At 32.5% G+C, this 72,089-nt stretch overlaps 6 protein-coding genes across 6 annotated transcripts; 5 read left to right on the top strand and 1 right to left on the bottom strand.

The window, feature by feature from the left end:
- Positions 1–13,875: 13,875 nt before the first annotated feature.
- LOC124939280 (metalloendoproteinase 3-MMP-like) lies at positions 13,876–14,826 on the bottom strand. The gene has a single exon (XM_047479766.1). The coding sequence runs from the start codon at positions 14,824–14,826 to the stop codon at positions 13,876–13,878; it is 951 nt and encodes a 316-aa protein (XP_047335722.1).
- An 11,908-nt stretch (positions 14,827–26,734) lies between these two features.
- LOC124939279 (nudix hydrolase 18, mitochondrial-like) lies at positions 26,735–28,126 on the top strand. Its single transcript, XM_047479765.1, has 5 exons — positions 26,735–26,881; positions 27,242–27,353; positions 27,437–27,520; positions 27,631–27,759; positions 27,857–28,126. The coding sequence occupies exons 1-5, from the start codon at positions 26,808–26,810 to the stop codon at positions 28,124–28,126; spliced, it is 669 nt and encodes a 222-aa protein (XP_047335721.1). The 5' UTR covers positions 26,735–26,807.
- A 4,895-nt stretch (positions 28,127–33,021) lies between these two features.
- Positions 33,022–33,600, top strand: LOC124940513 (15.7 kDa heat shock protein, peroxisomal). Its single transcript, XM_047481036.1, has 2 exons — positions 33,022–33,184; positions 33,258–33,600. The coding sequence occupies exons 1-2, from the start codon at positions 33,058–33,060 to the stop codon at positions 33,572–33,574; spliced, it is 444 nt and encodes a 147-aa protein (XP_047336992.1). The 5' UTR covers positions 33,022–33,057; the 3' UTR covers positions 33,575–33,600.
- Positions 33,601–43,190: 9,590 nt separating this feature from the next.
- Positions 43,191–43,935, top strand: LOC124937625. The gene has a single exon (XM_047477921.1). The coding sequence runs from the start codon at positions 43,292–43,294 to the stop codon at positions 43,682–43,684; it is 393 nt and encodes a 130-aa protein (XP_047333877.1). The 5' UTR covers positions 43,191–43,291; the 3' UTR covers positions 43,685–43,935.
- Positions 43,936–46,855: 2,920 nt separating this feature from the next.
- On the top strand, positions 46,856–49,772 carry LOC124937623 (probable inactive receptor kinase RLK902). The gene is made up of 2 exons (XM_047477918.1): positions 46,856–48,160; positions 49,009–49,772. Exons 1-2 carry the CDS (start codon positions 46,918–46,920, stop codon positions 49,581–49,583), a joined length of 1,818 nt encoding a protein of 605 aa, XP_047333874.1. The 5' UTR covers positions 46,856–46,917; the 3' UTR covers positions 49,584–49,772.
- A 1,307-nt stretch (positions 49,773–51,079) lies between these two features.
- Positions 51,080–52,298, top strand: LOC124937624 (transcription factor MYB20-like). The gene is made up of 3 exons (XM_047477919.1): positions 51,080–51,236; positions 51,308–51,437; positions 51,515–52,298. Exons 1-3 carry the CDS (start codon positions 51,104–51,106, stop codon positions 51,960–51,962), a joined length of 711 nt encoding a protein of 236 aa, XP_047333875.1. The 5' UTR covers positions 51,080–51,103; the 3' UTR covers positions 51,963–52,298.
- Positions 52,299–72,089: the final 19,791 nt, after the last annotated feature.

Genomic DNA, 72,089 nt, shown 5'->3' with positions numbered 1-72,089 from the left:
TTTTCATGTTTTTTTAGAATAATTCAATGTATATTATGTTTTCCACTTAATTAATTTGCCCAAGTCAATAAGTCATAAGAAACTTATGTTAACCAATTTGGCTGGCAGGAGACTAGTTCTAATTGATTTTTGTTCAGATGCGAACCTAATTATTACTTAACTCAATGATAGGTTACAAAATAAATAAATAAATTGTTGAGGAATGTTTTATAAATAAGTTGTTAAAATCCATCAGTTTAACAAACTACTATTGTTAAAATAGTTTATGAATGGTGACAATTGTACTTGAAATCATTGTCAAATTGATCGTTATATCTGTTTATTAATAATTATAATGTTTAACTTAGATGATAAATATTTTAAATTAAAACTTAATTATGACTTCAAAATTTTTATTTAAAACACTTGAATTTAAATGCAAATCAAAGAATGATTATTTTACCCTATTCATTATTCATTCACTTTTTTCTTTTACTATATTAGATATTGTTCTTGAAATATGTTGATCATAATTGTAGGGGCTCAAATCTGCTGATCTAAATGATATGTTCATTATGTATACGTACCACTTTCACAAAAATTAATTATTTTAAAAATTAAGTGAAAGGTGATGAAAAGAAGGAAAAACCCACATATTTTGTGAAGGTGGTACAAAGTGGAACATAAATTTTGGAACTGAAAGGTCTCCCTTTCTTGTAGTTATGGAACCATTTTTAACTGTTCTTAGTGCTTTTGGGTTCAATTATGAGCAGTTTTGTTTATTGGTCTTTTAGATAGTAATTGATCTTTATTGTTCTTCTTGTTAGATGTATGTTCTTTGTATGTAAATTAAAAAAATAAATTTCATTAGCAGTTATTTTCATTCTTTATTTTCTATTTTAAAGTATATTTGTATATTAAGTATTAATTTAATCATTACATATTAATTATGGATGGATTTTGACAAAATTTTGGTCCAAAATCCTCCTGATATTTATTTTGAAGGACGACTAATTGTACTTCCATATATATGGTCTAGACATGATTAACTTATTATCTAAGAGATTTATTTGAATAAATCAAATACTCCTTCCAAATATGTTTTTGACCAATTCAAACACCAAAGTTTTGTTTGGGGACCAATTTTGAGTCAACCCAATCTTAGTTTCGGTCCTTTCGGGGTAGAAATGCTATATTTTATAAAATTATTTTATTTTTCTCTTGTTTTTTTCTTTAATAATAATCAGAAGTTAGGCTTGTAAACCAAACACCACGCTATAATATTATTTTTCATTATTTTTAATAATTTTTGTGGTGTTCATATTATATTGGATTCTATGCAGATAAATAATGTGTGAAGATAAATATAAAGTATAACATTGTAAGGAAATAACATACAAAATAAAAATTTAGAACAAAACTACTTATAAATAAAAATATTACAACAATAATAACTACATGATTGTTTACTAAGTGAAAATAATTAGAGAAATCTATCTAAGCCAAGAACAAAGCATGCTTAGTAAATAGAAACCAACAGAATAAAAATAGAAAATCTGAAATAAGCTGAGAAAATATATTGCAAATTTCCCTTCCTTTAGTTTTTATTTTATTTATTTTTCTTCTTCATTTTCAAATATATGCAATACTTTTGATATAATTCAAAAAATACAAGTCATTTATACAATATTAGACTGAAATATATAATTGTGAACACATGTTCCAACGTCAATATTACCATTTATTATATATAGTGAACTCAAAAATTTAACGTTAACATAATAGATTCAAGGACAGATAAAAGTTGTTGTCCTTATAACTGATATAATTTTAAATTCCAACTATGTAAAACAATTTAGGAAAACATAGTAAAGAAAAGTTGATCACTGTTTCATAAGATTTGTTTGAAAGATTATAATAGTTTGTGCGATGGGTGAAGCTTGTTAGCTTGACTCAGGGCCGGTTATTAGGGTGGGCAAGATGGACCACCGTCCATGGCCCCAAAATTAAGAAGGCCTCAAAAAAAAAATTATGCAGTACTATAAAAAATAAATAAATTAGGTTTTATATTTCTTTTTACTCGCTCTCTCTCTAAAATTCTTCTCTTTATAGTGACTCAAAAATTTTATGCAGTACTATAAAAAAAAATTAGGTTTTATGTTTCTTTCTACTCGGCTCCCTTTCTAAAATATTGTTTTTGAATTCAAAATTTAGATCCCAAATCTCAGATCGCCCAAGGCCCTAAAAATGAAAGAGACGCCCTAGCTTTACTACATATAAAAAATAATTGTCAAATTAATTAGACTACTTCAAAAATAAAAAGAATGGAAAAACATAAATAATGAACATGTTAATGTCATAAAACAACCATTATATGATATAACCTACAGTTGATTTCAAATAACAAAGAAGTGAATGATATTTTTGAATAAAATAACAAAAACAATTCAACATAAAATATTTTTAAAACTCAACTTAATATTAGCCATAAAATTATGCACTTTCAAATAATTAAATTTACTCTCACATCAATTAAACTAAATTAGAAACTTTAGTCATAATTATGAACAGTAGCATATATATAAAATGTTAAATAAATTTTCATTTAATGTCGCAACAGATCAGACTTGAAAACAAAGAATACTCCAAACAAAAATTAAAGTTATTCTGTTTGGAATTTTTAAACTAATTTTATAAATTTCATTAATGAATGGAAATTAGAATGTGAGTAATAAAATTAAATCAAATTCACATTAAATTCAAACGTGAATTAAAGGGTGAAATTTGATCCAAATGTTTGAATTAATTAATTTAAATTAATTAATAAAATGTCTTGATGACCAATTAACAAAATGTTGTTAATTTGTAGCGTGACTTACATGAGTTTGTTATTATTATTAATTGTTATGATAATTTAATATTATTATTAACAGATTAAAAAACCATGTAAGGTGAGTATTGCAAAATAATTGTCTTCATTAATTTTGGCAAACAATTATCTTTCATTAAGAAGAAATATTAAGGCAAATGAAGAGGCAAACAATGTTAATCGTTGGATAAATTGATGATTTAATTAATCGTTTATTATTTCAACAATATAAATAGCCATTCTATCCCACACCATCCCATGGACAAAAATACACACCACTTCATACTTAATTTTTTTCACTCTAGAATTTCAAAAGCCCTCTTCTTATTTTGTGAGCATTCTTCGAGTTCTTCGCTTGATATTTTCCGTTGAAACTCGGTGATAGTTCAGGTACACTGAACAAGCTCGACGAATAGTGATTTCAGTGCAGAATCACTACTGGATTCGTTGTACCCTAGGAGACAGCCATCTACGATAAGCTCCAGTACAAATGGGAGACGATGGAACTGTTTTAAGGGAAATGTGTCTAACACATGCCTCGAATCAACATCTCAATCGTTGATTTCGTTCTTCATATATTTTATTTGTTTCATTTATTTGTACATCATTTTATATATATCTGTAATTTATTACAAGACAAGATTTCTAACAATTCTTGAGTAGCCGATGGGATGGGACGATTGATGAAGGCTCGAAGAGGTTCCATATCAACCGAGAGGATTAAGCAAAGTCAATTTTAATCATTCTTGGATCGAACCAATTCACCAACAACCGATAGGGAGTACCTCAGTATACGATCGTGTGCAGTGGGAAGTTCGGAAAAAAGACTCGAACGAAGTGTTCGGAACTTTTTCCTCCAGGTGAAAAACGAGACGACTAAAAGGTACGAGTGATTATTCTTTTTTTCGAATAGAAGAGAAAATATTTTAAGAATTAACTCAAACTACAAATTTACTTTTTATCTAATCATATTAGTAAAATAAAAATATATAACGTAAAAATGTACTAATCACGACAAAAAATTTACCTGTCTTAAAAAATATATATATATGCATCACCACCCATACCAAAAAAATTATACTTTTAAGTAAGATTTTATATCCACATAAATTCTCATTTCCTTAAAACACATATCTGATATCTAGGTAAAAAATAGTCAATTAATTAAAAACTAAGTAAATACGTGTTAAACGAAATCAAGAAAATATACGTAATCTAGGTCAATGAAAATAATAGAAGAATACCTATTAAAATACCATTTTTCATGCACAATCGTGTATTTTTTGGGGGGGAACGACTTAGCGTCATTTCATTAAAAATTCCCAAAAATTGGGGAAAAAACCACGAGTTTAAGAGATCATTCTAGACAGACCTATAATGATTTTGAAGTCGTAAAATTCTGAATAAAAGCTAAAAAGCTAAAAACGTAAATGAATTATCTAATTACAATGCTTTCAATTCTAGTGAGTTTAAAAAACGGTAAATTCCAGTTCCTATAGATATTCCAGTTCTGCTTCGTGCTTGGAATTTTTGTCCACGTTCCCGCGAGGGCGCTGCAATCCGATACAATATATTTCCATAACTCTTCAACGCTCCTACGGGTTCTGCCATGTACCCTTGCATTCCGTTCTTGCCAAATGTTATACAGCACTGCTCCAAAGCTGCACTTGAACACGCTTGTGGCAAATCTATTTCCCTTGGCTTTGAGTAGTGCTGCATCTTTGATTTCATTCCATTCGTTCGTGAAACTGATCAACTCCAGGCTTTTATAGAATTTGTCCCAAAACTCTGAAATAATACAGTAGCTCCCGAATAGGTGATCTATAGTTTCTTCATTTCCTCTACATAGAAGACAGTTCGTGTTTGGGATGCTCATATACTTGCTGATACGATCACGGGTACTGAGTCTTTCCCAGAAGGCGAGCCATAGGATTAACTGGTATCTAGGGATAATCTTCGTTGATCATACAAGAGGAGCCCATTCTACTTTCTGTGTTTTTTCCCGTGTTATCTCCCATATTTTCTTCAATATCAGCTTCCCATTGTCCTCAGCTTTCCATTCATGAATATCCGGTCTGTCGTGTAGTTGTATGTTACTTATATGATCAAGTATCCTCTGTCCTTCTGGATTTCTTCTTAGGAGTGAGTCCCAATTCCCGTCTTTAATGTCTCTAATTTTCACTTTTGTGCAGTCCTTTCTGATGCGAGTATTTTGAAACTCCTCCTTAAGGATGATAGGTTGGTTTTCGAACTAGGGGTCGTGCCAGAATAGAGTGTCTTTCCCGTCCCATAGCCGGATGTTATAAAGATCTGCAATATCGCTTCTTAGTTTAAGAATCTTTTTTAGAGACCAGCTCATACCTTCATGAATTTTGCAGGTCCAGATGTTGGTTTCGTATTTCATAAACCTCGTATGCACCCATTTGATCCATAATGACTCCTGATTGCGCTCCAAAGCCCACAAATGCTTGAAGGTGAGAGCCTTGTTCCACTCGATACAGTTCTTCAAGCCGATGCCTCCCTCGTCCTTCGGTTTGTAGAGAGCGGTCCATTTAACTTTTTTTCCTCCTCTTCCGCTACTGCCTCAGATAAAGTTTCTCTAACAACAACTCATTTACCGTTAAACTATCTTCATACTTATTATTTGTTATTTATTCTTTTAGGGGTAAACAACATTAGTAAGTATTTTTATTGGCAAACAATTAATAAATATGAAAAGTTTTAATAACAAGTATTTATCAATGACATAACACCTACATTTTCATTCTTCAATCAAAATCAATCACATAAATTAACTTCTTTATTTATGTTTTATTTTTCTAACATTAATTTTTTTTTTTATATACCTATCAGTCCGGTAACAAAATATGTCAATCAATAACGGAATGAAATGCATTGATCAAAGAGAGCACAGGGAGAATAGTGCTTCCTCTTTTTCTTTGTCACAATGAGACATCACCTTATTTGGTACTTGCTGGGTGGTCAACAAATAATTAATTTTTAATCTCTTTTATTTTATTTTATTAGAACTTGGTATTAACATATTATCACCCATCCCAATAAAAATAAAAGTTATTGATTTACTATTATTATATATATATATATATATATATATATATATATATATATTAAAAACGGTTCATGAAATAATATTATGAATTTGATAATAGTTTAAGCATACAATTATAAAAATAAAATGAAACAAATTTTATAAAAATCAATGTGAGCGAAAATCTTCCAAAAGGGCAATGAGATTTTCGATCGAATCTATCAACTTTCCGATCGAACCTCATATAATGAATAGATTATAGCATTGAGAAGGATTCGCAACGTACATTTGAGATTGTTGATGGTTATTCAATTCTTCTAAAATCAAATATCCACTAGAAAATTAAGGAATATAGCCTCATTGTTTTCTACTCGCAAATTTAACCGCCTCATTTAACGTTTCTCAAGACACAACAATGGTTCCGACATAACTCAATGAATATCAGTAATGTTCTCTAGAAAACTGCAAATACCAAGGACGTTCTTACAATGTAAAATAAGATCAGGGGTTGTCTCCATCTCTTTGAGACACAACATTAACTAATTAAGATAAGTCTCTTACGAATTCATCTATCACAAGTTAAAATTACATCTTGGATCGCACCCCCTCCCATAAAAGATATTTTAGTAGAAATTCTAGACTCCTGTTATTTCTCTCAACAAAACACAGATGGAACAACACTATCGAAAAGAGAATAAAAGTGTCTCACACTTTTCAATACCCTCTATCGCGTCGCATCTTGTTTCAACAAAGACACCATTTTGTTGGTCACAAATGACAACATGATATGAGAAAATCTCCTCAAATGATAACCTCTTTCTAATATATATCTAGATTATGTATAAAACATAAGTTTAAAATAAAAGTATTTCAATGAGGTAAAGATTCAGAACTCGGAATTAAAACGTAAGAATTCATGTTAACTAAAGTACTTTATGTTGGAATTTTTAAACTAATTCTATAAATTCCATTAATGAATGGAAATTAGAATATGGGTAATAAAATTAAATCAATTTCATGTGAAATTCAAATGTTTGAATTAATTAATTTAAATTAATTAATCAAAATGCCTTGATGACCAATTAACAAAATGTTGTTAATTTGTAGTGTGACTTACATGAGTTTGTTATTATTATTAATTGTTATGATAATTTAATATTATTATTAACAGATTAAAAAACCATGTAACGTGAGTATTGCAAAATAAATGTCTTCATTAATTTTGGCAAACAATTATCCTTCATTAAGAAGAAATAGTAAGGCAAATGAAGAGGCAAACAATGCCAACCGTTGGATCAATTGATGATTTAATTAATAGTTTATTATTTCAACAATCTAAATAGGCATTCTATCCCACACCATTCGATGGACAAAAAAAAAAACCACATCACTTCTTCATTTTCATTCTTTCTCACTCTAGAATTCCAAAAGTTTTCTTCTTGTTTGTGAGTGTTCTTCGAGTTCTGTGTTCGATTTTTCCGTTGAAACCCGGTGATAGTTCAGGTACTTTATCAAGCTCGTTGTGTAGTGATTTCAGTGCTGAATCACTACTAGATTCGTTGTACCCTGGGAGACAGCCATCTGTGATAAGCTCTAGCACATGGGGAGACGGTGGAACTGTTTTAAGGGAAATGTGCTAAGCACATGTCTCGAATCAACAATTTATTCGGTGATATTGTTTTTTATATATTTTATTTATTTCATCTATTTGTAACACAATTTATATATATATTTCTGTTATTTCAAAACAATATGTCTAACAATCTTAAAACAGTTTCATCGTGTGCTAAGTTATTTAGCAGCTTTTGCCGTCGAAAATCTTTGTCTTTGATGTTTCAGAATCTGAGTCGCGATGTTGCAAAGGAGATGATTGCTTATTTCGATAACATAAAGTTGTTCATCCAAAGGAATAAAAGAATCTACAAATAAAGATAAGTCTTTATTTATACATATAATGTTAATTATTATTAATATTATTTGTATGAAAGCTTACTTTTATAAGCTAATAAATGTTGATGTAGATATATATTCTAAAGAAAAATGATGTATATTCATTATTTAAACATTTTATACAAAATAAATTAGAAAACAATAATTTATTTTATTTTTACTTAAATGTTTGTTGGTTATTAAAATTATTAATAACAAAGAATAAAAATAAGAAAGTAACTAATATGTTAGCTTTCAATTTTTAGAAAATTAATAGTGTTAAAATTAATTATAATTGAAACATATGGTTTCAGTTTTAAAATAATTAATTATAATATATACATTCTTTTTAATTAAGTAATATAATTAATAAAAATATGGTAGGATGATTTAATAAATAAAGAGAGATGATATCTTTATTTATACATATCTTTATTTATACATTGTTTTATATAATACATTTTATTATGGTAATAAGTTATCGTTTTAAATGTGCATATATTCATTTGTTGACAGAGTCTAGTCAAATATGAAGTATAAGTTGTCTCTAGAAAGAAGACAAAAGGTCATAAAAGCGGTACAATAATGAAATGGCGCATTGGCGCAGTGGTTTGAAGTTCAGACGCGCAAGGAGGTGAAAGGTCGCATTGGCGCATTGGTATGAAGTTTAGACGCGCAAGGAGGTGAAAGGTCCCTAGTTCGAATCTCTTTTAGCCAATGATTTCTTTCGTAGAAATCTAGTCACTTATGGTTTCTTTCGTAGAAATCTGATGTGTTAAAAAATGACACTAGTCATTTATGACGAAACCATTCAAATTTCTTCTATAGAAATTATTAGATGAATGTGTTAAAAAATGACACTAGTCATTTATGGTGGAATCATTCAAATTTCTTGTATAGAAATTATAATATGAATGGATAAGTCAATGATTTCTTGGTAGAAATCAGACTAGTTAAAATGACTTTAGTCATTGATGTTGAAACTATATTGAAATCATTCTAATTTCTTGTGTAGAAATAATATGAGATGAAGGATAGTCAATGATTTTTCTTGGTAAAAATCAGACTTGCTAAATTGACTCTAGTCATTGATGTTGAAATCACTGCAATTTCTTGTGTAAAAAAAAAATTGTGAGATGAATGATATCTGATATATGATTTTAATCATGGATGTTGAAATCATTTTAATTTCTTCTATAGAAATTATTAAATGTGAATTGACACACTTAACGATTCCTTAAGTGCTGGAGCCATTCCAATTTCTTGTGTAGAAATTATAGAAATTTAATTTGCCAAAATGATGTTGTTATTAATATTTTGAGGCATTTAAATTTCTTGAGATTAAATAAGTTATTTGTGTTAGAACTTATTATAATCATGCATTTAAAAAGACACGACTATGTTAGTCGAAATTGTCTTTGCAAAAATTGCCTCGGTGAGAACAATTTACCCAAAGTTATTTCTGAGCATGCATAGTCGTTTCACGTCGATTATTGTTCAGAATATGGCAATGTAAGTGTTTTAATTAAGATATAAAATATATTTATAATTATATTTTATTTGATTACGTTGCTAAGTGATTATTTGTATATATATCATGCATATTAGTTAATAATATGATGATTCGTGTTATTCGTAATATGTTTATATAGCCATTAGTATACATATATGAATAACGATCAATTATAAATGCATTTTGTTTTAATATAAAATTCTAAATTTTTTTTTCATAAAACTATTTGTCTTTTGGTATGCAAAAACTTTTATGAAAAGTTAAAGTCATATAATTAATTAAGAAACGGACGAATTGATGACATGAATAATTATTTATAACAATTAGTTATTTATATTTGATTAAAGATAAATTGTCAATTAATGTATTTTAGAAAGATATTTGTTTAATGATATATGAAGTAATTATAATATATAAATGACATATTATTTGATTATGTTATTCGATTATATATTTGATATACATGGTTCAATTTCATCATAAAGACTTGTTTAATTTGATGTTTTTTGAAATCTAATAACTGCAAGAAAATTTGTGTTTCATTTGAGAAATAATGTGGCAAATGTGCCGATATTACGGGATGCAAACGTGCAACCGGAAATAAATGTTTAAGCGACTTCGGTCAAAGATGCTTGAAACATTATGATTTCTTTGGTAGAAATTATGTGATATGGTGAATATTTATTTGATTAAATATTCTAATTTCTTTTATAGAAATTAAGTGTTGAAATAAATATTTTAATTGATTAAATATTTTTAATTTCTTATGTAGAGATTATGTGAAGAATGATTTATATATGAATAAACATTCTAATCTCTTGTATAGAATTTATATTTTATTCAATTAAATATTTATGATATAGTTATCTTATTCATATTCATTGTATGATGAGTATAACAAAAGAAATCTGTAAAAGAACTATGTGACAATTTCTTGATTAGAAAATCATTGATTTAAATCATACAAATGTGTGTGATTTAAAAAGGATACCAACACGAATGTGGGGGCAAATATTTTTATTGATTATAACACAAAAATGATTGTGTATATTATGATAAATGTTAAAATAATTTGTTGTTAGAGAAACATGTTCTCTATAAAAGATAAAGTTGCGCAACTTTATAAAAATAAATAAAATGACAAGAAATGTCTTGTTTATATTTGCTAAGTTGGTGTTCAAATCGATATTTTAGATTTGAGGATTTTGAAATCAAGAAACGTGTCATATTTTGACATTATTTTCATAAAATTTTGAAGAACCAATGTCTTCAAAAGAATTTTATGAAATAAATGAAAAAGAAAGTTTATAAAGTCTTGATATGACTTATAACAAATTTTATAATAATGATATGAAAATTTGATCATACTTTTATTAAAAAGTGGATGTGACAATTATATATATCATGAAGACAATGAAAATTATTTCATTACGTGTCTTTTGTACGATATTGTTATCGTTGAAAATTACGATAAAAATGTTTAAATCCATAAAGAATATGAATTGCACTAAACGAAATATCATGTTGTTATCAAATGATATATTGATATTATTAAATGAAAGACTTTACGTCTTAAAGTGAATATGTTTACACTTAGAAGTGCAATCTACGTATGAAAATCTTCTAAGAATCTTATGATGGATAGATTAAACGTTATAATCTATATTTTTGACTTATGTCGAAAAATAAAATATTTTTATGTAAAATATATAATCGTTTACACGAAGGAAGAATAGTTCAAAGACATTTTGTCTACTAGTTAGCCAAGTAAACAATATTTTCATAAAAAAAAAATAAATGATAAGCATGTACGAATGATATGCTTCTTATTAGAAGATGTTCCAAGGTTAACTAAGAATGTACCGACATAAATTTCTAATTATTGTGATAGTAATTAGAAATTGGACAAGCTTAGAGTAAGTGACAAGTCTAGACATACACGTCTTAGACATAATGTCATTAGACTATACTCTCTAATGGAGTTATCAAATTTGACAATGTAAGTCAAAGATAACATTGTGGATCCACTAATCAGATTATTGAATAGAGAGATAATTTGAAGTCTTTTGAGACATTAGCCTACTATAAGTTGGTATGAAGGAAAACCCAACCTATGCAGACTGGAGATCCCAAGAACTAGGTTCAATGGGATAACCTAATTGTACTAACTTGGAAAGTTATTGTTGAGGATTAATCCTATAACGAAACAATAATATTTTGACGAGGATAAGTATATCGCTTTTAATGATTCTTTGTGAGCAAAGAGATCACCTATGTGAGGGAGAAGTGGGGCCGCTTCGAAAGAATTGCACGGCTCAATTCTAGACCCTCTCACAGAACCAGGCGCGTGTTCCATGGCCAAAATGGACACAACCATGAGAGCTTGACATGTATTAGGGAGAATTCTATGTGAAAGTGTGTAATCGTTTACACAAAAGGCAGAATAGTTCAAGGACATCGAGTCTACTAATCAGCTAGTAAAGTTATATACTTTCACAAGGGAAGGTTCAAAGGGTTACACCTACCTATCCTATGTAGAATTCAACTGTTGAACCTTTCACCGGGTTAATCTTTCAATTTCCATTAATGTGGGGGATTGTTGGAATTTTTAAACTAATTCTATAAATTCCATTAATGAATGGAAATTAGAATATGGGTAATAAAATTAAATCAATTTCATGTGAAATTCAAATGTTTGAATTAATTAATTTAAATTAATTAATCAAAATGCCTTGATGACCAATTAACAAAATGTTGTTAATTTGTAGTGTGACTTACATGAGTTTGTTATTATTATTAATTGTTATGATAATTTAATATTATTATTAACAGATTAAAAAACCATGTAACGTGAGTATTGCAAAATAAATGTCTTCATTAATTTTGGCAAACAATTATCCTTCATTAAGAAGAAATAGTAAGGCAGATGAAGAGGCAAACAATGCCAACCGTTGGATCAATTGATGATTTAATTAATAGTTTATTATTTCAACAATCTAAATAGGCATTCTATCCCACACCATTCGATGGACAAAAAAAAAACCACATCACTTCTTCATTTTCATTCTTTCTCACTCTAGAATTCCAAAAGTTTTCTTCTTGTTTGTGAGTGTTCTTCGAGTTCTGTGTTCGATTTTTCCGTTGAAACCCGGTGATAGTTCAGGTACTTTATCAAGCTCGTTGTGTAGTGATTTCAGTGCTGAATCACTACTAGATTCGTTGTACCCTGGGAGACAGCCATCTGTGATAAGCTCTAGCACATGGGGAGACGGTGGAACTGTTTTAAGGGAAATGTGCTAAGCACATGTCTCGAATCAACAATTTATTCGGTGATATTGTTTTTTATATATTTTATTTATTTCATCTATTTGTAACACAATTTATATATATATTTCTGTTATTTCAAAACAATATGTCTAACACTTTATGGTGATACTGCGTGATTACATTTATCGTTTACAAATATTCTGAAGCAGTTTACATATAATAAACTGTGTAAGTGAAACTTTGTTGATCAGTTAACTAAAACAATAGTTTCATCAATGTACAATACTCCATCAATAACAATAAAAGAATCAATCTTATAATATTTTTTACAATAAAAAAGCGCATAACAAAAAAATTAAATTAAATACAACAAACAAAAAAAAAATCTAAATTTTTGAAACAAGCTAAAGAGAAAATAACACAACAATAACAACTACATCATTGTTTGGCTCATCCTAAGTGAAATCAAACAAAGTAGATATTTGGGTAATTAATTTTTTTTATAGGTGTAGATGATTTGATTTAAACTTTAATTAAGATATATACACTTAAATTTTTGTTTTTTTGGGTGGCCCTATGCTAAGGATCCTAAAGCTAGGAATGGGATCTTATGCTATCGATTCATTTGTTCCCTGTGTTCCTTTCTCACAATTTTGTTTATTTTTAAAAAAATGATTTACTAATTTGCCCCGCCTCACAAGTGAAGACGGTATAGTGAAGAGTTCTTGAACCCATTAATTAATTATGAAGTGATGACTTAGTGACTAAATGTTTTTCCTCCTTTATTAATATTTCATTTGTTTTAGTTAAATAATAACTGATACTAAACTGTCGCTAATTCCTTCTCAATTGGAAAAGAAAAATTGTGATTCTCAATAACTTTATTCATACAAAGCATAACAATTGAACATATATATTTTGAATACATTACAAAAATACAGAGTGCCTTAGTACTATTTCTAAAAGACATGCTAAAAATTCTCTTATCAGCATTATATATAGTTTGTGCTAATGATATTAGATAGAAGAGGTGGAAGCATCACTAGCTATTTATGGATGCAAGAAAGAAACTTGAATATCTTATCAACATATTATACTAAAAAACATGCATCAATCATGCATACAACATACCATATATAAATTCATAAGAATATTATTATTATTTGAGGGTCTCAAGTTTTCAATCAGATATAAATCATTATTTTTCAGATTAGACATAACAGAACTAATCATACATTTCTTCAAATTTTAGAACTTTCGTTTCTTCTCTTAAACCCCATATAAAGTCTTGATTCCTTGAATATCATCCTGGTGTAAGCCCTTTCTTATCCCAACAGCAGTAATCGGATACATAATAGCATTTAGAACCTCACTATGTGCCAATCCCAACTGGTGACCAATCTCGTGCAAGGCCACGCTCTCCAAGTCGATTCCACCAGGTACCTCACCATCTACCCAATTCTCATCTAAATCATAGTGGGACCGTCCATCTGTTGGGGGCCACGTGTGTGCCAGCACGCCTCCAGGCCCATCAAACGTATCGTCACCTGATCCCCGGCCATGAAACCCTACTTTCATGTCGGCACTGTTAAACTCTACTTGGGAAAATGTGAAATGGGTGACAGTTTCCCACTTATTATAGGCTCTGGCCATTATATCGGAGAACTGGGATGTCGCTCCGAGTTGAAAGCCATAGGTTAGATTAGTTTTTCCAGCAGGCCATCTAGGATTTCCATTAAAAAATCTGAAATGAGCGACACTTCGTAGGGATCCGAGGTGGCGGCCGTGCTTTCTCTCCATGGTATTGGTGCCGTTGATGATGTCATGACAGCCACATCGAGGTATAGACATCGTTGACACGGTTTCGTCATCGAGAACTCCAGTGGGACGAAGATGGTAATTTTTTTGGTATGTTATGACGGCTGGCTCCAAGAGATCGTCAAAGTCGTCGTCGCCTGAGTGAGATTTGTTAGAGTGGTCGTAGTGAACGTAACCGAACTTTTCAAGGTAGTTCTTGAGTTGTTTGATTCCCTTAACTTTCTCTCCCTTATGGCATCCCTTCAAATGCTTCAAGAATCCAAAGGGCGAGCTTGAGGCCGAGGGTGAGGACGAGGGTGAGGGAGAGGTGAGCTCGAAAGCACATGCAAGGGCCGCAATTGCAAGCCCAATAGAGAGAACCAAAATGATCTTTGCAAGATGAAAATGTGGTTTTGCAGCCATCATGAATATTTGAGGTGAAGTTGGTTGTGTGGGTAAATAGATTTGTTATGGGGAAAGGTTGTTTTCATGTTTTTTAGAATAATTCAATATATAATCTTTTTTCCACTCAATTTATCAAGTCAATAAGTCATAAGAAAGATATTTTAACTAATTTGGCTGGCAAAAGATTAGTTCTAATTGGGTTTTGTTCAGATGTGATTGTTAACTTTATGTTTTTTTACTTTGAAAATTATTTATTTTCATTACTCAATTAATTAGTCGTTCAATAACCTAATTATTACTTAACTCAAAGGTCTAGACTGATTAATTTATTAATTAAGAGATCTATTTGAATAAATCAAATACTTCTTCCAATTATGTTTTTGACCAATTCAAACCCAAAGTTTGGTTTGGAAATTTGTTGAGTCAACCCACTCTTAGTTTATGAAAATGCTATATTTTTCTCTTGTTTTTTTCTTTAATAATAGTCAAAAGGTAGGCTTGTAACCAAACACCACGCTATACTATTATTTTTCTTTTTCTTTTTTTATTAATTTATGTGGTGTTAATACAATAATGGTTTCTCTGCAGATAAATAATGTGTGAATTACATACAAAGTATAACATTGTAAGAAAATAACATTCAAAATCAAAATTTAGAATAAAACAACCTAAAAATAAAAATAATACAGCAATAATAACTACATGATTGTTTACTAAGTGAAAATAATTAGAGAAATTTATCTAAGCCAAGAACAAAGCATGCTTAGTAAACAGAAACCAACATAATAAAAATGGAAAATCTAAAATCTAAAATAAGCTGAGAAAATATATTGCAAAATTTTCTTCTTTTTGTTTTTTTGTTATTTTTTTTCTTCTTCGTTTTCAAATATATGCAATACTCGTGTTTATTTGATATAATTCAAAAAATAGCATACAGTCATTTATACCCATATTAGACTGAAAAATATCAATGTGAACACATGTTCCAGCGTCATTACCATTTATTATATATAGTGAACTCAAAAGTTTAACATAAACATAATAGATTCAAGGACAAATAAAATTTATATATTCTTTCAATCACTCAAACTATATTTATCTTTTTCATCTGTTGTGGAGAATTTGTTGTCCTTATTTATTGATGTACTTTTAAATTCCAACTATATAAGACAGTTTAGGAAAAGATAGTAAAGAAAAGAGGATCATGGTTTTATAAGATTTGTTTGAAGGATTATGTTATTCAAGTAACCACTAAACTAATAACAATAGAGAAAGTTAGAGAAATAACACAAGATATAATAAAGTTCGGTCAAACTGCATACGTCATAGACGAGGAGTGTCTATTATTTCACTCTTAGGGTTAAACCCTGCATTAAATGGTATTTATAGAGTAGTAATTAGGTCACAAAGACTAAACTACTCTAGGCCCAGTTCATTAACTCTAAACTTAATTAACATGTCTATATATAAGTCACATACACAACAAATCTCCACATTGACGAATATTTCATCTAATAGGAGATAAATCACATACTTACACCTTCGAGAAATTCAAGCCTTCTTAAAAGATAACAGTTTAGAGTTTCAGACACTCCAAGTGGGCTGGCCTACCACCATTCCTTAGCAATTTGAGACATTCAACAAGCTCAAACAATGTCTGAACTTTTCGGTAGTAACTGGCTTCATCAACATATCAACTGTATTTTCACTAGTATATATGAACCTTCTATAATAGTATCTCACCAGATGCGATAACTCTTGTAAAATCTCACATCAATATGCTTCGTTCTAGCATGATGCACCTGATTTGTTGCCAAATAAATTGCGCTCTAATTGTCACAAAGTTATTGAACTCCACCTTGCTCAATACTCAGTTCCTTTACTAGCTTCTTTACTTCCATTTATTATGCTTCAGTTATTGATAGTACCATAGTAGACTGAAGTGTTGATTTCTAATATATAGGTCCCCAAAAAAACTAAACACAAACCTGGTTGCAGACTTTTTGTCATCCATATCATTAGCATAGTCTGAATTCACATATCTAGCAACTACAAAATCAACTCATTGACCACCAAAAATAATACCATAACTTGAAGTTCCCTTCAGATACCTGAAGATCCATTTGATTGCTTCCCAATGTTATTTACCCGATTTTGCCATTAACTTTCTAATTTTACTCACACTTGAGCCAAGTCTTGTAGTATACAAACCATCGCATATATCAAACAACAAATTGCACTTGCATATGGAATATTTGTCATATATTTCTTTAAATTCCTTGCTCGTCTTTGGACATTGTTCAGAATAAAGCTTAAAATGATTCGCCAAAGGAGTGGACACTGACTTTGAATTGCTCATCCCAAATATGTCTAGTACTTTCTCAACATAGTCTCATTGAGATAACCACAGTTTTCTTGAGCTTTTATCCCTGTGAATTTTCACTCTAAGATTTCTCTTCGTAGCACCCAAGTCTTTCATATCAAACTCTTGGCCCAACAAAACTTTCAAACTAACAATAGCATGCATATGTTATTCAGCAATCAATATATCATCCACATAAAGTAACAGGAAAATAAAAAACCCATCATCAAGGCTTTTGACATAAACACAACAATCATACTTGCATCTCTTATAACCAATTTTAATCATGTAAGAGTCAAACCGTTTGTACCACTATCTTGGACACTATTTTAACCCACACAATAATTTTTTAACATGCACACCAGATGTTCAAGTCCAGGTTGAGTGCACCCTTCTGGTTGCTTCATGTAAATTTTATCTTCCAAATCACCATGCATATAAATAGTTTTAACATCCATCTACTCTAAGTCTAAATCACAATTGGCTATTAAAGCAAACACTGTTGATAACAAGATGACAAAATATATCTTTCTTATTAATCTCAAATGGATATTTACAACTCTTTATAAGAAAGCATAGACTCTTCATATGCTTGACTCTACAAATAACAAAATAAATTATTATGCATATTAAATAACTCCCACCCAAATCTCTTGGTTATCCCACTCACCCCTAGTTATTACTCTAGAAATATTAAACATCAAAAAACCAAATACCTTATTAATTTAAGTTTATTCAACAAATTTCTCCCTTAAACTTAAATACTCTTCCCATCTCTCATTCCAATGAGCCTTTTACAACTCTCCAGCAGTGTGGTCGGTAGTGGTTTGGTGAATATGTCAGCGGCTTGAGCTCGACTTTCAACATGTTCCAGCTCAACATTCCCTTCTTTGACTTGTTCTCGAATGAAATGAAATCGGACGTCAATGTGATTGCTCCTTTTGTGATTAACTGGATTTTTTGCCAACTCGATCGCTGACTTGTTATCAACTTGAATCATAGTTCCTTCATCTCGGATCACTCCCAAATTCCTTAGTAAATTTGAAAGTCATACTACATGACACACACTCCAAGAGGTTACCACATACTCTGCCTCGCAAGTCGACGGAGTTACAATAGGCTGCTTCTTTGACAACCAGGTAAAAGTTGTATTTCCGAGTAGGAATACATAACTCGAAGTATTTTTCTAGTCATCAACATCACCAAACCAATCACTATCAGAGTAACCCACTAATCGGTAGTTTTCTGATTTTGAATAGAAAATACCAAGTGAAAGAGTTCCTCGAATATATCTCAGAATTCTCTTAAAAGCCTTCCAATGTGTATAGCTTGGATCCTCCATGAATCTGCTTGTTATCCCAACACTCAACATTTGGCCGGGTCTTGTGCTTGTAAGATACCTTAGACTTCCGACTAAGCTTCGATATCTCCCAGCATCAGCTCGTTCTCCTCCATCAAACTTTGAGAGTTTAGGGCCTGGTTCCATTGGAGCTGAAACTAGGTTGCAGTCCTTCATTTTAAACTTCTTTAAAATTTCAAGCGCATACCTCTCTTGGGATATAAAAATCGCTTCCTCCTACTACTTCACTTCTAGGCCAAAAAATTATTTCATCAAACCTAAGTCTGTCATCTCGAACTCCTTCATTACCTCCTTGAAATCCTAAATCAGTTTTGTGTTGCTTCCGGTAAATATGAGGTCGTCGACATAGAGAGCGACTACCATCATATCATTTTCTGATTTCTTTGTGTATAAGGCATGCTTGTGCGGACATTGCTGGTACCCATTTTTCTTGAAATACTTGTCAATTCTCTCATTCCAAGCACGAGGAGCCTACTTCAGCTCATAGAGCGTTTTTCTCAATCTCATCACCTTCTACTCATCACCTCTCTTCATATACCCGAGTGGTTTCTCGACGTACACCTCCTCCTTCAGCACTCCATTTAGAAAGGCTGATTTCACATCCATCTGTAGAATCGACCATTGGTTTTGAGCAGCTAACGAGATCAGAAGTCGGATTGACTCCATTCTCATGACAGGAGCAAATACTTCATCATAATCGATTCCCTCCTTTTGTCTATAGCCCTTCACCACAAGTCGATCCTTATAACGCTCAACCTCTCCTTCGACAGTCATCTTTTTTTTGTACACTCATTTTACTCTAATGGGTCGAGTTCCTTCAGGAAGGTCAGTTAGCTCCCAGGTTTTATTGCGTTCAATTGCCCCAATTTCATCATCCATAGTCGATCTCCAATTCTCGTCTTGTACGGCTTTCTCAAAATTAAAATCTTCTAAGTCGGCAAGGAGACATACAATGTGGACTTCATTTGTAGTGGCATATATCTCCCGTAGACTTCTCATTCTGGGTTGTAGAGGCTCGGATTCATCTTCTGAAAGCTCGGTGGTTGTTGATATTGGAGGCATAACAGCCTTTGAACTTGTTTCTTCTTCAATCGGGTTACTCCAGTTCCATGTCATTGATTCCTCCACGTCAATATCTCGACTCACCACCAATTTCTTATTAATAGGATCAAATAATTTATATGCCTTATATTTTTCATCATACCCGATAAATATGTACTTCTTGCTCCGATCTTCTAACTTTGTCATGTGCTGACTTGGTATTTGCCCATAGGCCACACTACCGAATACCTTGAGATGAAAGACACTTGGCTTTATACCACTCCAAATCTCTTGAGGCGTCTTCTCTCCTAGATTTGCATCTAGACATCTATTTTGTAAATAGATTGTGCACTGCACTGCCTCTGCCCAAAACTATTTCGGCATATTCTTTCCTTTCAACATAGATCGAACCATATCGAGAATAGTTTGGTTCTTTCGTTAGGTTACACCGTTTTGCTGCGGAGAATATGGATCAGTCAAGAAACGCTTGATTCCATATTCCTCGCAGTATTTGTTGAACTCGTTAGAAGTGAACTCACCTCCTATGTCAGATCGAACTATTTTGATAACTTTGTTTGTTTCTTTCTCCGCCATCACTTTAAATTTCTTGAAGTTTTCAAACAATTCTGACTTCTCCTTCAGAAAATAAACTCACGTCTTTCTCGAAAAATCATCAATTAAAGAAAGGAAGTATCTTTTATCACTAAATGATTCTGGAGTTATTGGCCCACATAAATCAGTGTGAATCCGCCTGAGTTGCTCATTTGCTCTGTATTCAGAACTGCTTGGGAAAGAAGTCCTCGCTTGCTTCCCGATCACACATTCTTCACAGAACATCTTTTTGAATATAATGTTTGGTAGTCCAAGAACCATCTCCTTTTTCACCAACTTGTTCAACCCTCCGAAGTGAAGATGACCGAACCGGTAATGCCACTTCATGGCCTCATCCTCTATATTAACCTGGGCAATGAGTCTCCCAAGTTTATCCTTCAGCTGCAGTTCTCGGCCATTCATTATAGCCGAGTACCCTTTCTCCATCAACTGTTCCATGCTTAGTATGTAGCTTTTGAGATCAGATACGTAGTAAACATCTCTGATCTCTTCGATTCCCCCATTTTTATGGGGATGCCTGATCGTTCCTCAACCTTTGACGGCTACTTTTGAAGCATCGTCGAAAGAAATGGATCCGGACTCCACCTTTGAGAGTATTTTGAATAAGCTCTCGTCGTCGTACATGTGGTTACTTGCGCCAGTATCCAAGTACCAAAATGAGTTATCAGAACAGCTTGGTTTGATCTCAGTTTCTGGAATTTTTGTCACCAGCAACAACCCTTCATCTTCTTTCTCAGCAAAGAACTTTGTTGGTTTCTCATTTTTCTTCTCGGATCTACAATCTTTGGAAATATGACCCAGCTTTCCGCAATTGTAGCATTTTATCGAGTAACAATCCTTGGCAACATGCCCATTATTTCCACAGTTATAACACTCAATATTATTATTTGTGTTTGTCCGGCCACCCGAGCTTTGCCTTTGCCATGTCAGTTTTGTTGGCCGACTTGCTCACTTCCTCGTCCTCCTCTTCCTCTACCACCTAGGCTTCTGCCTCTTCCTCTACCTCTGGTACTTTGAGCATAAAGCACCTTCTCCTCTTTTAATGTCGCATTCTCCTGGAGAGTCTGTTCAAGAGACTCCCCCTTCTTGTTTTTCATTTTCTACTCATGCACTTCCAAGGACCCAGCAAGCTCTTCAATGGTGAGTGTTGATAGATCCTTAGATTCCTCTATTGCGCACACAATATTTTGTAAACTATCTGTCAATGACCTCAGAATTTTTTCAACAACTCAGTTTGATGAAAGACTCTCACCATTCGGATTTGGTTTGTTCACCACGGTCTCCACTCGAGTAATGAACTCAGATACGCTTTTAGACTCTTTCATCCGCATGTTTTCCAGATCTCCCCTTAGGGTTTGAAGTCGGACTTGCTTCACTCGTTCGTCTAATTTGTTTTCTATTTCGAGTGTATCCCATGTCACTTTGGAAGATTTTGCGTCAGCTATCTTCTTAAAACCAGATTCGTCAATAGCTCGGTATAGTAGATATAGAGCCGCCTAATATTTAGCTTGAACGACCTTCAACGCGTTCAACTGGGCATTTGAATACCCATTTGGGTTCTTTGGTTCCTCATACCCAGTCTCGACCACATCCCAGTTATCTTGGAAACCGAAAAGGGCCTTCATCTGCACCTTCCAGTTGACGCCTTTTGTCAACTTGGGTAGCGGGATGCCATTGGTTAGACCTGCAATTCCTATCAAGTGTTTACACTCAACACACACACCTCACAAGGCTCTCGATCGCTCTTGTTTTTCTCACTCGGTCAGCGCACACCGCGGCGTTCTCTTTTGAGACTAACACGTTTTCTCACGCTCACTTCACACACAATAGCTTTGATACCAATTTGTTGATAACAAGATGGAAAAATATATCTTTCTTATTAATCTCAAATGGATTTTTATAACTCTTTATAAGAAAGCATAGACTCTTCATATTCCATACTCTTCAAATAACAAAATAAATTATTCTGCATATTAAATAGCTCCCACCCAAATCTCTTGGTTATCTCACTCACCCTAGTTATTACTCTAGGAATATTAAACATAAAAAACCAAATACCTTATTAATTTAAGTTTATTCAACAAACACTGCCCTAATTGAAGTATGTCTAACCACCGGAGAAAATATTTCATCATAATATATCTCGTTCTTCTACGAAAACTCTTCTGTAATAAGTCGAGCCTTGGACTTTTCCCCTTCTTTTTTTGATACCATTGGTTTCTTCTTATAGAACCATTTTCACTCAATCACCTTCTTACCCTCGGGAAGCTCAACTAGCTCTCATTTCTGGTTCTTATGCAAAGACTACATCTCCTCAACCATCGCACTCATCCATTTATCTTTCACCTGACTCGTAATAGCTTCCTGAAAGTTTACCGGATCATCAACAGTGATAAGTAGTGTGAACGAGACCATGCTTTCATAACCAAATCTATTAGGAGGCTTCATAGTGGTGTGTCTTTATCTATATCTAACTAGACTATAGTCTTGCAAACCATTTGTATCACGACATTTAGAAGCTGAATTTGAACTTTTACCCCTATTAGAGATCACTGAAAGTTGTTCTAAATCCATCTCAAACATATCAGATGCAACCCAGGGTTCTTCTAAATTCATTTGTTTTGTATCTGAAACAAAGCAATTTTTCACAATATTGTCTTTACTTTACTACAACATAGATTTCTCATCAAATATCGCATCTTTGTTGATTACAGATTTCGTGTAACATGGAAATATGCATTGCTTGGACATTGGATCCAGTTTTGATCTTTCATCACCTGGTACAAGCACATAAGCTAGACAGTCAAAAATCTTTAAATTATTAAAGTCAACTGCATTATTTGTTCACACTTCTTCAGCAACTTTACATCCCAAGGATGCTCATGGTGATCTATTAATGAGTTAACCCACAATATTAACAGCTTCTGCCTAGAAACCTTTGGAAAGTCTCGCATTCAATTTTAAGCACCTTGCCTTCTCAATAATGAATCAGTTCAACCTTTCTTCTACACCATTTTATTGTGGTGTCTTACGTATTGTGAAGTGCCTCTAAATACCAAGATCCTCGCAAAATTTCTTAAACTGCGTTTTGTATACTTTGTACCATTATCAGACCTCAAATACTTGATTTTTTTACCTGTCTAGTTCTCCACCTCCGTTGTCCATAGCTTGAATTTAGCAAAGATTTTGGATTTCTATTTCAAGAAATAAATCTAGACCTTTCTAGATTACTCATCAACAAAAATCACATAGTACAAAGCTCCACCCAATGACGATTCTCTTGTAGGACCACATACGTCGGAATGCATATAATCAAGAATTCCTTATGCATCGTTCTTACTAGTTGTAAAGCTTACTTTAGTTTGTTTTCCAAGAACACCGAATTTGCAGAAGTCTAACTTATAGCTTTTAACACATTTCAACATATCTCTTTTATGTAATTCAATCATTCCACGCTCCCTCATATGTCCAAGACGCATATACCATAATTTCGTGCTATCATCATCTGACTCAACAGAATGAACTCCACCTACAATGTGTAGATATTTTATTTGGTTCCCTTTCCTTTCATAACAATCAACACACCTTTATAAATTTTATTAATTTCCTGATCCTCATTTGTTTTATGAGAATACCCATTTTCATGTAAAGTATTTAACGAGATCAGATTCTCCCTCACTTCAGGTATATGTCTAACATTACAAAGAGTTCTAACAGTACCATCATACATCTTAATTTAGACTTCATCCATGCCAATAATACTACAGCATATATTGTCACCTAAGTGAACAGAACCAAAATTACTTGACTTGTATCATTGAGTTGACTATTTATAATTGAGAGTGCATCACCATCGTTCTGCTCCGAGTCATTTTTCTTGACAACGTTCACCAACTTGGAAGATTCAATATCATTAATCGTTTTTTAACAACAAAAAAATATATGTCCCGGTTCTCTACAATTGTGGTATCGAAACGTCTTTTTTCTCATTGACTTGGATCTGATTTTTTCTCTTTCAGAACACTCTTTTTCTTGTCTTCTTCCACGATCTTTATTTCCCGTAACATATAAACTGTCGGATTGAGAATTTTCCCCTACATTCTGCTTTTTCTGATTTTGAGCCAACAATGTTGTAGTAATTTCTTCAACTTTGATAGTTTCTTTCCCATATATTATAGTAGTCACTAGGTGCTCATAGGAAGATGGTAACGAGCACAAAAGTATCATTTCTCTATCTTCATCGTCAATATGCACATCTAGTTGTGCTAGATACATATTATGTGATTGAAGATATTCATATGCTGAGCCAAATTTGAACCCTTGTGCATCTTCAACCCATATAACTTTTGTGTCAGATACAACTTGGTCCTCACGATTTGGAAATAAACTGACCTTCTAACTTTTCCATATCTCAAATGGAGATTGCAGATTCATCACATGATACATAATTTCATCTACCAAATAAAGTTGCATGGTCCCCGATGCCCATTGTTGTAACTCTTCTAAATATCCGTCCTCCATTCTTGTTGGTTTTTCAGCACGCAAGACTTTCAATATTCCTGGTTGTGCCAACCTTTAACTCTCGTTTGCCATAGAACGAAATTACCCATTCTGTTGAACTTTTCAACTTTAAATCTGATACTAGAAGACGTCTCAACAAAGTCCAATACAAATCAAATCATATGTATTCTTGTTAACTCCAATTTTTGTAACTAAATTTAATTTTTAACATTTTCTAGTTTTTAAAAATATTGAATTGTAAAAAGAATATTTTATTTTATGATAAATATCTTTATTTTTTTATTTTGTGTAACATTTATGTATTAACTAGGGGTGGCCAAAAAATCCGATCCGAAAGATCCGATCCGTTAATCCGGCCGATCCGATCCGAAAAAATCCGTATCCGATCCGATATTTTTACCGGATTTCCGGATCGGATACGGATCGGGCAAAAAAGATTTCGGATATCGGAAGCCGATCCGGTCATTTTTAAAAATTATTAAATAAACAAACCCAAACAAAAATATAATTAAATAAATACAAACCCAATCAAAAATCTCTCTCTTCCTATATTTTCCTTCATTTTTCTCTTTACGAACCCAAATAAAAATATTATTAAACAATTACAAACTAAACAAAAATCTATCTCTTCCTTTCTTTTCTTTACAAACCCAAACAAAAATACAAAATTTCCCTCTTCCTTATGTTTTCTCCCATTTTTCTTTACAAACCCAAACAAAAATATGTCTCTTTCATTTGTTTTTCTTCCCATTTCCCTTTAGATGTGTTCTCAAATCGTCATTATTCATAATTGAAATCCTTAATAGAACAATTTCAATTTTCTAACATATGAAAAAAATTAAAATATGAAAAAAAATCGGATCAGCGGGTATCCGGCTGGCCGATCCGATCCGATCCGGTATTTTCAAATCGGATAGTGGTCGGATACGGATCGCAATTTTTGAAAAAAATAAAAGCGGATATCCGATCCGAAATACCGGATCGTATCCGATCCGTAGGTTTGGCCACCCCTAGTATTAACTATATTAAATTGTTTTTTTTAAGTTAATATGTTTTTTAGGTATGAAAGTATAATATCGATACCGTACTGAAATTAAGGTATACCAAAATCAAGATAAGGTAATGTATAAATTTTTATATATCGAAATTTTTGGTAAAGTATAAGGTATAGACAAAATATTAATGTATACCGTACCGACCCACCCATAATTTAGTCACCTGACTATTTTATTATAAAAATATTTTTTTAACGATCGATTTATAAAATTCACCATATTATTTTACTTGAAAAATATTTCATTAGCCTTTTAAAATATTGTCTCCAACTTTTAATTTGTCCAATTACTTTTCAGTTGAAGTTAAAGAAGTTAAAGGAGAATGTTAATATATATATATAGTAATAAATATATAGTTATCATATTTATTATATAAATAATATTATCATAATATTATTAGGAAGGTGATATATTGTGATAATATTATTATTATTATTTTTATATGCATAATCTAATATCAATAAAATAGACATAATTTATATACTCAAAATGGATCAATATAATATTTTTCCATTTTCTCAAAATTGTATCATTCATAATATCTTGGTGATATATCACAATCTTAATTTATTCTCACTAAAGCAATTTTAGTTAACTTGATTCCAAAACTATAGCAGTGGGTAGATAAAACGTTCGGTATTGAATGTTAAATTGCAAAATTTAGGGACAACGCTCAATCTATTGAATCAAACTACCTTTTTAATAGAAGTATTAAAAAAATATATTGATTAAATAAAAATAGGTAATTTCAAAGTAATGTTTTGACCAAAAAAATATCCAACTAAACCGGCATTCTCTCTATAAAAATGATCCCATATTTCTCTCTAGGGAACTGACTATAAATTAAAATGAGGTTGGAAGTTGGCATGTTTATCGCCCATGCAACGTTCTAATTCATTTTAAGCCAAGAGAGAAAGAAATCAAGTTTTTATTTCCTCCTTTATGAAGACTTGGTTCAAAATAACATACATTTCTTCTTGGTTGTTGAATAAAGGCCACAACCACGACGACCAAGAAGAAGGAAATCTCTGAAACAACAACGGGAACTATGGTGGCAATGGATTCTGCTCGTACAGGACGCCTATTGCAGCGTTATACGAAAGGCCGCCGTCTCGTTGTTGGGTAATATGTCTTTCCCTTTATGTTCTATTCATCGGTTTCTAATTAATTCATTTTATAACCTATTTTAAACATTAATTGGATTATCATTTCTATTAGGGTAAGAATATTGTATATTAGTCATTTCTTGAATTTCGATTCATTTTGATTGGCTTTAAAAAAAATCAATATTGTCCAATCCTCGGGTGTTCGTTAGGTTGTCTTTGTTTCGTGGCTTAGTTCTTACCGCTTTTCTTTTTGTTTGCTGTTTTTTTATATGGTTTGTTGTTCTTGATTAAATATATTTGTATTCAATGAATTTCAAAAAAGAAAACATTAATCATGGTAATATTCTCAAGTGATATATCTATATGAATTATGCAGATGCATACCTTATAGATTTAAGACCACAAGTAAATCTTATTTGGAGGGAAAAGAATTAGAAGTCCTCCTCATAAGTGCACAAAGAGAAGGCAAGGGCATGTTATTTCCCAAGGTACAAGATAAAATCATTTGAATTTTCCAATTTGAATATTTTTTTAACAAAACTAATGTTATTTGGATTACTAAATTTATTAGGGTGGATGGGAAAATGATGAATCAATGAAAGAAGCAGCTTTAAGAGAGACCATAGAGGAGGCTGGCGTCATAGGAATTGTCCAAGTAACAACTTCTTCATATACTTACAATGTTTGAAACAAAAAATTCCGATCAATCCTAACATTCGGTCCACTTACATGGTGTGTGTTTCTCTACAAACAAAAACATTGCAGAATAAGTTAGGAAAATGGAAATTCAAAAGCAAGAGCCACGATGGTTCATATGTAGCGTACATGTTCCCCTTGCTCGTCAAAGATCAACTTGACCTATGGCCGGAGAAAGAAATTCGGCGAAGAGCATGGGTGAGAAATTTACCGCATCTTCATTTTCATGTATCAAAAGTTATATTATTCGAATAAAGAAGGGCTTCAAAAATTGAAATTTTTTCTTATTGTATAGATGGGCGTTCCGGAAGCTAGAGAAGCTTGTCATTACACATGGATGAAAGAAGCCCTAGACTCACTAGCGTGTCGCCTTGTCCCATCTACGCAGCAACAACAAGAGATTATTGAAGAAGATGATGAATTAGGAAGCAAGCAACAACTCAATAGTGAAGAAGATTTTTTTGAAACTTACAATAGTGAAGAAGTTTTTTTCGAAACACGCAACAGTGAAGAAATTGAGAAAGTAGATAGTAAGCAAGAACAACACAATAGTGAAGAAGTTTGAGGAAGTAGTAAGAAATCAACAACACAATATTGAAAAAGTTGAGATAAAGAATAATGGTTCTCTAAGTTGATAGGCACAAACTATGTTGATTGACATGGAGACAAATTTTTTCTAGAAGTATAGAAAACTAGTATAGGAGGAGACATGGCCAATTGTTTGACAAAAGGAAGGTTGATTTTGAGAAACATTTGCAGTTTGATATTAGGTTTAGGATGATTTGCTCCCTTTGTTCCCTTCTCAACAGACTCTCTATTGGAGTCTCATTCTACATGTTAACTTGGCTTGAAAATGTGTGCTAATTTCATATTGGAGAATACATGAGAATTTTTTATGACCATATGAATGTATAGAATATGATTCATTTCTTTCAAAATGGTCATATAATATGATGGATGCCTCTAATTTGTCTATGTTATAAGTTAATGTTTTGGATGAGAGAAGTAACCATTTAATTAATTTCATATTTAATTCTCTAGGAAAGAATGTCCTAATTTAAGTAGGGATAGTGATAATGTGATGTCATTTCTAAAAATAATCATGATTCAAAAAATAAAATTATAAAAACATTTAAGCACTAAAAAAAATCCCCATTTTTCGAAAAAATAATTACAATACACAAAGAAATATGTAATGTTTCTTTGAACCCCAAATAAAAATATTAACAAAATAAATTTAATAAAAAAAATATAATAATATATATTTTAATATTGAATTTTTTTAATAAATTACTAAAAATAAAATTAAAAAATTAAACACTTTCATTCCATATTTTATTCAATTCGGTAAAACAACTCATCTTTTTAAATATCTCATAACATTTTTTCTCAATTAACCTCTCATCATGACCTTACACTTTTACTTTGGTCAAATCAAAAATTTCAAACATTGTCAATCTCTTTTTTACCATCATTTTATTCCATCAATCCTCAATTGACATCTCATCTCGTGACATTAAAGCACTCAGACTGATCAAGCATCTCATTCCACATTTATATACTAACTCAAATTGGACTTCTCATCTCATGATCTTAACTTTCACTTCGGTTAAACAACTAATCTTCTTTCATATTTTAACCACTTAATTTATTTCTCAATCAAACTTTATCTCTTTACCTTATTTTCACTTCGACTAATCAAAAATCGTCTAATTCCATATTTATCCACTAATCACAATCGACCTCTATTCTCTCAAAGACCTTACTTTCACTTCATCAAACAACTCATCTTCTCATATATTTAAAATATACAACACGACATTCTTATCCTCACTTCGGTTAACCATACATCTTATTCCATATTTATCCACCCAAATTGACCTAAGCATCTCGTTACCTTACTTTCACTTTGACTAATTAACTATCCAATTCTATATTTATCCACCAATTCACAATCTACCTCTCATCTTAAGACATTGCTTTCACTTCGTCAAAAAACTCATTCCTAAATGTGATTCACTTCTAAGGCGTGTTCCAGAAGGTGATAGAATCCTAAACCTAATGAGGCAGAAGCAACTCAATGAAAAAAAATGATGAAATATGCTGGAAAACAGAAAGCAACAAGAAGTTCATTACAAGAAAGACATGTGAAATGGTTTGAACAAGAGGACATGAGGTAGATTGGCATAATGTGGTATGGTCTCCAAAGATTATTCATCGTCACAAATTTATTCTCTGGCTGGTATACAGGAAAAGGTTGACAACAAAAGACAGAATTTGAAAATACATAAACATTACTGATATCAACTTTGTCCTATGTTCGGGAGTTGAGGAAAGCATAAACCATTTATTTGGGGAATTCTCTTTTGTAATACAAATCTAGAGGAGATATGTTGCAAACATGAACATCGTCAACTTCCATAAATATTGGAAGAAATCCAAGAGTAGATGAAAAATAAAGCAAAAGGAAGATCCTTCTATGTAAGTATGCTGAAATGTTACTTTGGAGTAGTAATCTACAATATCTGGAAAGAAAGAAATTCAAAAACTCACAGTAGAAAAAGTAGAACTGCTGAAGATATTTGGAGAGATATAACTTCAGATGGAAATGCACTCATTCAATAATGGAGAGAAGTCAAAAGGAATGAAGAGAATAGAAAAATCTGTTAGATATGGGATATTTCGTTTGAGAAAATCACAAGTATAATCAAAGTAAAAATGCTATAGGCGTTAATTGATTGTTGTTGTTGTTGTTTGTAATTCAATTATTCTTTCATTGTCAAATTTAGAAATTGTCTAGATCTGATCTTAAACTTTTTTTGGGGGGGACAGTTTTAATGAAATGGCACTAAGCTATTTTCTCAAAAAAAACTCATATTGTGTGACCTTACACAATTTCATTTCGGATAATATCTCCTCACATATTTTATAATATAAAACCTAACTTTTTTATCCTCACTTCAGATAACTAACCATCTCATTACACATTTATTCATACCCTAATCAACCTCTCATATTGTGTGACCTTACACAATTTCATTTCAGTAAAATTAACCATCTCCAACGCTACCAATCTCTTTTACCCTCACTTTGACTCACCAATCCCTCGATCGACCTCTCATAGCGTGACCTTACTTACTTTGGTTAACCAAAACCATCTAATTCCACATTTTTATCCCACTAATCTCAATCAACCTCTAATCTCGAGACTTTACTTTCATTTCGGTCAAACAATTCATCTCCTCACATATTTTACAATAAACAACACGACTTACTTATCCTCACTTCAACTGACCAGCCCCATCTCATTTCACATTTATCCACCTAATCGAACATCGCATACCGTGACCTTAAACTTTCACTTGGTACATTACCAATCTCTTTTACCCTCACTTTGGACCACCAATCCCCAATTGACCTCTCATCGTGTGGCATACTCACTTCGACTAACCATTAATCTCATTCCATATTTTTATCCACCTCAATTGACATAGTCGACCTCTCATCGTGTGGTATACTCACTTCGACTAATCAACCATCTCATTCTATATTTTTATTTACCTCAATTGATCTCTAATCTTGTGACCTTACACTTTCACTTCAGTCAAATCAACAAACAACAAACCATCTTATTTCACATTTATCCACCTTAATCAAACATCTCATATCGTGACCTAAAATTTCACTTTGGTGCATTACCAATCTATTTTATGCTCACCTTGGCCCACCAATCCCCAATCGACCCCTCATTGTGTTGCATACTCACTTCGACTAACCAATCATCTCATTTCATATTTTTATCCAACTCAATTGACCGAGTCGACCTCTCATCGTGTGCCATACTCATTTCGACTAATCAACCATCTCATTCCATATTTTTATCCACCTCAATTGACCTTTAATCTTGTGACATTACACCTTCACTTCGGTCAAATCAACAAACAATAAACCATTTCCTTCCATAACGTGAATGTCTTTTACCCAACCATCAATTTTTATCGCATATTTTACCCATTCATCCAAATTGACCTCTAATTTTATGAATGGCATTTACCCACCCATCAATTTCATAGCAAATTTTAAACAATATCATTCGCATCCAACAATCTCCTCAATTCGATAAATCAACGTTTTTATTTCACATATTAACCATCAATGTTTTTTAATAGTTTAAAAATTGTGTTTAATGGAATTTGAATCTTGGTCTCTATTATGTAACATTAACATTTCAATTATTAGACCATTTAAGATTGTTGATTTATATTTATAATTTTGTGTATGCATATATAATTAATATGACTAACAATTAAAAAACTACTTATATATATTTAATATTTGTATTTTTTAAATATTTATTATTTTAATATATTTAAAATAAATATTTATTTTTAAATTTTATTAATTTTTTACTAAGGTTTATTATATATAAAAATGAATTATTATTATACTATTAATGTTGATTTTTATTATTGTTTTAAATAAATTATGAATTATTAATTTTATTTATTTAGTTTTATTATTAAAATAAAAATATATGTCAATTTCTTTCCTAATTAACTAAATTCTCCTTTTCATTATTAAGATTTATAATATATAAATATGAATAATGAATGTATTTGTTTTAATTAGGTTATAGATTCGAAACATACTTATAGTATTTTGAATTTTATTTGTAACGGTTTTAAGTTTATGGCGGATCAGGTCAACATACAATCCCATCAATTTATCTATTTACTTTCACATATATATTCAAATTAATCATCGTTTTCAATCTGGATACTTTGAAATTAAGAATTATTATTATATATATATTTGCTCCTCATTCTTTTATATAAACTTTTGTTTGAAATTTTTTATATTTATTTATTTTTGAAATAATTAGTTTATTTGAATATGACAAAATAAGAATATAACTTCAAATATAAACAATTATTATTCTATTAAAAAATTTAAATATGATCGTCTAAAATTACAATTAGACTGTGTTACTCAAATTTAGATTAAGATAAAAATTCAAAAAAATCATTAATAATGTTATTGTGAAGTAACTGCCACAGGATTTTGCTATGTTGTTTCTACACATTTAAACTAATGATAGTTTATTTTATTTCTTCTTTTTTTGTTGTGTAATAAGAATACTTGCAATAGCTACATAAAGATTTTTTCCTATTTTATTAATATATATATATATATATATATATATATAATACCTAATGAATAAAATCAAAAATTTTAATCGAAAAAATCAAATCCATCAAAATAATTTATTTTTAATTTAAAAACGGACCTACACATTTTGTAAAGTCCATTTTAGCAATTTTTTATAAACATATTTCTAACATTTAATAATAAAATTGTTAAAAAAACAAATAGAAGATAAATCTAAGAATGTTCCAGACACTCTATCTCCATTCTAGACTCTGCTCGTCTTTTCTATGAGTGTCTTTTTTTTTATATATAAATGAAGAATTCATCCTCCTCCTCCGACATAAAACAATGGCTCTCTTTTCCGGTGATCCTTTCCGGCGGTTCTTCTTGACCTCTCCTATTCATGGTTCGACATCAGCCCTCATGGATTGGTTTGAAACACAAACTGCCCACATCTTCAAATTCAATGTTCCAGGTTTCAATGATCTATATATATACATTAGTTCTATTAATAATTTGAGTTATAAACTAATTAATTGGTTTTGTAGGATATAGTAAAGATGAAATAAAGGTGCATGTGGATGAAGGAAATGTACTTGTGATTAGAGCTGCCGAGGCCGGAAAAGATGAAGAAACGGGGAAGGAAAAAGAGAAAGAGTCGGTGGTTTGGCATTTGGCGGAGAGAGGAGGAGGAGGAGGGGGGAGAGATGAGTTTGGGCGGGAAATAGAGTTACCGGAGAATGTGAAAGTGGATCAGATAAAGGCGTCGGTGGTGAATGGGGTACTTACGGTTGTGGTTCCTAAAGATAATTCTAGAAAAGTAAATAAGGTTAGAAACATTAATGTCACTAGTAGCAAGCTTTAATGTCACTAGTAGCAAGCTTTAGAGATCTAGCTAGCTAGATTTCTATGGCTTATAATTGATTTCTATATATTATGGAATGTGTAAGGAATTAATGATACTAGCATTTTTCCATCGTGAAAAAAAAAATACGGATAAAATTTTTTATTTTATTTTTAACCGTTTTAAGTTTATGGGTGGGTCAACCCACAATCCGAGCCAAGTATCCATTTACTCAACACCTATATAGATTAATTAGTTAAAATGTTGAACTTATATTAATATTAAAACGTCCCGCGTTTATCAAATTTGGTGTTGAATGTAAAATATAAAGTCTTTGTAGCCTAGTTAGTTAAAGAGTTAGTACTTGTTTTGTTAGGAAACATACTTCTAGCATTTTTAATTTTATTTTTAACCGTTTTAAATTTAAAAATGGGTCAACCCACAATCCGACCCAAGTATCCAAATTAACCACAGCTTTCGACCCGCCAATCCGGAGACTTTAAAAATTAAGAATCATTATATATATATATAGATTAGTTAGTTAAGAAGTTGAACTTATATTAATATTAAAACGTCCCGCGTTTATCAAATTTGGTGTTTAATTTAAAATATAAAGTTTTTGTAGCCTAGTTGGTTAAAGAGTTGTACTTGTTTTGTTAGGTTGCAAGTTCGAAACATACCTCTAGCATTTTTAATTTTATTTTTAACCGTTTTAAATTTAAAAATGGGTCAACCACAATCCGACCCAAGTATCCAAATTAACCACAGCTCTCGACCCGCCAATCCGGACACTTTAAAAATTAAGCATCATTATATATATATAGATTAGTTAGTTAAAAAGTTGAACTTATATTAATATTAAAACGTCCCGCGTTTATCAAATTTGGTGTTGAATTTAAAATATAAAGTCTTTGTAGCCTAGTTGGTTAAAGAGTTGTACTTGTTCTGTTAGGTTGCAAGTTCGAAACATACCTCTAGCATTTTTAATTTTATTTTTAACCGTTTTAAATTTAAAAACGGGTCAACCCACAATCCGACCTAAGTATCCAAATTAACCACAGCTCTCGACCCGCCAATCCGGACACTTTAAAAATTAAGAATCATTATATATATATATAGATTAGTTAGTTAAAAAGTTGAGCTTATATTAATATTAAAATGTCCCGCGTTTATCAAATTTGGTGTTGAATTTAAAATATAAAGTTTTTGTAGCCTAGTTGGTTAAAGAGTTGTACTTGTTTTGTTAGGTTGCAAGTTCGAAACATACCTCTAGCATTTTTAATTTTATTTTTAACCGTTTTAAATTTAAAAACGGGTCAACCACAATCCGACCCAAGTATCCAAATTAACCACAGCTCTCGACCCGCCAATCCGGAGACCCGCCAATCCGGACACTTTAAAAATTAAGTATCATTATATATATATATATAGATTGTATGTCTTTCTTTGTTTTGGAAACACTCCTTTTAATATGGTTGAATATAAATAATTAAATATGAGTTAGTGCATTTAAAAAAAAAAACAAAATTATAAGAAGTTCAAAAAAAGTGTTTTTTTTCACTGTATATTGTTCGATTGAATTCTTCCTTACGAATTTTTATTCTATAAATAATATTTAATGGTCTTAGATTTTTATTTAGTTATTGTAATTTTGTTTATAATATTTTATTATTTAACTTTTTATTTGAATTAATATATATATATATATATATATATATATATATATATATATATATTAATTAATAGTTTGGTGTGGCCATGTTTTTTTATTAATAAATAATTTCTTATGAAGGTTAAGGAGTAACAAATGATAAGAGAAATTTGTAAAAGAGAATGAGAGGGTTTATTTTATATTTAGTCAATCAGATTTATATCATTCATCATTTTCTTTATCAATTTTTTTCTTTCTTATTCTTTTTACTAAATTCAATTTCCAAATCATTTTTCTTTAGTGTATAATTTTAATTTAAATAATTATTTTAATTTATAAATTTATTTTAAAAATTATTTATTCAAGTAAATGAATTAATATTATTTTTAATAAATATAATTTATTTATAATATTATTTATTTTATTATTAATTTTAATTAATTTTATACTTATTTTTTTATAATTGTTATCGTATAAATTTTCTAATTAATTATATATATATATATATAATTAATATTTTCTAAATGAGCAAAAGAAGCTCGTGGTCACCTCGAACAAAAGAATGTCAACGTGGTCAAGAAATTCTATATTGAATTTCTCAAAGCAAATGAAAGTCACAACCAACACGTGAACGAGAACCAAACTGATCATGATCCCACCGATCCTGAAACTGAAGTCCTTTTGCCACTAATTAGGTTAAAAAAAAACAACATCGACGTGGATGATAGAAAAAGCCAAAGCATCTCGAAAACTATGAGCTCCGAAACCAATGAAAACCGCAATGTTGTCAAAGAAACCACTTTACAGGAAATAACTCATACGCTCAACTCTAAACTCAAGCCCAAAAGGAAAAAATGACAAGAGAAACTAGCTGAGACGAAGAAGCCAAAATTTTATCTGAAAATATATTCCAAAAAGACCTAAGGGTGACAAGAAAGAAAGAAAGAAAGAATAAGGACAAAGACAAGAGAGACGAGTCCGAGGAAATCAATCTTTATCGTCTTGTTTTAGTTAATTAATTGCTAGTTTCATTCATTATTCACTTTTGTACTTTAATTTCATGTTCGTGTACGTTTCTTAGGTCAACTATGAATTCTTTATCGTCATCGTGTATTGACTCTGATCAAATTGTTGTAAGCTCAATTTTCAGCTTTGGTACTCTCATCATTTTCGAATTTTTTTAATTAATTTGTGTAAGTCATTTCTAAAATAAATTCTAAATAAAACTTATCAGTTTGAAATTAATATGGACAAAGACTTTAAAGATATGTAATCAGGGCCAACCATATTTTTTGGCTGCCCTAAATATATGTAAAAAAACTTTAAAATTCTCAAAGCCCAACTATCTCAATTTAAATACAAATAAATAATATTTAAATTATTAATAATTTATATAAGAAATAAAAATGTATTGGGTGATTAGTTGATGTTTTTGAATTATAAAAAATTTATGGGCTGTCCAAGATGAGGTACCTTAACCTATGGGTTTGGGCTTAATTGTGCTTATCCTAGACAGGCCTCCATATAATTATTTAGTTCAAGTCACAACATTATTAAATTAGGCTTGATATTTACAAGTTTATCTCTGAAATTATTTTAATTTTATGAAAGTAATTTTTTTTTATAAACGGTCCAGGTAAAAGAAGGTATAGTTAAAATACAACAGAATAACGTTACATTAACTATCGATAAAAATATAAATAAAAAAAATTAATAAATAATAATAATAATAATAATATGTATTCAATATTTAAATTTTTTAATAAATCACGAATAATATATTAAAATAAAAAAATATAACGATCTCATTCCACGTTTTATTACTTCGGTAAAACAACTTATCTTCTCACATATCTCATCACATATTTTTTCAAATAAATCTCTCATCTCATCTCATGCTCATACACTTTTACTTTGGTCAATCAAATATTTGATTCATATTTTTTAATATTTAATATCGTGACCCCATACTTTGGTTAATCAAATATTTGATTCATATTTTTTAATCATTTTCAATTGATACATATCTATTATCCTTCGGTAAATCACATTCCAATCACACTGGTTAAAGGTTATACTTGTTTTGTTAGGTTGCAAGATCGAAACATACATATAGCTTTTTCAATTTTATTTTTAACTGTTTTCGGTTTATGGACTGGTCAACCCACAATCCGACCCAAGTATCAATTTACTCTCACATATATCCAAATTAACCACAACTCTCGACCTGGAAATTCGGAAATTTTAAAAATTAAGCATCATTTTATATATATATATATATATATATATATATATATATATATATATATATATATATATATATATATCCTCATTTCATCCCTATGAGGGGTATTTCTCATGTTGACATTAGGCATACTAGAAAGAAAGAGTCTGTCTAATCATAACATTACATTTTTTAAGGGGGAATGTCGCTGCTGATAGATCCCGGCCTGGTTTTTCTCCACTAACCAATTATGTTACGACTACTGAACAAACTTGGTTGACGAACATGGTTTATGCGCAGCTAATGTAGCGGCTTGTCGAGCATTTGACAAACTCACACCATCCATTTCAAATAGAATTTGAAAAATCTTGCGATTTCCGATGATAAAACCAAGAAGGACTAGACCGATTCGACTGCTCTCACTGGCTCAGCTGCTCGATAGGAATAGGAAACCGTTCCAACCACTTCCACTTATGCGGGACATTCACTCTCAAAAGCATGATCGTCACTCTAACTCGCGCCAAATGCCTCTCATAGGGAAAGCTTGTTCCCTCCCGCCCTAGTTGCACTATTCCACCTACCTAATCCCGGTATTAAAACGAAAGATGTCTCTGAAACTTCTTTTTTCGCTTTCCTACAAGGGAGGAGGCTTGTCTAAAATGCACATGGATGCCAGATAGAGCAGAATGTGCATTTTTCAATGTAGTGGTTATATATATATATATATATATATATATATATATATATATATATATATATATATATATATATATATATATATATATATATATATATATATATATATATATATATATATTGTGTTCATCTAATTTGGTGTTGAATTTAAAATATAAAGTATTATTAGCCTAATTGGTTAAAAGATTGTACTTGTTTTGTTAAGTTGCAAGTTTGAAACACACATATAACATTTTTTATTTTATTTTTAACCGTTTTAATTTTATGAGCGGGTTAACCCCAAAATCCGACCAAGTATCCATTTACTATCACATATATCCAAATTAACCACAAATCTCGACCTGTCAATCCAGACACTTTAAAAATTAAGCATAATTATATATATATATAGTTAAAAAGTTGAACTTAAATTGTTAAAATGTTTCGCGTTCATCTAATTTTGTGTTGAATTTAAAATATAAAGTGTTATAAGCCTAGTTAGTTAAAGAGTTGTACTTGTTTTTGTTAGGTTGCAAGTTCGAAACATACATATAGCATTTTTAATTTTATTTTTAACCGTTTTAAGTTTATGGGCGGGTCAACGCACAATCAGACCCAAATATCTATTACTCTCACATATATATCCAAATTAACTAGAGTTTTTAACCCGACAATCCGGACATTTTAAAATTTAATGTTAGATAAAATTAGATCGGTTAAATAAAACTTAACAAAAACAAATCTCTTGTGCAGGAACAAGTAAAGAACTCAACCGGTCAAAGAACTCAACCGGTCAAAGAACTCAACCGGTTAAGAAACTCAACCGGTCAAGTAATCAAACCGACCAAAAACCTGACCGAACAAGAAAGGCAAAAGAAAGGCCTCCGGTTCTATAGGTGGCCGAAAGAAGAAGGTAGCAAGTAAGAAAGCGGTTCCGGTCAAAGAAAAATCTGGAACCAAGAAAGATAAACAACCAACCGGATCGGCTGATCCGCGGTCCGACACCCCCAATGATGAAGATTCGGCATTCAGCTCTAGCCGAACCGCTTCACAAAATACCGGAGAAGATCAGTCCGGTAAGGAGAAAGGACCGATAGTCGAGGAAGAATCGGTCAGTCATAATGATGATGATGCCGGCTCGGATAGACTTGGGGAAGAAGATGACTACGCTGATGATAACACCCGGAAAACGGCTGAGGATCTCGTTAGCAGAATCATGGACGAGATACATCAGCAGACTCGTGCGGCATCCGAAGTGTTCTATCAATGGATCCGGCACTGGCATCAGATACTCTACAAACACATGCTACCGGATCTCACCGTTAGCCAGAAATTTGAGAAGTTGCTTGAGATGGAGGAGGAGGTCATCAGCCTCACAAAGGCTTAGGACGTCACAACCGCCCTAAAACAAAACACAATGGTCGAACCGCGTGCTCGGTTACAAAGGCTCACCGAACACATTCAACGCCTCCAAGAAAAGCATACTCCGGGGACACCGAACTCTCAACTTGAACTTTTGGTGTTAGAACTGCTTGCGGTCAAGGAAAGGGCACTGACCGAGGAGATGGCGCGGCTTGAAGCGGAGCCCGACCACCAAGAAACATCGAACTCATCCAGATCCTCTCCTAAGGATGTTGGCGGTCAGAATCTGACCGATAAAGAGCTATCCTCTCCTCCACCGGATCAGCATATCAACATAATCGAAGTCAGGACAGAAACACCTCTCACCGACCAGCGAGCATCTGTTCAAACCGGGGTTTCAGAACCGGCCATAACGGAAGAGAGGGTCAAGACCCTCATTGAAGAATTTGTCAATGACGCGGTTCAGCCATGGAAGAAGAAAATCAAAGAAACCGCGGCTAAAGCTTTCGAGTTGGCCGAGACAACAAAGGATGATCTAAACAAGGCGGTCGATCGGATCACGTCCGTTGAAACAAATTACGGTAATACGGATCAACAATACAGCGGTCATCTTGACCGAACAAAGGTATTGGAGGATATAACTCCGAAGATGGTGACCGACCTCGATTCGGTCAGCTAGAGGGTCGCTACGATGTAACGGTCTCAAGAAAAGACCGATCAAAAATTGACGAAGGTTGTTGAGGACTTGGCTCAATCCGGTGCCCAAGCCGGATCTAATCGTGAGAGGGTAATGACCCTTGAAGAAAAGAATGCCAAGCTTGAGGCCGATCTCAAAGCGGTCACCGAACAGGTGGCGGAATTAATAGCGGCTAAGCTAGCTGTCGACAAGGCACTTGAGGAAGCGAATGCCAACGCGGCCCAAAAGCTCCAAGATGACCTGAACGAACAAACCCGGATACAGAAGGAAACGGCAGCGGCAAATGCGAACATAGCCGGACATATGCAAAATCTAGAAAACAGTGCACCGGCCATAGCAGCATCCATAGCGGCTCAACAAGCAAAAGATGCTAACCGGCTAAGGGCCCAACAAGAAACGTATAACAAGTTCGCCAAGGCTCACAAGAAGTCCAAGGCGGTTGCTTCCCCTTCTGTTCTAGTTACACGAAAAAGAAAAGTTGCTTCGAGGAGGGCGGAAATCACGGGACTATTGGACAGAGTCACTGACACGGTTGTTGACCCTCCACTTAACCCAGTTTTGCAAGCCGAGGATGATTTTGAGGAAGAGCTCGAGCCACAACTCACAAAACAGCGGTGTTTGAATGCGGTTCCAATCAGATCGTTCGGTCAACCGTTCTCTCCCCACACCGGCACCTCAGGCGGTCAAGGATCCTCTTCCAGGCCGGCTCAAGCGGTCAAGGGAAAAACAACCGATGAATTGCTGGAACACTTCCTGCCGCCTAGAGCGAAGAAATAAGGGCCTTATTTACTTTACTTTACTTTATTTACTTACGATTATTTTGGTTTTATATATATAGTATTTTTGCCTTAGCATATTTCTTATATATATATCAAGTAAATTTTGGAAACCGGCATCCGATTGCATTCTTACAAAGTTTTGAATATTTTAAATAAAATAATCAAAAAGGGAGAAACTAATAAGATAAAATATAAAAAATTTTTCGAAAAATTCTTCCAAGTCAGTTTCCAAAAATCCGGCCAAATAAACTCTCAAAAACAAAACCGTCCTACATTTGCATTCTTACATGATTTTGAATATTTTAAATAAAATAATTAAAAAGGGAGAAATTTATAAGATAAAATATAAAAAATTTCAAAATTTTTCTCAAAATTTTCCAAAATTTTTCGAAAAAATCTTTCAAGTCAGTTTCCAAAAATCCGGCCAAATAAACTCTCAAAAACAAAACCGGCCTACATTTGCATTCTTACATGATTTTGAATATTTTAAATAAAATAATCAAAAAGGGAGAAATTGTTAGATAAAATTAGATCGGTTAAATAAAACTTAACAAAAACAAATCTCATGTGCAGGAACAAGTAAAGAACTCAACCGGTCAAAGAACTCAACCGGTTAAGAAACTCAACCGGTCAAGCAATCAAACCGACCAAAAACCTGACCGAACAAGAAAGACAAGATCGGTTAAATCAGAAGGCCAGAATCATTGAACAGTCGGTCAATCAGAAGCTATGAAAAAACCGGAAGTCATCCGGTTAACATAAACAACCGACCAGCATAAAAAGACACTTCGGGTATCTGTTGAGAATGGTACCGAAGGAACAGACTTAGTATTGTCATATTCATACAAGTCTGAGGAAAGTCTGCAGGCTACAGAAGATCGTCCTACAAGATCTTTCCACTCCAGGATAAATCAGAAAGGCAATCTTCCAGGTACAGGCAACTGTCCAACCGACAGTTACCATATTAAGTAAAAGACAAACCTAACCGGTTTGACCTACACACTGGAAGACTAGATCGTCAGGTCTGAAGACTAGACCGCCAGGTCTGAATCACTGAACCTCTGCTCAACCAATCAGACTCAAGGAAATGAAATGTGACCGTTGGCACATTTCACCTATAAAAGAAGGAGCTGAAGAGGAATAAATGCGGTTACAAGTTCTGAATTTTCTACAGCCTAAGTCAAAAATTGTGTTCTATCTCTAGAAAGCTTAAGCGCTTATTTGAAGTGTATTTACAATTTCGGTTAAAATTGTACGGGTGTTATCGAGTAGGAAATAAGTCTCGATCGGATTGTGTTTGTGTATTCCTTAGTGAATATCCTTCTCGCGGTTTCGAGAGGAAGGGGTGACGTAGGAGTTTCATCTCTAAACATCCATAAAAACTTGTCTTGTTATTTACTTTCTGCCGGCTTAACATTCTGACCGATCTGCACTAACCTACTAATACCGCTCCAACCGATTCAACATCATCTAAACCGAATTACTAAGCTGCAAAACCGACCCAGCAAACTCCAAACCTGTCTTATTCAAATCCGGTTCTGCCTATCTCGTGTGTGTGCTGCTTCAACCTGAAACAAACCACTTCCGCGCTTGAACATGGTTCAAGGGTTTGTGACAGTTTGTATAGTATTGAAACCCCGGTGTTAATTTCTAACCGGATTAATCATCACCTTTGAGTGAGACGCCCCGACCGACCAGACCCCGGTTTCCCAGCCGCGACCTAGATCCTAACATTTAAGCATCATGATATGTGACAACGAGCGACGAATTCTTTTTGCACATATCTATTACTCTGAATTTTGGGTTTTGAAACTCTTTTTGCCGGAGAGAGTTGAGAGACACGAAATGACAACAACGAGCGGGAAATGAATTACACATGATTTTCTTATTTAACTCTCCTACAATGTGACATGTGACAGACCACGTCGAATTCATGATATTGTTTTCATTACTCTCTAATATAAAATACTTTCTCTCTCAAGTTAAAAATATAATTTTTATTTAATTTACTTGATAGAATGTAAAATAATTTTTTTATTTTCATATTATTATTTTAAAAAAAAAATCAAGTGAGATTTTAAATTACTTATATTTCATAATTTATAATGCTTTTATGATGTCAATTTAGATTATTTTTAAGAAAAAAATATATAATTGATCTATTTATTTATTTATTTTATTCATTTTCACTATTGGCCAATAGAGCAGACTATAATTATACATTTTTGGAAAAGAGGTTTACACAATCCAAAAACAAAATCAAAGAAAAGAAAAGAAAAGGGTAAACGCGGTTTCTTCATCCTTCCGCCCACCAGATTCTTCAACGATCAACGCTTCAATCTCACCATCAATGGCATTGGAATGGGTTGTACTCGGCTACACCGCCGGCGCCGAAGCAATCATGCTCCTTCTCCTCACTCTTCCTGGTCTCGAACCAATCCGCAAGGGCCTAATCTCCGTCACTCGTAGCCTCCTTAAGCCTTTCCTCTCGGTCGTCCCTTTCTGTCTCTTCCTTCTAATGGATATCTACTGGAAGTACGAAACTCGACCCACCTGCGAAGGCGAGAGTTGCAGTCCATCCGAACATCTCCGTCACCAGAAATCCATCATGAAGAGCCAACGTAATGCGCTCCTCATCGCCGCAGCTCTTATATTCTACTGGCTATTATACTCCGTTACCTCCCTCGTTGTCCGCATCGATCAGATTAATAAACGATTGGAGAAGACCAAGGCAAGGGAATGATTTTGATTTGGATCTTGCAGCCTCTACTCAGCTGCTGGTTTGATTTGCTTCTTTTCGTCTGTTAGGGTTAATTACATGTTTGACAACTTCATTTCAAGATTCAGTATTTTGATTTGCAACTAGTATACTGTTTTCTGCATTGATATGTTTAATTGAAACAGATCTGACCCAATTAAAGGGTCACAATAAAATGTATGCTTAAACTTCATTCATTGTTGATCATCTCCATGGATCCAAAGCTTGTATCTGCAGTTGTGGGGGGTTATAGATAGATTGCATGTGTATTGGAATCAGTTTGTGGTGTTTATTCAATCCATATATGTTAGTTTGTATCTGGGTATAGATTGGGGGATTGGATACTAGGCTAGGAAAACAAAAATTTCTTGTTTTTGATATGGATCTTAGCATAATCTTGTTGATGTTGAGTTTACAAATGACATCTTTTTGCTGTTGGGTCTAGGTTTCTTTTGGACAAAATTCAGTTTCTGAAAACATTTCTGTTGATATCTTGTCTGAATATGAATTCAAATGAGATCATGATTAGATACCAAACTTAGGTTCAATACTTTTCTTATCTAGGTTAGGATCCATCCACATAGTGTTTCTAAATGAGCCCATTTAGTGGTTTGGGATGACATACAAATACCAAACTTAGGTTCTGACTCATGTCTCATCTACATTAGGATCAATGTAATGTTTCTAATGAACCATGTTGTTGTCTATCGAATGAGACTCACACATCAAGAGTCTCCGATTTAGCTGTCGAGTGTAGCCCAACGCTTTCTTGCGCATGGTTCGACGAGAGAACTTAGTTGTTAGGGGTGACATATAAATAGTATCCCCATTTATCAACCATCGGTCTCCTCTTTGCTTCCACATTCATTCTTTAGTCATGATATATAAATATGAATTTCATTATTTAAGGGAGATTTATTTTGTCACAAAAACTTGAACTAGTTGTATACAATTTTTTTTATTTGATCATATATTTAAGAGAATCACATACATGGTATTGTTCTTAGCAAAAAAAAAAAAATTACTGTTGTAATAAAGATTGCTTAATGTTTCTCTTGGAAGCTTATATATATATTATAAAATTTTAGAAAATGATGAATTTTTAAAATTAATAAGCAAATAAAATTATTACTAACTAGTTATATTTCTCAAATAAAGTTAAAAAATACACACAACAAACTAAACTAAATTAAAAAACAATTTTGAAATGACCATACCTCGTTCCAAGCAAAATAACAAATTTGAAGTGTTTGGAACAAATCAACTCAATTGCATTTTACTTTTTTTTTTTAGCTTCAAGTGAATATTTGTATAGAGTTGAAAAAAAAAATCTTAGCAAATCGTTCTTTCTAACATTTATCAAATCATTTGAAATATTAATATTTTTTATATTAACTCAAAATTAACATTTTTTTAATGTTCCTCGTCTGATGTATCTAAACAAGTATACTGTGCACATAGATTCAAATAACGTAATAGGCTAATATACTGAATAAGAGACAGACGAGCTGAAGAAGAGGTAGATGATCGAAGAAAATATAGATGATCAAGCGAGGTGAGGTGAATGAGATAGAAATGAAAAAAAAGATAAATGAATAAGATAAATGAATTAGAATGTAAAGAGTCGTCTAGTGAGAGATAAAGAGTTTTTTTTTTTTATTATATATATATATATATATATATATTAATATTAGTAATTAATTAATTAAAAATAATGTGACCGCCTCAGGTATAGGTGGAGTGGTGTTGGACCACCTATCGCTTAAACAGCTGCCATTTAGAACACTGATTATTTTTAACTAACTTAAATTATTAACTCGGTCTTTTGGCTAGAGTACGAATTGGTCTCTTGAAGCATTTACCATACCAACTCACACCACTTCTATTAATTTACAAGGGGAGGGTTACTTCACACCAACTCACCCACTTCTAATTAATTTGGAAGTTTTAAAGTTAAGAATAAGAGGGGCTAATTAATTTGGAAGAATACGAGGGGCTAATTAATTTGGAAGTTTTAAAGTTAAGAATACGAGGGAGGGTTCTTCTATTCGTATTTCATCTACATTTATGTTTAATAATAGACTTTATTTTTTTTTTGGAACGAGCAAAATGGAAGATTTGTGCCCATGATGAACGAGTTAACTTTGATTTCTTAGAACGAGTAAAATGGAATATCCGCGTCCCATAAAGAATGAGTTACTACAATTTCTCATTCAAATTCAATAAGGAATGAGTTAACTTCCATCCTCCATTTCTAATCCAAAATTTTGAAACAATGGTCACCACCCATATTGAAATGAGATCACTAGAATTTCTAATATGGTTATCAACATACCAAGTATAGTTCCAAAATGAAATGTCATTAATATTGCCGATTTTAAAGAATACCAATTTCCAACATTTATAATTAATATTTCTTATGAAATATTGTTTTATCAATGTTTTAATTATGATGAAATTAGAATTAGATTTGAGAATTTAATTTGTTGCAATTTTTTAGTTTAAATCATTTCTTTCTTTAAAATTGTAATTTTATGATATCTAAAAACATAATAATTAAAACTCAAATTCTAACTATGTCCAACCAAACATAGCCTTAGTGTCAATATTTCAACTTTTTTTAATCTCATAAATCTATTGAAAACATAAATACAAAAGAAATTAAATTAACAATGTCTTAGATTCTATACCATATTAATTTACCTAGGGAACAAAAACATAACGATTTAAAAAATATAATAATAAATTAAAAAATGGTAATGTTTGAGAAATTTTTATTAGAGAAATTTTTATTTTTTTTATTTTATTTATTTCTTCTACGTAAGAGAAAATATTTTAGATTCGTGGTTTTACTTTTGTTTACTAATATATTTAAATATAAAATTTATTTGAATTCAACTATTCATAATATATTCATAAGAAATCTAATATAAATTATGTTTTCAACTTTATCTTTTGTTGACCAAAAAAACATTAATTTTACTAATAAAATAATCTACTTGTAATCAAAAAAAGAATTTTCCTAGCCCTACATCAAACAAGTCTAGGTTTAAGATGGTGTCTTTTTCTTTATAGTAAGATCAATAATAAAAAGGAAAGAAAAAAAAGGAAAAAATATGTCTTTTCTAACAGGCCCTAAGATATAGGGTTCCTACAAATCCCCAAATTGAGATATAGAAGAAAGATGGCTATGTGAAACCTCATAGCATTTCTCTACAATGGAGATCCATCAGTTTTCCACTCTCTTTTTACTCATCTTTCTCGTTTCTACCGGAAATTCCGATCTTTCCAATGATCGAGCAGCCCTTATTTCACTTCGTTCGGCCGTCGGCGGCAGATCTCTCCTCTGGAATCTTTCAGACCCAACTCCATGCAAATGGGCCGGCGTTATTTGTAGCTCTGGTCGAGTTATAGAGCTTCATTTCCCTGCAATGGGTCTTTCCGGTGATATTCCGATCGGTACATTCGGAAATCTAACCGGCCTTCAGACTTTAAGTCTACGGCTTAATACATTGTCAGGACCCATTCCGTCTGATTTAGCCGCTGCAACTGAACTTCGTAATATATACCTGCAAGGAAACTCGTTTTCAGGTCCAATTCCGGGTTTTCTTTTCACTCTCATCAATTTGGTTCATCTGAATCTAGCCTCAAACAACTTTTCCGGGCAGATTTCATCTGATTTCAACAAGCTAACCCGGTTGGGCTCAATCCGTCTGGAAAACAACAATTTTACTGGGTCAATTCCGGAACTAGACTCATTATCTAGTTTGATTCTATTCAATGTCTCGAATAATCATTTGACGGGACAAGTCCCTTCTAAAGTCTCGTCAATGCCAGCAAGTTCTTTCGCCGGAAACTCTCTCTGCGGCGGCCCTTTAACTTCTTGCATCGGAAAAAGCCGGAAATCAAAGTTGTCTCGCGGCGCCATTGCCGGAATTATAATGGGTTCGGTACTTTCATTCTTAATTCTTACTGCAATATTCCTATTGTGTTTTTGTCGAAGAAAGAGGAGTGAAAGGGTAGTTTCAAAAGAGCTTCCTCCTCCAACAACGTCCTCCCACCATGCAGAAATGGAGATCCCAATGCAAAAATCCTACTCCAATAGTACAACTTCAGAGTTTCTAAACAAAAACGCAAGTACCAATAAGAGGTTAATATCCTTCGGAAATTACGATGTTACATTTGATTTGGAAGACTTGTTAAAAGCATCAGCGGAGGTTTTGGGCAAGGGAACGTTTGGGACTACGTATAAAGCTGTCATGGATAGTGCACCGGCAGTGGTTGTGAAGAGGCTGAGGGATGTTACGGTTCCAGAGATTGTGTTAAGAGAGAAAATGGCAGCCATTGGAGCTATGGATCATGAGAATTTGGTGCCATTGAGGGCTTATTACTATAGTGGAGATGAGAAGCTTCTTGTTTATGATTATTTGCCAATGGGAAGCTTATCTGCACTTTTACATGGTGAGTTTAACTTGCATATTCCAATTCTAGTTAGTTTTCCTCATCATTTTACTATTTGGGTTAGATTTTTAACTAGATCAAATTGTCATAAGAACCAGAAATGACTTGATTGATTTAGGATTATTTGAATGACCAAGTGATATAGGTTATTTGGATTAGAAAACATTAGGATGAAGAAATAGAATAGTGTTATTAATGAGTAGATTGTTGATTAGATGATGCAGATTATTTGTAATTAATCTCAAATATTGCACGTAAAAAATGGCCCAAGAAAAGGTTGGTTCCACAAATAAAACCGATGGGGTTTGATGAAACTCGTGGTTCCTTTTCTTCTTGTAGATTATTTGATGAAGGTTGGTTTTGATTTCTCATTCTTCTTTGATCTGTTTTTTTCCTCTATGTTCTGTTCCTACATAGTTCGGAACAAGGTCTCCTTTAAACGCGAGAATTTTGTGTGTGCTATCTTCAATCTCATCATCCTTGTCAAGTTTGACAATCAGAATCCTCATAATCAATATTTGTTTTTCTTGAGAAAAACCCATTAGATCAATTTTATTAATTGAATTATTAGAAATTGACCCTAAACAGTTAAAAAAAAGCTTCCCGCTTACCTAAAAAGATCTGATTATACTAGGAACTAAGTCTCCGAAAAGAGAATAGAAAAAAAGGAGTTATTTAGCCTCAAGTTTCTTGATTAGATCCACTATGTCACCTGCAGATGAACATGGTGACGATTAGATCCTCACCATTTTGAATTGTTTTCAAGAATGGATTTTGATTACAAAGAAATGCTGCTGCAATCTTTGTTCTGTTCATAGTGATTTAACATGATCATAACTGCTTGTCAGGAAACAAAGGAGGAGCTGGAAGGACACCTTTAAACTGGGAAACAAGGGCAATCATTGCCCTAGGAGCAGCTCGAGGCATTGCTTACATTCACTCAAAAAATTCTGCATTCACTCATGGAAATATCAAATCTTCCAACATTCTCCTCACCCAATCCTACGAAGCTCGGATCTCAGATTCAGGCCTCGCACAGCTTGTGGAGTCCACTTCTTCACCAACACGTGTTGTGGGCTATCGTGCACCTGAGGTGACGAATCCCCAGAAAATATCACAAAAGGCCGATGTATATAGCTTTGGAGTGCTGTTGCTTGAATTGATGACGGGTAAGTCACCTACGCATTCTCGGGATGATGATGATGGCGTGGATTTACCGAGATGGGTACAGTCTGTTGTTCAAGAGGAATGGACTTCTGAGGTTTTTGATCTCGAGCTTTTAAGGTATCAGGATGTTGAGGATGAGATGGTTCGGCTGTTGCAACTTGGGGTTGATTGTGTTGGGTTGAACCCAAGTAATAGGCCTTCGATGGACGAGGTGGTATGCCAAGTTGCTGATATATATGGATCGGGTCGTAAGTAGTTGTGTATTGATATCGTACTTTGATGATATATTCATTTGTGAAATCTAAGGGTTTTTTTTTTTGGTTTCCTGCATTCTTACATTCATTTTTCTTCTGATGTGAAGATTTGAATTTGTTTCATTTTTCTTCTGGATTTTATTTTGTCTCTTGTCTTATGTAACATGTGCAAATGTTACTTGGTTTCCTTATTCTCCATTTTTTTTCGGTTGTTTGGAAAATCCAATATTCATTCATAGGACTATGGGATATATCTGCAATTGCTCTTGCTCTTGAAAGCCACAAAACAAATCTTGACTAGACTTTTGATGATAAATTTAACACATGAATATTTGATGAATCTTACTTTTACTGTTTTAATGACATTATGAGTATTAGTTTTTTTTTCTTTTAAAAAGTTTCACAAAAATATTAAAAAATAGATTCAGTTTAAATATTAATTGAGAAAACAAAAACCGTAGGCAATAACATAAAAAATTAATGTGCACAAAGGGTATTAAGAAAGCGATAAGTTTAATCTAAACCGACTTCACGGGCTTTCTAACCCGACATCACGGGCTTTTCAAAACAAATTTCAAATAGTGTTATAGTGTTATAGTAATGACGTTATGAATTATATGCATTGGTCGAATACAATCACTGAAAGTACGCTGGATAATAATTCAATTCAATTAGGCATACAATGTATGCCTGATACTTGTGGATACCTGATGTCGGATTCAGTGATTTTAAATCGAGTTCAAGGTCGGGAATGAGGTAGAGAGAAGTTTACCCGATCGAGTTCGGGGTCGAGGATAAAGAGTGTACGAAATCCAAAACCTGACTACATTAATATTAAAAAAATATTTAAATGTTTATTTTTTTTTTGTCAAGACTTAGGGTGATTTTCACCTCCTACATCATTACAATAAATATATGTTGTCCAAACCATTCATAACTACTAGAGACTCATCCATCACCACTGCTGGATTCCAGTAAAAATTGATTAAGAGGTTCCAACTCTCCCACAGTCATATCTTCGCTTCCGGTAGAAAATGTATATGTATCCGTGACCTTTTGGTCTCTTAGCTCGACTCTTTCGAGTTGGTCACCCTCTCTATGTCTCTCACAGTAAATTTTTTTTTATAGTCTTATTCTTAATAATAATGACTTAATAATAATGAATGATGATATATTATATACAATACTTATATATGATGAGTTGGAAGTAGTAGGACCATTGTGAATCTTCAAACCAAAGGTTGAAGATAGTGGGAGGTGTTGAGTTGGCATTTTCAGATAAGGACATCTCACGAGTGGGGGGATAATAATGATCCATATTGCTAGTCAAATTTCTATACAATCTCTTTAATAATAATAATAATAATAATATTCAACAAAGAATGTTAACTCTATTATCACCTATCCGTGTTTTTTCTAGACGAGCGTTGATTTCTCTCATTTCTTAATTATTATAGACAAAAAAAGTACATCTATATAATGCTCTCAGTCTCTGTTTTCCTTGAACATAAACACTTCAGAGATGGGAAGGAAACCTTGCTGTGACAAGGTTGGCTTAAAGAAGGGTCCATGGACAATTGAAGAAGACAAGAAGTTAATTAACTTCATCCTCAACAATGGCCAATGCTGTTGGAGAGCAGTTCCTAAGCTTGCAGGTTTCAATTAGTATATTCATCCCTGCTTCAAAAGTACACTTGTTTATAATTATATGATATGATATATGCAGGATTGTTAAGATGTGGAAAGAGTTGTAGATTGCGATGGATAAACTATCTTAGGCCCGATCTTAAAAGAGGTCTTCTATCGGAAACTGAAGAGAAGTTGGTCATTCAACTCCATTCCCAGCTTGGAAACAGGTCATCATCATCTTGCCATTAATCTTTTGGTTTGTGATCATTACTGGCTTATAGCTCATTTGGTAAATAATTTGCAGATGGTCAAAGATAGCTTCTTATTTACCTGGAAGAACTGATAATGAAATTAAGAATCATTGGAATACTCATATTAAGAAGAAGTTGAAGAAGATGGGAATTGATGCTGTCACTCATAAGCCACTTCTTCCTTCCATGAATGAGGATCAACAACTTAATGAACAGCCTCAAAAACAGAAAATGGATGAAAATGATGGATCAGAGATTGAGTTTGGCATAGATGAAGTACCCTTAATCCAACCCCATGAAATTCTCAACTCATTATCATCTTCATCTTCATATTCACCATCATCATCATCATCCACAACATGTTTATCATTAAACAACAAAACTCTTGGACAACCTATTGATGATCAGCTCTTATCTTTTGATTGGGAGAATTTTTGGGGTGATGATTATAATTTCAGTCTGGATCTTTTGATTGATGAGAATTCTCTTTTTGAGAAGTAAAATTCTTTTCATTAATCCATGAAAAACATGATATTAAACCATTAAAAAAATTAAACATTACAGTATAGAACAAGTTGTGACAAGGATTGGTACCTGTAAATGTGAACATTATGTGTGACAAGAATTTAGGTTTTGATTTTAAACCTCATTTGTTAACTGCGACATTTATTTCATCAAGAAAGATCCTTGCAAACAGGAACTACTTTTAGGATTTCTACATTGGATTAAATAAATTATAAATCAATTTCAGTATGTTTGAATATTGTATTTGTCATTTAATTTTATCTTTAGAGAAAACATCTAATAAATGAATTAGTATCCATATGTTTAATCTAGTTATACCTTATTTTATTTATATTTCTTTTGTTAAAGGATTTTTTTTTTATCACTACTCTAATATATAACATTATTATCATTGTGATAATATTACATCTAAATTATATCTTATAACTTTTGTGGGAGAGAGATTAAATGTTAATTGATGAGCAGTAAAATATTTGATTTATAATTTGAGGCAGAAAAATAGTGATTAATCATAGAAAACTTGCAAGATGGGAGATGATTATATTTATATTATAATTTTTTTTTTGTCTCTTTGCAAGAGAAATGATAAAATAAGAGAGAAAGGATAATAATTATTATAGCTCATTCACTCCCGACCAACTCTCAGGACTCCCGACCTACTCTTAGGCCTTGTTTGGATTGGGGATTTTAAAAAAAAACCTAGAGAGGAAAAAAATAATGATTTGTGATGATTTTGAGGAAACGATGATTAAAATAAAGGGTATTTTAGTATTTTGGTTAATGAAATGAGTGATATGATTGTTGAGAAGTGATTGATTGGAAAATTGATTTTGAATGAATTTTTTAAAAAAGCCAAAGAGAACAAGACCTTAGAAATAAAAAAACTTACAAAAGTCAATTAAAAATATAAAATAGAGAGAGTCAAATGAGACAGGAGAGCGGAAGAATATGGCGGGGAAACCAAAAAAAACACGACTTAAGATAACCCGTTAACCCACCAATTAATTATATATATATATATATATATATATATATATATATATATATATATATATATATATATATATATATATATATATATAGAAATGATAATGTGAGCGAGGCAGCGAACCTGCGACGCCCTGCCTGGCTGCCAAAAAAACCACGGTGGATGGATGATAGAGAAAATAAAAATAAAAATTAAAAGGTCGCGCTCTTTTACAGTTTTTGATCAAATCATAGTCTTCTTCTATTGAAAAGTGCTCAAAAGTATGAGTTTTAAATTTTTCTCTCAATGAGAAACTCATTTCGAAGCAGACGACGACCTAGAACACGACTACCGCGAAGAGAACCACCGAGAAGGAGACCACCATGAAGCCTACTACGAAGAAGACTACTACCGCAAACAAGACGACCGCCGAACTAAACTGTAATGTTATTTTTAACTTAAACTGTAATGTATAAACTGAAATGTTCTTTTAAGGTGAAGTGTAATGTCTAAACTTTAATGTTATTTTTAAAACTAAAGTGTAATGTCGGATAAACTGAGGTGAAATATTGGTAATATTGGTCTTTTTCCAAGACATGCCATGTACATGACCAATTGGTCCCAAACATCCCGAACATGGCCATGTAAATGACCAATTAGTCCAGAATATTTTGAACATGGCCATGTACAAGACCAATTGGTCCAGAACATTCCGACATGGCCATGTACAAGATTAATTGGTCTTGAACATCCCGAACATGACCATGTACAAGACCAATTGATCCCGGACATGGCCATGTTAGGGACCATTTCGGATGCCAACATGGATTGGTCATTATTCATTTTGTTAATACAATTCTCTTATTCTTTAGGTTCATGGATCCCGAAGTTGAAATACACGATATTCAAATCCCCAATATTGGAATGACTTTTCTTCTGAAAAGGAGCTTCGCGAATTTTACAACGCATATGCTCAATCAAAGGGATTTTGACGTTTCTAAACTAAGAGAAAGGAACGGTCAAATGGCAAACAAAAGTGGTTCTCCATCGCTTGTGCCAAAGTGGTGCATGTTCTATAAAGGGTAAAAACATTTTACAATGCAGACCTTCCACCAAGATGAACTGTAAGGCTAAGATAAATGTTGTAGTTCAAAATGAAGGTGCTGTTGAGATAACTAGTGTCTTCCATGACCATAACCATATATTGAGTCCTAGAAAGTCTAAACATCTTAGATCTCACAAGGTTTTAGATCCAAGTGCGAAGATAATATTGGATTTAAACGAAGAAGTTGGAATTACTTTGTCAAAAACATATCAATCACTTGTAGTTGAAGCTGGTGGATATGATAATATGACTTTTGATGAGAGAAGCTGCATAAATTATATTTTAAAAGGTAGGCGATTGCGGTTAGGAAATGGTGATGCCGAAATGCTATGTTAGTATTTCTACCGAATGAAAAACATGTGTTTAAATTTTTTTATGTATATGATGTGGACAAGAAAAACCGGATAAATAATGTCTTTTGGGCTGATGGAAGATGCAAAGCTGCATACGAGTACTTCTCGAATTCATCATATTTGACATAACATATCTAACAAACCACTATGATATGCCATTTGCTCATTTTGTCGATGTTAATCATTATGGACAATAAATTTTGTTAGGATGTGGCTTACTGTCCAATGAGGATTCAGAGTCATTTATCTGACTTTTCAAAGCATGGTTGGCATGTATGAACGAACATGCTCCAAAGGCAATAATCACTGACCAATGTCGATCAATGGCCATTACAATTGAAAATGTATTTCCGAACACCCATCATCAATTTTGTCTTTGACATATAATGAAGAAACTCCCCACCAAATTGTCTGCACATTCGCATTATACAAGTATAAAAAAGACATTCAAGAATATTGTCTACAACTCAATCACAATCTAGTAGTGTGAAGATAGTTGGCTGAAAATAATAGATGAGTTTCAGTTGCAAGACAATAATTGGCTGAACTCATTGCACGTAGAACGTACAAAATAGATTCTTGTGTATGTTAAATGCTACTTCTGGGCAAGCATGTCAACATCTCTAAGAAGTGAATCTATGAATGTTTTTTTTTATGATTTTGTTCATTCTAAAACATCCCTAAAACAATTTGTAGAGCAATATGATGGAGCCCTTAAGAGGAACATAGAGAATTAAAAAAAATTGGATTTTCATTCTTATAATTCGACTATTCCAATTGTGAGTGAGTAAAGAAATTTCAGAGTGTATATACAAACGACATTTTTAAGTTGTTACAGAATGAGGTGAAAGGGTTTGATGTTCTGTGATACCTCCATACTCGAAACGATAGGGCAACAATTACATTTAAGTAATACAAGGTCATGATGGAGAACATTGGAGATATATTTTTGTAAAGGTAAACTTCAACCAACAACTTCTGCACATACACCTTCTGCACCAACAACTTCTGCACATACACCTTCTTCACTAACACCTTTTACACATACACCTTATATACCAACACCTTCTTCAAATACACCTTCTACACCAATACCTTATGCACCAACACAATTGATCCACTCTCTTGTGAGAGTAAGGGCTAGAGGTCGACCACCAACCAAACGTAAACAATCTATAATCAAAAGAGTTATGAATAAAAGAGGTCGAAATAAGGAAAATGAGGCAACAAAAACAATAGTGCAAGATTCAACACAACAACAACAAGAATGGAATAATCCAGTTTCGACTCAATATTACTTCACATCACTTTTGTCCTCTCAAATATATCCAGAAGATAATACTTGTAGGGACAACATTCAACGAAAGTAGTAATTGTATGAAAATGTTGTATGTTGTAATATAATACTTATGGGGACACCATTCAACGTTAATGTTTTAATGTAAAAGAAATTATAGTTCAATATAAATATAAACATTATATACAATTGGGACATGTCCATGTTAGGGACCAATTGCTTTCGAACATGGCCATGTTCAGGACCAATTGGTCTAGGACATGGCCATGTCCTAAAACAATTATTGACATGGCCATGTTAAAGAACAATTGTTCTAGGATATGGTCATGTTAGAGACCAATTGTTCCCGAATATGGCCATGTTCGGGACCAAATTGTTCTAGGATATGGTCATGTTCGGAACTAAATTTTTCTAGGACATGGTCATTTCCTAAAACAATTGTTGACATGACCATGTTAAGGAAAAATTGTTCTGGGATATGGCTATGTTATGGACCAATTGTTCCAGGACATGGCCATGTCTTGGAACAATTATTGACATGACCATGTTAGGGAATAATTGTTCTAGGATATGGCCATGTTAGGGAACAATTGTTCTAAGATATGACCATATCCTGGAACAATTATTCCCAAACATGGCCATGTTTGAGACTAAATTGTTCCAAGACATGGCCATGTCCTTAAACAATTGTTGACATGGCCATATTATGGACCAATTGTATAAACAAACCAAACATTCTAATGTTACAAATGGTATTAATTTAATATAATATAGCAACCAACCAAATATTTTAAGTAATTTTCAATAGAAAGAAATTGTATTAATTAAAAGTTCATGTAATATATAATGTATCAACTGACCAAACAATGTTACAATGTAAACAAATGTATTAATTTACATCATCTTCCTCTTTTCTAACAACTTAGCAACTCTCTCTAATTTTTCAGGTAATTGATGCCTAAGATTATTCACTTCTGACCTCAGGATCGTCGCACCAAATTTTATCCTCTTGGACTCAATTATTGTTAGGAACTTCAAAAACACATGTTTTAGCAGGTTAGTAAGTACAAATAATTTTCAAACAATGCTAAAATTGTATAACTTACATTGTGATCGTTGTCAATAGTAATCGGTCTTGTTTGTTCTCTTATATATGACTTCATCGGCCACATGTAGTAGATTCCATAATACATTTTATTATTAAAATCTTGCCAAGGAAATTTCATAATATTGAATGGAAAGTCATCTATTGAAGCAGCCATTCCGAGGTCACGGTATACATGAATTCAACAAACGTTATTTTTATTCTATTGTACCAAGGAAAGAAAAAATACTTTTAGATAGATAAATGCAATAAACAATTTTAGATATTGGAAAACATTAGCTTATTACCAAGGCCATAAATGTTAAATATTTTTCCTCTCATGGTAAATTTTATGGCAATGGTAGGTTGTCAATTAATTGGATTTCTTTTTGTTTCATGTCGATGTAGTACAAATAATAATGAGAATGTTCTAAAATAGGGAACATAATCTGCAAAACAGGACCATTTTTTCCATATGGTTAGGTAGTCAAAAATGAGATTATTCTAAAATATTGAAGATGTTATTTATAAGGTCAGCCTTCTTTGAGTCTTCAACAGATATATGAAATAAATTCATTTCTTCTTTAATTACACCGACAAAATTTTCAGCAACACAATGATGTGAACTCTGCAAATGTGTTGGGAAAAATTAAAATAAAGTAAAGAAAAGAGTTAATTAAGTGAGAAATATTTAACTTGAAATAGAAATAAACAAAAGCTATGATCTGGAACATTATCTTAACAACATAATTTTGATGATGTTTAAATAGAATAAAGTTAAGTTGTCTATTTGTTTTGTGTAGGTGCATATATAAGACTATGCTACTTTAGACGTAGTCTAAAGCAGACTATCTTAGATGTCATACATAGTTAGACATGGAAGTCTAACTCCTTTAGACGAGGTCTAAAGGGAAACATAGTTAGACGTGGAAGTCTAACTCCTTTAGACGAGGTCTAAAGGGAAACATAGTTAGACGTGGAAGTCTAACTCCTTTAGACAAGGTCTAAAGGGAAACGTAGTTAAACGTGGAAGTATAACTCCTTTAGACTCGTCTAAAGGGAAACATAGTTAGATGTGTACGTCTAACTCCTTTAGACGCGGTCTAAAGGGAAACGTAGTTAGACGGGTACGTCTAACTCCTTTAGACACAGTTTAAAGGGAAACGTAGTTAGACGGGTACGTCTAACTCCTTTAGACGTGATCTAAAGAAAAACGTAATTAGACGGGTACGTCTAACTCCTTTAGACACGGTCTAAAGGGAAACGCAGTTAGACAAAACATAGTTAGATGGGTACGTCTAACTACTTTAGACGTGGTCTAAAGGGAAATGTAGTTAGACGGGTACGTCTAACTACTTTAGACGCGATCTAAAGGGATGCATAGTTAGAAGAGGATGTCTAACTCCTTTATACGCGGTCTAAAGGAATACGTAGTTAGACGAGGACGTCTAACTCCTTTAGACGCGGTCTAAAGAGATGCGTAGTTAGACAAGGACGTCTAACTCCTTTAGACGCGGTCTAAAGGGATGCGTAGTTAGACGAGGACGTCTAACTCCTTTAGACGCGGTCTAAAGTAGCACGTCTAATGCCGTATTTTAGTAGTTGTCTGAAGAAAGTATACGTCTAACCACGATCAACTAGTTGTCTTCTACTCCTGCTCCACTCACTTCTGAGCAGTTTGACAAGCCAGTTAATTATATCAAATGAATAAACGCCACGTATGCGAATATCCTTCCAACTACATGTCTAGTAAAAGACAATATTAGAGGATATTCGGCGCACTACTTGTTCGGTTCGACCACGATCCAATTGCTCAGAATCTGTTGCACTCTAGTACTATAGGCGGCCTTCCAATGGACACATTCCACGTGTCCACAAAAAAAGATTTGACCGTTGGTGTCCTTCTACTACAAATAGATTCTCAAAGATAACGGACGACATACGCACTCGATTATCTGATTCACAAAAACTTCTCTTGCTCTTACTGACTTCTTGTATCCTTCAAGCTCAAGAGAGAAATTCAATTACTATCTAGCTGTGAGAATATTGTAAGTTGAACATAGGTTGTTCTGTTGAACAGAGAGTAAGCTAGCTCTGTGAGTTATATTCAATTCAAAGTATTTAGTAGATATCTTTTTGGTTGTGGAATAAGGGGTGACGTATGAGTTTTATCTCCGAACATCCATAAAACTCCCTGTGTTCTTTACTTTCTTCTTTTACATTCGGTTGTTCAAAGCTTCAAATTCGACGAATACTTCCGCACTTGAATCTATTTCAAGAGTTTGGAGGATTTGCGAAGAATAGAAACATATACTAATCCCTAAGAGGATTATTATCAAAAAATTTAACGTAAGTTGTGAACCATAGTCAGACCCTAGTCTCTATTGCTAGCACCGACCCTATTAAAATGAACATAATATTAAAAAAATATATATATACTAATCATGGCATGTTAGGAAACCAATTCAATTGCTCCTGAAAATGGATGGAGTTTTCATATAAAAAAGCTTACATATGTAAAATTAGATAAGCAAAATTTTTGAATGCCTTTGTGAGTTTTCTTAAAGAGGTAATTGTTCAATTGGCTCTATGCATCAATTATTCCAGATTACAAATATGTATCAGTTTTGAATGTGAGCATTTATTCTCTGGTCAGAGTGACTTGGTCACTATGGAATAACACTTCACTGCAAAGACAAATGAAGAAAACACATCATAATAAGAGTTAAGAAAATATTAAAATGACTATGAAGAGTTGTAAAGATGTTACATTGCCATGTTCTGTACAGATCTAGCAATAGTGTCTAATGCATTTTAACGTTGGACGAGGTTAATACATGAGGCTCATACTCTCCAATATGAGCCCCCTCCACATTATTTGTCATATCATCATTCACATCAGCATCCACATCATCATCCACATCAACATCCAAATCATCATCCAAATCATCATCCACATGATCTGCCTGATGATGATCCACATAATCTGCCATCTAATTTGACACCCGATCTCGCACCTCATATGGAAGTGGAAGGCATCCAACATCACTTCCATATATGAATCTTCCTCGTTTCATTTCCATCTGAATCCTACTAAACAACTTATTTTCATCCCAACATTATAATATCGAAAATTTTCGTTCGTAAGGCAGTTGCAATTTAGGGTTCACAACCCTATCCATGTAGAACAACTGAAAACAATAAACAATGTTAGAACATTTACATTGAAATTTGAATAAAACATTGAATTAAAGTACTGATAAAATTACTTACAATGAGAAATGTATGCGGTCCATATAAATGATGCTTTTCATTCGTCGCCCACTTCTGTCAGCCTTCAGCTAAACCTTGCATTGTGAATTTGCACTAATTTAAGTTTCGGATATTATCGAAATCAAATAAAGATTTTAGGATTTTAAACATGCACTGTATATTCTTTGTGGTCTAGAGAAAGCTGCTGACAACATAGACTACAAAGTCTATCTTAAAATTATTGACAGCTGCTCTATTGTTAAGTATCATCTTTGGCATTACAATTTTCTTGGACCAAAACTATTCTTTTTCATCCCCCATCGTCTCTTCCACTCCCACAACAATTGATCATATTCGGGGAACTCTTTATCGTTTCCAATGAACTCAACAATTTCAATTTCCCCTACCGGGATACTTAGTATGCACTAAACATCCTTTTCTTCAATTTTGACTTTTTGCCTATTCCGTAGGCTGATCATACAATTACCACTGTCGATGTCGAATTTGAATTACCTGACGAGGTGTCGAGAGATTTCACTTGGACATTTTGAAAGGCAAGGGTAAGAAGCCCTCCAAAGCCTATGACCTTTACGACCTCTTTTTGTTCTTTTGTCAATTGTTGAATTAGTTTGAAAATGCCAGATAACGAGGTCCTAGTTAAGAAAATATTGTGTTCATATATTCTTGGGTAAGAGTGAGGTGAGGGAGCGGGAGAGGGGGGAGTTGAGGAAGCTGGAGATGAGTGAGCGGGAGTTGAGGAAACTAGATACGAGTGAACAGAAGATGATGGAGTTGAGGAAGCTAAAGATGAGGAAGCTGGATATGAGGAAGCTATAACAGTAATGGACAACAATGACAAATCTATTGTCGAGGGTCGACGATATTTTCTTTTTTATACTCTATTAAAAATAAATAGATAAATGAAGCACGATTAACAGATATAAAAGTGTTAAAACTGAAAATTCAAGTTTTATTTACCATGTTCAGGACCAATTGGTCTTGTACATGGCCATGTTCAGGATATTCGGGACCAATTGGTCCATCACATAATTCAGCTAATTTAAGTTCCTAATTAACAAGGAGGTATCATCTTCTCCAAACATATTTCAGTCAAGCTTTCAATTTCTGAATTTTCATTACTATATGAATTTACTATACCATGTTATCAAATCTCCTAACTTAAAAAACAGAAAACAAAAATAAGAACAAAAATAGTTTCAAAAATTGAAATCAAGTTTCTAGACTTGGTCATGTTCGGGACCAACTGATCTTGTACATGGCCATGTACATGAACAATCTATAACATGAAAATTCAAGTTTTTTCATGTATCTTCTACAACTATTATTGATAGTTTTTCTGAATTCATTCATAACAGTTTTTAGAAACTAATAAACTAATAACTCAAATTTTCTAAATGAGATAGAGAAACCAGAAACACAATTAAATACAGTTTCCAAATATTAAATCCAGTTCCTAAAAATAGACATGTTTTTCGGGAAAACCCTAACTATAACTACATAGAACTTACCTAGTGTTGGACTTTGATGTAGTTGAAGAAATCTGATTCTCTTGAAAATTAAAAGTAAAACGATTTTAGGGTTTTAACTAGCTAACATTGTTGTTCGACATTGATTTTAGGGCTCACTATTTTCGAAGCTTAAAAGGAAGAAAAATCGCCGAAGTCCATAGTCGTGGAAGAAGGAAGAAGAAATCGTCGAAAAAGGAAGAAGAAATCGCCGAAGTTCCAAGTCGCAGAAGAAGGAACGTGTTGGGTTAAGATTTTTAATATTTAAACTGATTTTGATAATTTAGCTTAAATAATCAAAAAGGGAAAATTGTTGGGTTAAGATTTTTAATGTTTAAACTGATTTTGATAATTTATCTTAAATAATCAAAAAGGGAGAAATTGTTGGGTTAAGATTTTTAATTGATTTAAAATAACTTAACAATTTTGATTTGATGATTAATGAAATGTTTTTGATAATAAATGGATAAAACTAAGTTCAATAATTGTTAGTCATATCAAATATATAAATATATATTTATATATTAACATCTTAAGTGGTGTAGTGGTAAATACACCTACCTCTCAGATGAGCAGATGGAATCTAAGCAAAGATGATGTCTAAGCAAAGGAAGATGGTCCTCTAGACAGATGGCATCATAGCTCAACAAATGAACAACCGCTGTACTACCCACGATCTCAAGAATATATTCTTGCTGTACTACCAAGTACCTCATGGATAGTACATCCAAAGAAAAGAGGACATGTGTCCAAAAGAAGGATTAGACCATTGGTGTATTTTAGTATATATGGAAGTCAAAGAACAACGGTCGAACCTGAGCTTCATTCGATTCAAGAAAGTTTTGGAAATCAAATATCTCACTATCTAGCTGTGAATACATTGTAATTACATACTATCTTTTCTGTGAGAAAACTTCAGCGCTGTAAGTTGAAAAAATGTTATTTTGTTCAATAGAGAGTTAGCTAGATTAGTGAGTTGTATTCGATTAAGAGTATTTAGTGGATATCATTCCGGTTATAGAAGAAGGGGTGACGTATGAGGGTTTGCTCCGAATATCCATAAACAACTCCTTGTGTTCTTTACTTTCTACTATTCATCTTCTATCGGTTCAAAGCTTCAAATCCGACGATCACTTCCGCACTTGAAATCGTTTCAAGAGTTCGAAGGATTTGTGAGGAATAAAAACAAATTTTAACTTCTAACAGAGTTAAAATCGAACTGAAATGTATAAACTGTTATCAATAGTCAGACCCTAGTCTCTATTGTTAGCACTAATCTTATCAATTAGTATCAGAGCCTCGTTTTCTATTCTCAAGCACCAAAAGAATCTGAATCATGTCGATGACCGCTACAACCAACATTCTCATGTTCTCGAAAGAGAACTATGTCGTGTGAAAGACGAGAGTCCACGCTCATCTAGCTGCCATAGATGATGACATGTGGTTTGTCATCACCGAAGGTCCAATAAAGATTGAGAAGGCTAGATTTGAGTGGACCAATGAAGATAAGAGAAAGAATAACCTTGATAAGAGAAAGAATAACCCTAATCAAAATCATCAAACCTATAGTTTTATGTTCTTGACGTCTAACTGAGGGTTCGAATTGGGTTCGATTTCCGACCGAGAAAATCGAACCCTCTCTTACACCCGACCGAGAAATCTCACACCTAACCAAGAAAATTTTAGCCTAGAATTGATTGTCGACCGAGAAAACAAGTCTGACATGTTTCTCGACCGAGAGCTCCCCGCACCCGATTGAGGATTTCTAGCTCCGACCGAGAACTCCACACACCTCGACCATGAGATCCACGCACCCGGCTATGGATTTTTAGCCCCGACCGAGAGATCTTAGCCTTGACTGAGGACCCCTTGCACCCGACCGAGAGCTCAACGCCCATGACCGAGGATCCCTCACGCCAGACCAAAAGCCCAACACCCAAGGACCGAAGGGCTTTAGCCCTTCACTAAGGGATCGACACCCTCAACCGAGAGGACCAGTTTGGGTCCATTTGTTTGAGATTTTTAATTTAAAAAATATTTTTTTTTTAAACTAGAAGCTCCAAATTATTTTCTAAAAATCTGAAAAAATAGAAAAAACTTCAAAATATTTTTGGAATATTTTTACAAAAATATTTTTAAATTCTAATGCCTTAAACTGAAGTACTTTTCCCAACAACCGTTGACATCAATCGCAGTTACCATCATTTCAACAGTATTTTATAAATGTAACAAAAACTTGTGCATGTCTAGGACCTGAAGAATATTTGGTTAAATAAAACACAATGAAACTAATTTTTCAAAAGCCAAGATTTTATGAAGTAGAGTCCGTTCTTCAACAGGTACGTATGACATTGTGCGAAAGTCATTTTTCGAGTATCACCAAACACCAAATTTAAAAGAACTTCTAGTCAAACATACGTTTATATACGTTTACAAAACATTTTTATTGATTTTAAATTGAAAATCAATTGTCGACTCTTTCATCAAACAAATGATCTTTTAAATTAATTATTTTTAATTAATTTAAAATACAGTTTTCTTTAATCAAATTATAATTTGATAATCTTAAATCTAAAAAATTATTTAAATTTGATCATAAAAATTAATTATTGTTATAATTAAATGTCAATACATATTTTTATAAATCTTTTAAAATAATATTTTATTCAAAAAGATTATCTACAGGTTAAAATTTCTCGAACCTTGAACTTTTCTGGGACGAGGGGTTTTCGGGATTACAGACATAAATTGTTATAAGTTTGAAACAAAAATAAGAATATATATCAATTAATACTTAAAATCTACAAAACCTTGTTCTCAATTGAAAGGTTTAAACGAAGTCATATCAACATAAACTTGATTATATTCCAAATAATATATATATATATATATATATATTTCTAAATAGTACATGTATATTAAAAATGATAAAAATCGTTTAAGCACAACGAAAAAACATGACATGAAAAAAATGTTACTCAATAATTAATTGAGCTCGTAAGTCCTCAAAAAGAACGATTAATTCCCTAACTGATTCCAACGACTTTTCAGAACTAATATTAGAAAGCATCGTAATAATAACATTATGAATGATACGCATCAGAAGACTATAATTATTGAAATTTCGACGATTTCACTCCAACCAGATAGTGTATTAAAAAATAGTTGAAATTATTATAACTCAAATATATAACTGATTTATCATATGAGCTGTTTCAATCCAAACTTCATAGCAACTAACTAAATACTTATATATCACCTAAATCTCAATCATATTCCACGAAATAAATCACAGTAATTATAATTATAATTATAATTATAATTATATATATATATAAAAAAAATGTGACCACAAACGGTTAAACACATAGCCTGCAAACACACTTAACTCTTTAACTAGACGTAAAACTTGCCGCATGACAGACTCGAACTCAGGACCTCTCAAGGAGGTTAGAAATATCCACATTTTATTACCGCTATACTAGAATAGGGAATATATATATATATATATATATATATATATATATATATATATATATATATATATATATATATATATATATATATATATGCAATTGATATGAATAACAATTTAAAGTAAACCATTAAAATTATATTAAAAATAATCTTCATCCTTTAATGTTACAAAAAAAATTACAAGAATATTAATAAAAATAAATAAAAATGTAGCAAGTTTATTAGTATATATTTATAAAAATATTTGGTTGAATTTAATTGTAAAAGTTAAATAACTTGGTTACCGTATTACACAAATAATATATAGTTTGTCAGTTCAAAATTTATATATATCTTTTTTAATCTTTTTTTAATTGATCGATCCAAGTTTTGCGACGAGGATACGAACTAACTAATCAACTCATTTATTCTAAAAAAAAAAAAAGGTTGTCAGTTGTGGTATAAGGATCCGATAATCTAACATTAAACATGATTCTATATACCTAGACTTGTTTATTTTTTATGTATTGATTTAATTTCATTGTTTTTCCTATAATATTTTGTAATTATCACAACAAAAATATATTTTATTTAAGGAAAATATTTTTAATTAAATTTATCAAGAATATAAAACATCTATGTAATTATGACCTAATACATATAATAACATCAAATAATTATTTGTTAAATTATTCATTATTCTAAATTTTAGTGGTATTAAAAAAAACATGGGAAGAATTCAAAATATATTAATTTGACAAAAATTGTTATAAGTTTGAAACAAAATATCAACTAATACTTAAAATCTAGAAAACCTTGTTCCCCAATTTTCAAGGTTCCAGCGAAGTCATATCAACATAAACTTTATTATATTTCAAATAATATTATAATATTTTTTAAATGGTATATATATTAAAAATGATAATTTTTTTTTAATTATAACGACACAATGTGATACGAAAAAGATCGTCGTTCAATTAGTTATCGAGCTTGTAAGTTATCGAGAAGAACGATTAACTCCCTGATCGATTATACCAACTTTTTGAAACTAATCATAGAAAACGTCATAATAATAATATTACGAATGATACGCATCGGACAACTACAATCATTGAAAGTTCGACGATTTTTCTCTAACCAAATAGTTCATCAAAAAATAATTGAGATGATAACTCAAATATGTAGCCGGTCTATCATATCAGCCACTTTGATCTAAACTTTCTAGCAACTAACCAAAGACTTAGACATCATCCGGTTATGATCACCTAATGAATCCCATTAATACTGCACAAAAGATACTAGCCCCTCGACTATTCAAAAATAGGTAAGTTGTCGATTTAATATCCTCGTGATACATACGACTAACTATAATACAACATTTTTTAATGCAAATATTATCCGTAAGAATTTCACCATGAATAACACTTCTTCCAATACTTATATAAATACAAAATTCATTCAAATTTGAAAAAAAAAAACATCCACACATTAGATTGTAAAAATAAGTCAAATATGAAATCGCAAACCTGACATTTGAATAAGAAAACTACAAAAGAATAAGATAAAGGAAAAAAAAAAGTAAGTGGAAAAATGTGTTGTAGGTGGAGGAGACTTGGTTATGTCCAAAAAGGTCTAAATTAATAACGCGTTGAGACCATATAATATTGTCTTACTATGATATGAAAGACGTTTTTCATTGGCTATTATACTTTTATACTTTATATGTTCAATGGGGGTTCCACCACAAGATCACCCCACTTCACTTCCTTCTTTCGTTTCCGACCTTATAGCCGCACATATATTTCATATGGGCTCCATTTTAAGCCGTTTGATTGTAACTCATCTTGGCTGTATACGATTTTGTGATCTATATATATAATTGACCATTTGGCATTACTTGAGTCAGAGCACATTTTTTTTTTTTTTTTTTATTTTTTTTTTATTTTTTTGGAAAAAACAGCTTAGTGCCATTTCATTAAAAAAAAACCCAAAATAGAGAAAAAAAAATACAAAAATTTAAGATCAGACTTAAACAATTTCTAGATTTGACAATAAAACAATAATTGAATTACAGACAATAACAATAATCAATTAGCCTATAGCGTTTTTACTTTTATTCTACTTGTGACCTTCTCAAACGAAATATCACATATATGACAGAGCTTTCTATTCTCTTCATTCATTTCGATTTCTCTCCAGGATTGAATGAGTGCATTTCCATCTGAAGTTATATCTCTCCAAATATCTTCAGCGGTTCTACTTCTTCCACTGTGAGTTCTTGAATTTCTTTCTTTCCAGATATTGTAGATTACTGCTCCAAAGTAGCATTTCAACATACTTACATAGAAGGATCTTCCTTTTGCTTTATTCTTCATCCACTCTTGGATTTCTTCCCATATTCTTGGAAAGTTGATGATGTTCATGTTTGCAGCATACATCCTCCAGATTTGTATTACAAAAGAGCATTCCCAAATAAATGGTTTATGCTTTCCTCAACTTCCGAACATAGGACACAATTGATATCAGGAATGTTTATATATTTTCGAATACTGTCTTTTGTTGTCAACATTTTCCTGTCTACCAGTCAGAGAATAAATTGGTGACGAGGAATAATAATCTTTGGAGACCATACCACATTATGCCAATCTACCTCCTGTCCTCTTGTTCTAACCATTTCTCATGCCTTTCCTGTAATAAACTTCTCATTGCTTTCTGTTTTCCAACTTATTTCATTGTTTTGGAGAGCACAATTTTGAGGATAAATAATACATAAATATAACTCGAAATAGTTATATTCATTTAATAAATTATGTAATTTTGTAAACATTTTGATGTAATTGTTTATTTTTGTTTGAAAATTTGAATGTATGAAGACAAGTATTTATTTTACACAATCAAAACGGTTATATTCTTTCTATAGTTTGAAACAAATTTTTTTTATTAAAGGACTATAAGTCACTTTAAAAAAAATGTTTAACAAATAATATTGGGATCAAAATATCAATCTATTTTACTTGATATTTTACTTGGTAAGGTGAAATGAGTTTAGAGTTATGTTAAATTTAATTAATATTTTGTTGTGGGAATTATTTTTCTCTATTTTTATCATACTAAGATTCAAACCATATTATGGTCTCTTCTTTGGAGGGTTCCTTGACCTTAACATTTATTGTTTGTCAATGAAAATGAGAAGGTATAGATTAGCTATTCAACTCTCTAACCAGAATGATGTTCATTTCATTCAATTTAATTCACCAAAATATGAATGTTAACTTGGTAAGGTTTTATAATATTTCATTAATAAACTCAAACTTGGCATAATCCAATTAAGATTGAGCAAAGTTAAAGGATTAAAACATATATTATAGTGATCCTGGATGAGAGATTGATTTGAGAGAGAGGAGCCAAAGGACACATGAGAGTTGGAGAGTCACGGTCTATTATACAATGGAGGTTGATGGTTGAACGACTCTCAAGAGCAACGAATGATGATGAGGAAGGGTGGTTCGTGATTCGTCTCGTCGATGGTTGCCCACAAGTGTCAGTGGGAGCCTATTCGTCGCCATCGACAGGCAGACAAGGGTAACTAGTGGATCTCCATGCAACCTCTAAGGCCATCTCTTACGACCAAATTTGAGGAAGCACGTCATATAAGTCATATAAGTGGGAGACTTTACTGAATACCAGTGGGTGAAAGATAGATTGTGTTCAAGTACATAGGTAAAGGGAATCGACAAGAGTGGGTCATCAATGAGAGTTGGTGATGAAGTTTTAGGTTGTCCTCAAGTTGTGGGTAGCGGAGGAAGTGGGTCGACTGAGGGTGGTGTCGATTCTCCTAAAATTGGTTGTATTCAGGTCGGGGCAACGACAAGTGCAAGTTGTCGGTGGGGGATGTTCTAGATGTAGGGGTCAGTCTGCTTCTCGGGAGGTTGGTTCTCCGTCTTATGTGGACGAGGTGATAGCGAGAGGCGAGCAATTTGGTCGGATTGGTCCAAGATGGTGGTTGCAAGTTCGAAATAATTCGAGGAGGATAGAGTAGGGATTGAGTCACTTAAAACTGTTATATTGTTACTATTGGGAAAAACTGACAGAAATAAAAAGAAGAAACGTAAGAAAGAACACATTAACAAATTTTGATAACGAAGTTCGGCCAAAATGTTACTTATGTCTCCGAGTACCGAGGCTATCAATTAATAATGAAGAAAGATACAAGAATTGGGTGTCGTAAACCAAATGGGCGAGTTTCTTTTATAGATTAAGAAAATTTCTCACTCCCATCATCTTCTAATGTGAGATTCTATTCTAATTGTGAAGAGAGTTTCTTTAATATACTAAGAAATTTCTTTCACTCCCATCATCTTTCTATGTGTGATTCTAATTGTGTCAAAAATAACAAATTTCCACATTGACACAATATCAATACAAATATTCATTATTAAAAAAATAGTTCTTAAGTGCTTCCAATTAGCGCTATTTAGCGCTGACTCAAACGCAGATGATGTTTACCAAATTTAAACAATGTTTAAATTTGGTTTTCTCATGTCTTTCATCTCGAACTATTTACTCAATTGAGCCTTCAATTTATCAATTTCATATTGACTCTTTGATGTTATCAATATATCATCAATGTACACGAGTAGATAGTTATAAGACACATCTTGCAGTTTGCGCAACTACACACAGAAATCGACTATGCTTCTTGTGTACTTGTGATCCATCATAAATTTGTCAATTCGCTTGTACTATTGTCTCGACGATTTCTTAAACCCGTTTAATGATTTGTTCAACTTACAGACCTAATTTTCTTTATCGGCAACTTTGAATCCATCTGGTTGATAAATGTAGATTTCCTCGTTCAAATGACCGTGTAGGACTGCGGTCTTCACATCTAGTTGAGCTAGCTCCAAATTCATCCACGCTACCAGGGCCAACAAAATTCTAATGGAAGAGTGTTTAACAACATGAGAAAATACCTCAATATAATCAACTTCTTTCTTCTGAGCGTAGTCTTTAGCTACCAAGTTTGTCTTGTAGTGAACATCAAATTTTTCCAGAAATCCTTCTTTCTTAGCAAATATCCATATACAACCAATAGCCTTCTTCCCCTTTAGTAGAATCATATATACTTCATGTAATCCTTTTTTATGATTGACAAAATATTAACTTAGAATGTTTGTGGGATTAATGATAGCGAGAAGTATTGTATTCTTAAATCTCTTGCGGGATATATTGGAAGTGGAATATATTATTTTTATGAGACGAAGATTTGTTAGATGGATTAGTGGATTGTTAGAGAGATGTGTAATTGGCTATTGTGTGGATGGATAACACTTGACTCTAATGGGGCATCGGACGAGATTCTAATTTCTTAGATGATGATGTGTTCGAGAAGATTGATGTTGATGTTGGAAGATTTTTAATTAGTGTGCAACTTAGGAATTAGAGAGATAACTTCCGTTAGGTGATGACGGTGGTTTATAGGTCGGTGATCAACGACCTAAAAGCGAAGTTCTTTAACAAGTTCACAAGAGTGTCTAATTTATGGGATTTGTCGATCATATTTACTAGTGATATGACGAGGTGAGGGACCCGTCAGAAAGAAAGAGTGCTAGAAGATTGACTAGTCAAAGGAGAGAGTTCTCTAATACTATCAAAATTTTTGAACTTGTGGATTTGTCATTTGAAGGAGGACGATACACGTTTAAAAGAGGCAATGGTAGTGGTGGGTTGTCCTAGTCGCACATTGATAGGTTTTTGGTTAGTGAATCAATATTTTTGGGGGTTGCTAATATTTTATAAAATGTCCTTTTGTGGATGTCTTCGGATCATCGACCTATTCTACTAGAGCATAGGGTAGTGCATAAGTCGTACTGCCCTTTTAAGTTCGAGAATAAGTGATTTATTAGGGATGACTTTGTGCCACGTGTGTAAGAATGGTGGGGGTCTCAAGTTACTTCGGGTTCGGCATCATCAAATTATTTTTATGAATTTAAAGAACTTATGTAAACTACTAAAAAGTTGGTATGTGGGTGAATGTGCAATGTTATGTACAAAGGTGGAGTATTTATGTAATAAGATAAATATTATTGATGAGGTGGAAGAGGTTCATGACCTTTTGATGGAAGAGGTTAGCTCTTGTATTTTGCTAGTTAGTAATCTTCTTGAGTTATGTAAAGAAGAAGAGATTGGGTCTAGACAACATAGTAGGGATACTTGGCTAAGAGCTAGTGATAAAATACAAAATTCTTTCACGGGATCTCAATTTAGGAACAATGTGATGAACTCAATTTCAGTGCAGGGTGTTGTCCAAGATTGTGAGCCTGCAATTTCAAATAGTATTGTGCAATTTTATAAATATTTGTTAGGATCGGGATCAACGATAGAGATGAGGGTCTAACTATGTTGAACGTTTTCACACTTCGTTTGATATTAACTCTATTAGAAGTTAATATCCGTTTCTATTCTTTGCAAGTCGTCACAAACTCTTGAACGGAGTTCAAGTGCGGAAATGTTTGTTTCGACTTGAATCAATAAAACAGGATTAGGATTATGCGATAGAAAAGAACACAAGACACAAAAGATGTTTATGGATGTTCGGAGTAAAAGCTCTAACATCATCCATTCTTCTCAACCTAGAGAAGGATATTCACTAGAGGATTTGGTTAAATACAACACTTGTACAAACCCAGTCGAACAACCAAGACTAAGTTACTGCCTGTTTTCGAGTTAAAGTTCTACTAGTTTTGCAATGAGAATCAAATATAGGAGAAGACTAAACGTTGAAGAATTAGATTCACACGATAAAATGCTGAAACTGGTGGGGCGCAAAGAGGTGAATTAGTCTTCCTGTGATATTTTGCCAAGATATTGATAATTTTAAGGTTAGTCATTGATACTTTTTAATCATGGAGAATTCTCTTTACGATCTCATATGTGAGAAGTTTTGGGACTTTAAGTTCCCATCGAATATCTCATTCTTTGGATGGAGTGTCATGCATGGAGGGATATTGACGAATGATAGATGCATGTAAAATGCAAAAAGGATGCATTGTGGCGAGTCATT

This window comes from Impatiens glandulifera, chromosome 5 (genome assembly GCF_907164915.1).
Source record: "Impatiens glandulifera chromosome 5, dImpGla2.1, whole genome shotgun sequence".
Classification (NCBI taxonomy): Eukaryota; Viridiplantae; Streptophyta; class Magnoliopsida; order Ericales; family Balsaminaceae; genus Impatiens; species Impatiens glandulifera.
This window is presented reverse-complemented; position numbering and strand designations above follow the sequence as displayed.

Bases quoted from the DNA above. Each gene is read 5' to 3' on its own strand.
- LOC124939280 (XM_047479766.1), bottom strand. From the start codon at position 14,826: ATGGCTGCAAAACCACATTTTCATCTTGCAAAGATCATTTTGGTTCTC.
- LOC124939279 (XM_047479765.1), top strand. From the start codon at position 26,808: ATGGTGGCAATGGATTCTGCTCGTACAGGACGCCTATTGCAGCGTTAT. The intron at 27,354-27,436 runs GTACAAGATAAA...TAAATTTATTAG, and splicing joins AGGGCATGTTATTTCCCAAG to GGTGGATGGGAAAATGATGA. The intron at 27,521-27,630 runs GTAACAACTTCT...AAAACATTGCAG, and splicing joins GCGTCATAGGAATTGTCCAA to AATAAGTTAGGAAAATGGAA.
- LOC124940513 (XM_047481036.1), top strand. From the start codon at position 33,058: ATGGCTCTCTTTTCCGGTGATCCTTTCCGGCGGTTCTTCTTGACCTCT. The intron at 33,185-33,257 runs GTTTCAATGATC...TTGGTTTTGTAG, and splicing joins CTTCAAATTCAATGTTCCAG to GATATAGTAAAGATGAAATA.
- LOC124937625 (XM_047477921.1), top strand. From the start codon at position 43,292: ATGGCATTGGAATGGGTTGTACTCGGCTACACCGCCGGCGCCGAAGCA.
- LOC124937623 (XM_047477918.1), top strand. From the start codon at position 46,918: ATGGAGATCCATCAGTTTTCCACTCTCTTTTTACTCATCTTTCTCGTT. The intron at 48,161-49,008 runs GTGAGTTTAACT...ACTGCTTGTCAG, and splicing joins CTTATCTGCACTTTTACATG to GAAACAAAGGAGGAGCTGGA.
- LOC124937624 (XM_047477919.1), top strand. From the start codon at position 51,104: ATGGGAAGGAAACCTTGCTGTGACAAGGTTGGCTTAAAGAAGGGTCCA. The intron at 51,237-51,307 runs GTTTCAATTAGT...TGATATATGCAG, and splicing joins AGCAGTTCCTAAGCTTGCAG to GATTGTTAAGATGTGGAAAG. The intron at 51,438-51,514 runs GTCATCATCATC...AATAATTTGCAG, and splicing joins CATTCCCAGCTTGGAAACAG to ATGGTCAAAGATAGCTTCTT.